At 49.1% G+C, this 60063-nt stretch overlaps 3 protein-coding genes across 5 annotated transcripts; 1 reads left to right on the plus strand and 2 right to left on the minus strand.

Moving 5' to 3' along the window:
• The first annotated feature begins 981 nt into the window (after positions 1–981).
• Positions 982–24181, plus strand: LOC143830611 (NACHT, LRR and PYD domains-containing protein 12-like). 2 transcript variants are annotated; one of them, XM_077323338.1, is made up of 11 exons: positions 982–1024; positions 3608–3757; positions 5061–5132; positions 8632–8798; positions 10516–10693; positions 12176–12241; positions 13319–15074; positions 16647–16733; positions 17746–17916; positions 20698–20862; positions 22359–24181. In XM_077323338.1, the coding sequence occupies exons 3-11, from the start codon at positions 5099–5101 to the stop codon at positions 22444–22446; spliced, it is 2712 nt and encodes a 903-aa protein (XP_077179453.1). In that variant the 5' UTR covers positions 982–1024; positions 3608–3757; positions 5061–5098; the 3' UTR covers positions 22447–24181. The 2 variants fall into 2 exon arrangements, with proteins under 2 accessions (XP_077179453.1, XP_077179461.1); XM_077323346.1 differs by having other exon boundaries at positions 1004–1024; positions 3611–3757.
• Positions 24182–26398: 2217 nt separating this feature from the next.
• LOC143838759 (vomeronasal type-2 receptor 26-like) lies at positions 26399–38720 on the minus strand. The gene is made up of 9 exons (XM_077340638.1): positions 38506–38720; positions 35776–36067; positions 33512–34055; positions 31295–31536; positions 30038–30265; positions 28997–29120; positions 28638–28645; positions 28304–28427; positions 26399–27333 (listed from the first exon to the last, which is right to left on the minus strand). The coding sequence occupies exons 1-9, from the start codon at positions 38718–38720 to the stop codon at positions 26438–26440; spliced, it is 2673 nt and encodes an 890-aa protein (XP_077196753.1). The 3' UTR covers positions 26399–26437.
• A 3114-nt stretch (positions 38721–41834) lies between these two features.
• SLAMF8 (SLAM family member 8) lies at positions 41835–53248 on the minus strand. 2 transcript variants are annotated; one of them, XM_077325335.1, is made up of 5 exons: positions 53077–53248; positions 49864–50193; positions 47740–48048; positions 45262–45369; positions 41835–43714 (listed from the first exon to the last, which is right to left on the minus strand). In XM_077325335.1, exons 1-5 carry the CDS (start codon positions 53111–53113, stop codon positions 43665–43667), a joined length of 834 nt encoding a protein of 277 aa, XP_077181450.1. In that variant the 5' UTR covers positions 53114–53248; the 3' UTR covers positions 41835–43664. The 2 variants fall into 2 exon arrangements, with proteins under 2 accessions (XP_077181450.1, XP_077181526.1); XM_077325411.1 differs by lacking the exon at positions 45262–45369.
• Between the last annotated feature and the right edge of the window lie 6815 nt (positions 53249–60063).

Below are 60063 nucleotides of genomic sequence, written 5' to 3' on the forward strand. Positions count from 1 at the left end.
CCTTAAGTCCTGGGGAAAGGTAGATGACAAAAAAACAGACATAAAATCACAGTTGTAATCAAGCCAAAAACAAAATACGGCAAAAAAATGTATCAAATTGCTCCAAAAACCAACTTATAACGGAGTGAGAAGGCGGAGAGTGCAGATATCAGATTGCAAAACGCCACAAGGTGCCTGGAAGGGGGGCCATATAGACCTGGTGGAAGAGCTCATTCCACCAGGTAGGGGCCAGTACCGAAAAGGCCCTGGCCCTGGTCAAGGCCAGTCGGATGGTTATCTCAAAGTGGCTTACAATCGCCTTCCACAGACACCCTGTGAGGTAGGTGGGGCTGAGAGAGCTCTGACAGGTCTGCTCTGGGAGAACAGCACTATCAGGCCTATGACAAGCCCAGGATCAGCCAGCTGGCTGCATTGGGGGGAGCGGGGAATCAAACCTGGCTCACCAGTTAAGAAGCCACTACTCTTAACCACCACGTAGAGCCTCTTGTGGCGCAGGGTGGTAAGGCAGCAGAAATGCAGTCTGAAAGCTCTGCCCATGAGGCTGGGAGTTCGATCCCAGCAGCCGGCTCAAGGTTGACTCAGCCTTCCATCCTTCCGAGGTCGGTAAAATGACCCAGCTTGCTGGGGGGTAAACGGTCATGACTGGGGAAGGCACTGGCAAACCACCCCGTATTGAGTCTGCCATGAAAACGCTGGAGGGTCAGACATGACTCGGTACTTGCACAGGGGATACCTTTACCTTTACCCTTAACCACTGCACCATGCTGGCCCTGCTGCAGGTACATATTTATACCTTGAGGAAACTGGGACCAAAACTTTACTTCCGTCCTTGTCCGGGAACCTACTTCTGGAGCCAGGAAAGTGAAAGCCGGTGCAGCGTGGCCGTTGCCCTCCCCCATAAGGTGTGTGCGGTGGAACTGCACCCATAACTGCCAGCCTCCACCCACGGCAAGGCAGAGAGATAAGGGGCAAGAGTCCATAGGTGTGGCTATGAGAGACAGGCAGCTGGCTGGAGCTCCACAAGGTATGTCTCTTTTCTTCTCTGCGGGTCGATTCCATCAAGCAAATGGCTTTGGGATTGTACGGAAACAGTCCCCTGAAAGGCAGCCCACCCCTCCGATACTGCCTCCTTTCAGGTGCTAGGCTATGCCCCCTCCCCGGCTTTTGCTGTACTAGATAGGCATGCCGGATGGAAGGTTTATCTGACCATTGATGGTGGTGAAAAGGGCCAGCAATTTACAGCTGATCATGGGGAGCCCAGAGGCTGTTTGAAGCAAGAGATGCTCAGAGGAGGTTCACCACGGCCTCAACTTCCTTCGTGGTCTCCCTTCAAAATGCTAACCGTGGCTGACCCTGCTTAGCTTCCCAGGTCTGCCAAGGCTAACCTGGGCATTCCACGTGTGGGCCCACCACTAAGTAGGCTGTTGTCATTAGGGTTGCAAGCCTCTGGGTGGCAAAAAAATTGATCAACCGTGAGGGGTAATTGCTTTCCAGACAATAGCGATCAGTTCCCCGGGAGAAAATGGCTGCTTCAGACTGCCTCTGTGACTTTGTGCCCTGCGTAGGTCCTTTGCTGAAACAAACCGCGCTCTTTGCGGACTCCGCCCCACGAATCTCCGGGTATTTCTCAACCTGGTGCTGACAGCCCCAACCATATGTGGCCGGTGAGCTGCGTGCAGGCTGGCTGGGAATCTAACAGGCCAGGATAGGTTTAGTAGGACGGACAGAGGATGGAAGGGTAGGGTGGCCAGATCCAGATTGCGAAATTCCTGGAAGTTTGTGGATGGAGCCTGGGGAGGACAGGAACCCCAGTAGGGTACAGTGCCATGGTGTCCTCCTTCCAAACCATCCCTTTCGTCCAGGGGAACCGATCTCTGTCGTCTGAGGATGAGCAGTCATTCCGGGGGGTCCCTAGATCCCATCTAGAGGTTACCAGGGAAAAAAAGGAGCTATGTAATCCTGACTCTGAGACTATAGTAAATAATGCCTCCAAAAGTGCAACGTGGTCATTTATAACAGGGGTAGTCAACCTGTGGTCCTCCAGATGTCCATGGACTACAATTCCCATGAGCCCCTGCCAGCAAATTCTGGCAGGGGCTCATGGGAATTGTAGTCCATGGACATCTGGAGGACCACAGGTTGACTACCCCTGGTTTATAACATATCATCAAGACAATCATAATAACCAAACAGCTTGAAAAAGCACCATTGATGAAAGAATAAGTGCTGATTTTTGTTCTGTTTTATACAATCCTTATAACAAATGCATCATTCCAATGGAGTTATTTTTCATTATGGAATTAGTTCCCTTTTTGGAGAATTCTTTTAGGTTTGTTATTGATTCCCTTGAGGAACTTGATGATATTATTACTTCTGTTAGGTAAGAATTGTATTAATGTTCATGACTCTTTTAAAATTATAAATTGCACATTCTTCAGACCTTGTACTATTACATTGTTTCACCTGGGTCCACTGTAGGTCCACGGGAGAAGCAACCCTGCGAAACGGGGGACTACCGGATTTTGTTTGGACTTCAGTTGGAACTAACCTGTTGAATTGTTGCCTGAACTAGTCTTTTGTATTACACTTGTTGAATTGGATTATTATACACAAACTTACAATATTGTTTGGTTATTGTTGATTATACTTTATAAATAACTATTTTGCACTTTTGGAAGCATTATTTACTTTAGTTTGGAGCCAGTGTAGTGGTTAGGAGTGTGGACTTCTAATCTGGCATGCCGGGTTTGATTCTGCACCCCCCCCCCGCCACATGCAGCCAGCTGGGTGACCTTGGGCTCGCCAGGGCATTGATAAAAGCTGTTCTGACTGAGCAGGAATATCAGGGCTTTCTCAGCCTTACCCACCCCACAGGGTGTCTGTTGTGGGGAGAGGAAAGGGAAGGTGGTTGCAAGCCACTTTGAGCTTCCTTCGGGTAGAGAAAAGCAGCATCTAAGAACCAACTCTTCTTCAGTAATCTCAGTGCTCTCTCAGGCTCACCCACCTCACAGGGTGTCTGTTGTGGGGAGAGGAAGGGAAGTTGCTTTGAGACTCCTTCAGGTAGAGAAAAGCTTCATATAAAACCAACTCTTCTTCTTCTTCTTCTTCTTCTTCTTCTTCTTCTTCTTCTTCTTCTTCTTCTATCTCAGGGCTCTCTCAGCCTCATCTCCCTCACAGGGTGTCTGTTGTGGGGAGAGGAAAGGGAAGGAGATTGTAAGCCACTTTGAGCCTCCTTCGGGTAGAAAAAAGCAGCATATAAGAACCAACTCTTCTTCTTCTACAGTAATACCAGTAATACTATAAGCCGCTTTGAGACTCCTTCGGGTAGAGAAAAGCAGCATATACTCTGGTTTCTCTTTAGATCTTCTATTTTCCACCTGGAGGCTGGCGTCCATGGGGGCAACCCTACCAGTCCAAGCTAGCCAATTACGCTTCCATGGCAGAAGGGGATTTTCCAGAGCACAGATCCGCACTCCGGTCAACTTTAGCACCATGACCGCAGAACAAACGAACCATCTTGGGCAGCATTCCTGCTTCCTGTTCCAGCGCAGGCTGTTGAAAGTGACATCACCTGGCTGAATAAACAGCTTTTTATTTCCTCCCCCAGCAGTTCTCAGCCCTTCTGCAGTCTCCTCCTCCCGCTGCAGAGGAGACAGAGCAGCTCTTTGTCCGGTGGATCTCCAACTGGATCCTTGGTGCTGCCGGAGAGCGGACCTGATGGGCCTGCTTCCCGAAGGCTTGCCCGGCTGAAATTCAGGTTGGTGTCCTTCCGCTCATCCCCCAGCTAGGGCTCCCTAAGACCATTTATGCACTGGGAACTTCACTGCCCCAGCTCCCATGCAGGAGCACAAATCAGGGGCGGATGAGGCACACCAGGCCAAATGCTCCCCCATGTGGGTGCAGGAAGAGGTGGGGCAACCTGCCATGACTAAAACTCCAGCCTACAGCCTGGCACGAAACCTCGAGTGCGTAAACGGTCTAAGAGAGATCAGGTCTCTTGGAGAAAATAGCTGCTTTGAAGGATTGACTAGGACTCTTTCGTCCCCAAACCCTGTTCTTCTCAGGCTGTGCTGCCTCCTCCCAACCTCCAGGGATTTTTCAACCTAGCTGGCCACCTTAGCTGGCTCTGATGAAACTTTGAGGGAACCCTCTCTGCATGGGATCATAGAATCACAGAGCTGGAAGGTACCCTGCAGGCCATCTAGTCCAACCCCCTGATCCATGCAGGATCAGCCTAAAGCAGCGGTCCCCAACCTTCTTGTAGTCGGGGACCGCCTCCGAGGGTGGAAGAGAGCCGGCGGCCCGGCCGCCGTAGCTGCATGTGAACGCGCACGTGCAGTTGCCGCGCATGCACATTTTCGCCACTAGGTGGCGCTAACGTGCATGCGCAGAGCTGCCACGCGTGCGCGTTTTTGCCAACAGGGGGCGCAAACACGCATGCGCGGCAGCTCCGCGCGTGCGCGTTTGTGTCGCTGGTGTGCCGCCGGCCGTGCCTGCCTCTTCCCCCCCTTTCGCTGCGGGGGGGAGGCAGGCGCAGCCGCTGGCGGCCCGGTACCATGGCCTTTGCGGCCCGGTATCGGGCTGCGGACCAGGGGTTGAGAACCCCTGGCCTAAAGTATCCATGAGAAGTATCAATGTTTGTGAGGTGAATCTCGGCCTCCCTTCTAGTCATGGTTAGATTGCTTCTTAGGTAGCATGCAAAAATAAGAACTGGTATTCACAGGTTGACTGCCTCTGAACATGCAGGTCCTACTTTAGTCACCGTGGCTCATAGCCATGGACACACATATCCTCCATGAATCTATACAATCCTCTTTTAAAGCAGGTTACCTGTGGCCATCACCACCTCTTTTGGCTGCAAATTCCATGTTGTAATCACTCTCTATCGAAAGTAGTGGAAAGCTTCCTTTCTGGAAAGCAGTATCAAAACCACAATGTCTGTGGGCCTCCAGCTGTAGGGTCAGATAATTTGGATGTCATTTCTTTGGAAAAGGGCGAAAAAGATCCAAGTGAACAGTTTCCCTGATGCAAATTTGTCATTTTCTTTCTCTCTCCCTCAGGCTCCTTGGACGGACTTCAGAGCTAGGGCCTTTCCAAAATGTCCATGGACACCCGAGGTCCCGTAACCGAAGGTAGGCCTTTGTGTGTGTTGACCTATGACCGGCCCTCACCATGAGCGGGTTCTCCGTTTCAGAATCCATTTATTGATCAGAACAGGCTTTCTCAACTAGGGATTCTTCATGGCCCTGGAAGGGTTTGCTGAATGGGTGGGAGTTAATTAATTTTAATATATATTTTTAAATTTCTTAATCATTTATCAGGGGAGATGACCATATATGGTCATGTCAACCCCCCCACCTGCCCAAATGACCAACCCCTTCCCAACCATATTCTGCATGATTGCCCTACTTCTGGTGTTTCTCAGATGCTGAAGAATGTATCAGGGGTTTCTTGATGGTGAAAAACTTTGAGAAAGGCTGGATTCGAATCATAGAATCATAGAATCGTAGAGTTGGAAGGGGCCATGGATAAATGGGGTTACAAAAGTATATGTGACAACATGGCACAAGCAAGATCATAGAATCATAGAGTTGGAAAAGGCCACACAGGGCATCTAATCCAACCCCTTGCTCAATGCAGGATCAGCCCAAAGCATCCTGAAGCATCCAAGAAAAGTGTGTATCCACTTGAAGACTTGCTTGAAGACTGCCAGTGAGGGAGAGCTCAACACCTCCAGTGAGGTTGAACTCCCCCTCACTGGCAGTCTTCAAGCAAAGGTTGGATACACACTTTTCTTGGATGCTTTAGGATGGTTAGGGTTGATCCTACGTAGAGCAGGGGGTTGGACTAGATGGCCTGGATGGCCCCTTCCAACTCTAGGATTCTATGATTCCTTAGGCAGCCTATTCCACTGCTGAACTACTCTGACTGTGAAAAACTTTTTCCTGATATCTAGCCTATATCGTTGTAGTTTAAACCCATTACTGCGTGTCCTCTCCTCTGCAGCTAACGTAAACAGCAACCTGTCCTCCTCCAAGTGACAACCTTTCAAATACTTAAAGAGGGCTATCATGTCCCCTCTCAACCTCCTTTTCTCCAGGCTGAACATTCCCAAGTCCCTCAACCTATCTTCATAGGGCTTGGTCCCTTGGCCCCAGATCATCCTCAGATTAGATTTATATCCCACCTGAGACACGTTTAGTGATGGAGTTGTGCCATGAAAGCTCAAGAAAATTCATGGGAAGGTTTATTGCTACTGGGTTGCCAGCTCCGGGTCGGGAAAGAACTGGAGATTTGGGGGGTGGAACCTGGGAAGGGTGGGGCATGGTGGACTTTGGCAGGGTACAAAACCATAGAGTCCCCCCTTTTCTCCGGGGGAACTGCTCTCTCTATCATTTGGAGATCTGTTATAATAGCAGACTCACCCCGCTTATTCTAAATGCAGCTTTATTGCTTTTTTAAAATGCAATTTTAATAAAGAAACATTCTCAGCCTTCCAAAACAGGCATTCAAAGAGCAAAGGAGGACTATGACTCCCCTGCCTGTTCTCTGTAAAGGAAATGGTACGGGCTAAGTTAGCATCCCACTTACAATCCATTGAGATTCAACCCCCTGAACTACGAGTTATTTTAAGATGAATGATGGATGCTGAGGTTTTATGTGGGTAATTAATTTTGAAAAGTGTTGCTTTCCACTTCTGAATGGCCCGGGGGCCACCATCAAAACCAAATTTGGAGAAATTCATTTCCCTTAAAAGACCCAAGGAAATAAAAAGTTTTCAACTCGCTTTCTAAGGGACTGGAAGGATAATATTTTCATGGCCCTCGTGATGAGAGCCAAGACGCTGTAAGTGTATTCACTCAGTTTAATTCCTGGTATGCAGCTAATGAAAAGAGATGATTTCTTCTGGTGTGGAGATAATGGCTGGAAACCTAACCCCTCCCCCCCCCCCCCGTTCCATAGAGTTAATGATTATTTCAGGGCAGTGGGGTTACCGGCTCCAGATTGGGAAATACCTGGTAATTTTGGAGGTGGAGCCTGAGGAGGGTGAGGTTTGGCGAGAGGAGGGGCTTCAATGGGGGTGTAATGCCATAGAGTCACCTTCCAGAGCAGCCCTTTAATTCAGGGGAGCTGATCGCTGTTGCCTGGAGATGAATTGTAAAAACAGGAGATCTCCAGTCACCACCAGGAGGTTGGCACCGCACAGGATAGCTATCCTGACATGGCAAATCTTTTTTGTCTCAATAATAATATATATTTTTATTTTTCCAAATAAAGAACAAATATAGAAGAAATGTGAAATACAGAATATGAAATACAAGAAACAAAAAATGTTTATTTATTCATCCATTCATTCATTTAGATTTTTATACCGCCCTTCCCTACAGCTCTGGGCGGTTTACATAAAACATTTTGGAGTGTTACATAGAACACTCTCAAAATCAGTATAACAACATAACAATAACATATCAACTAGAACAGGGGTAGTCAAACTGCGGCCCTCCAGATGTCCATGGACTACAATTCCCAGGAGGCCCCTGCCAGCAAATGCTGGCAGGGGCTCCTGGGAATTATAGACCATGGAGGGCCGCAGTTTGACTACCCCTGAACTAGAACAACTGGAACAATATTTCAACAGTAACTTGACACTCCCTTGGTAGGTTCGATCTCTCAGTCTGGGGTGGGACGACCTGTAGGTGTTATGGGTGAGTCGGCCTCACCAAATAATACATGTATAACCGGTAATGTAGATGACATATTGTATTATCACATATTACATTTCAAGTTTTATCAAAACATTATACAGAGTATTCCCCGTGTCTTCTTTGTTGCTAGCTCAGCTGCAAGTGTTCCTCATTTAAAGTATTCAAAATATTATTTCTGATTTATTGTTCACTTCCCATAAAAATGATAAAATACATTAAGGCAGTGGTCCGCAACCTTTTTTAGGCTGCGGACCAGTGTGGGGGGAGGGCAATCCGGGCGCTGTGCATGTGCGGCAGCCCATGCACAAACACGCATGCGTGGCAGGTCCACGCATGTGCGTTTGCGCCATGTGCGGCTGCAAACGTGCATGTGAGGCTATTTAGTGCATGTGTGCATGCGCGGCAGGTCCACGCATGCGCGTTTGCGCCATGTGCGGCTGCAAACGTGCATGCGAGGCAATTTAGCGCATGTGTGCATGCGCGGCAGGTCCGCGCATGAGCGTTTTCAGCCATGCATGGCTGCGCTTTCCTCTCCCCCCCTCCTGCAGAAAGAAGCTTGCCGGGGCGCAAGCTAATCGGCTGCTTTGGCGGCCGATTTGCTTGCGGACTAGGGAAGTTTCTCACTGCGGGGGGGGGGAGCGGGGAGAGGGAGCCGCGGCCCGGTGGTTGGGGACCACTGCATTAAGGGATATTTAGCTTTATTGGTCCATGAAATCCAGAAAGAATTCCCAACAGTCCGTAAATTCTTCCAGCTGCCTTCTATTTACTAAGCTACTCAACTTCACCAAGCTCTCTCCACACCTGGTAATTCTTGCCGCTTCCCTATTGATGCGACTGAGAGTCCGGCTACTGCAGTTGCAGGGAAGAAAAATTCTCTAGCACATGTAAGATGGCAAGTTTTGTGATCACTACCCTGTCTCCTCAGTGGATGTTGAAGCCTTTGCCTATTACCTGAGGAATTTCACGTCTGGTCAGCTGCGGCTGCTGAGTGAACATTTCCGCCCGGAGTTCATCTGCGTCATTGAAAATGACATTCCCATAGTGCTCCAGGAATTGACAAGCCGGCAGGTCATCACACATCCGCAAGCTCAGGTAACGGTGCTTTGAGTTTCCTTATAAGTCAGGGGAAGGGCCAGTGCTCAGTGACAAATAGGGATGCCAGATATCCTTTGTTTGGCATTGCTTCCCTCATTTTGGGGGTTTCAGAAAGCAGGGGAACCCCCCCCAGCTGCTTTTGCAGGAAGAACATCCTGATGTGCTGACCTCACCCAGAAATGATGTCGGCACCCCGAGGTCATTGGGGAGGGCGATGCTCTGCATTTCGGCCAAAACTCTGAGGCAGATTTTTTTTGAAGTGGAACACATCTTCTGGCGCGCCCCCTGTAATGGAAATGACTATGGATGTGATGTCTGTAGTCCTGCTCCAGGGAGCACATCAGAAGAGGAAGGGAGGCAGCTAGCAGAGAAGGCCAAGGCTGACCCCAGAGGCCCAGGCAGCTGTTGTGCTGCCTACACTAATCTTCCAAGGCCAGTCCTGCCTTCCCTGAACTGCCAGGCCTCCAGGAATCTTTCTTCCTCCTGACTTCAACCAAATGCCTGGTGGAAGAGCTCTGTTTTGCAGGCCCTGCAGAACTGGGTTAGCTCCCTTAGCTCTTCCTGGAGCTCATTTCACCAGGTAGGGGCCAGGGCCAAAAAGGTTTAAGATAACAAGAACAAGGGAAAGAAAGAACTTAAAAAAATAGAAGGAACAGACATACAAAAATCGCATAAAGTACAATTCATCAGTCTTACATTGATCATACCCATTAAAATGCATTAAAATACCCATTTATAGTTTTTAAAAATCCCATTTAAAGTTATTTGACATTTCTATATAGATTAATCTATACATTATTCAGTATCCCCTCATTTAATCATTAAATCCTTCAGTTAGCAAATCATTTTTGTCATGAGAATGCAAGAAGTCTATAAGAAGTTTCTGTTCTATTTCAAAAGATGTTGATTTCTCTCCTATCGGTGCTGAGTTTTGCCATTTCTGCGAATTCTCTTAATTTTAATATCCAATCTTCAATTATAGGTATCTTCTCATTTTTCCAGTTCTGCACCCATAATATTCCTGCAGCTGTTATCATATATAAGAACAATGTCCCTATTTTTTTCTGCATTTCTGTCCATTAGTCCAAGGAAAAATATCTCTGGTCTCATTTGAACATTAATCTTCAAGATCTTTCATACATACGTGTGAATCTGTCGTTGTGCCTATGAATCTGACAAGGACCAGAGCTTGAGATCTAAGGTGGGATCGTAGTCCTGTTCTGCTGATTGGCTTGTGCCTGGTTGATCTCCCTGTAGGAGCCAGTAGATTCAAAGGCAACTGCTGCACCTGGATTGGACAGTGCATGGCCAGATCCACTAGGGATCAAATCATTTAAAACCAATCAGGTATTCCATCGCCTGCAACCATGGGAGGTTCTTTTATTCTGACTTGTATATTTGTTCAGTGGTTTTTAGTTCAGTGTACCATGAGCTGAGATAAATAATAGCTGGAAAATTCCAGTGCCTCCGTGGTCCTTGACCCACAGATTTAACGTCTGAGTCCAATTTTTTTCGCCTTACAACAAGTCCACCACATATGATAAAACAACCCTGGGAATTGTTTACACTTCCAAACTTTGTTGGTCTTTAAGGTGCCACCAGACGCAGACTTGGTTTGGTAGCCAGATGGTAGGGTTGTCTGTTTCTCCTCAAGAGTAGGTGGTTGTGTCTGTGGGAGCAGCTGGCTATCTTGACTTTGCTGTGTCCCGTTTAGACTTACGCCGACCTGGAGAAATATCAAGATGCAACAAAAGCAGCAGAGACTCTGGTGAACTACATTCTCACAGAGAGCCAAGCCACGGCTGTTGGGCTTTGGAAGAGTTTCTTTGCTCTGAGGAGCAGGTGGTCTCACCCCAACCTCCATGGGATTGTGGAGGAAATCCTCCAAAACGGTAAGGTTCCGTTTCCTGCTCCTTCTTCCCCTGAACAGTGAGAAATCAGGAAAGCTTGTGAAAGGCATTTTTCCTGTCTTTGGTGACTGAATTGAACAGGATCAACACTTGGACTCTCTCAAGTTTTTAAAGGTGGTAATAGCAGCTGTGTTGGTGGGAAGAGTTAACTAGGGCTGCCGTTCCAGGTTAGAAAATACCTGAAGATTTTGGGGCTGGGACCTGGGGAGGGTTTCAAGAGGAGGGACTTCCATGGGACATAATACATAGGATCATAGAATCATAGAGTTGGAAGGGGCCACACAGGCCATCCAGTCCAACCCCCTGCTCAACGTAGGATCAGCCCAAAGCATCCTAAAGCATACCATAAATACCATAGAATCCACCTTCCAAAGTGGCCATTTTCCTTCAGCAGAACTGAGCTCTGTTGCCTGAAGATTAGTTCTAATCTCTGGAGATCTCCAGCCCTCACCTGGAGGTTGGCAACTTTAGGATTGACATTTACCCTGCACTACTCTATGGCTTAAGAGCCTCTTGTGGTGCAGAGTGGTAAGGCAGCAGACATGCAGTCTGAAAGCTCTGCCCATGAGGTTGGGAGTTCAATCCCAGCAGCCGGCTCAAGGTCAACTCAGCCTTCCATCCTTCCGAGGTTGGTAAAATGAGTGCCCAGCTTGCTGGGGGGTAAACGGTAATGACTGGGGAAGGCACTGGCAAACCACCCCGTATTGAGTCTGCCATGAAAACGCTAGAGGGCGTCACCCCAAGGGTCAGACATGACCCAGTTCTTGCACAGGGGATACCTTTACCTTTATGGCTTAAAAATCAGGACAAATAGGAAGGGGGCAGTTTTTATGGGGAAAGCAGTACAAAGAGGAACGCGGTTCAATCTTATTAACACACCGATTAGTTTTGCTGAATTAAAATGAGAGGACTGGGTACCCTTCTTAATCACCCAAATCCAAATGCTTACTTTTGGATCCTGAGAGTCATCTGCCCTCTGCTGTGTGTTTCTGTCAATTGCTGCGATGAGTGTGCCCCGTTCCTGGGAGGAGAGAAGCCTGGATCAGCAACTCAGACAGGAAGGCAACTGGCAGCCCCCTCTGCTGCACTTCTGGGCCTATTCTGCACACATTGGATAATGCACTTTCAAAGTGCTTTTACAGCTGGGTTTTCCTGTGCAGAACAGGATAATCTACTTCTGAAGTGCATTGAAAGTGCATTATCCAACGTGTGCAGAATGGGGAGACTGAAGAATGATCCGGCCATGCCTGGGGGTGGGAAATGGCTGCTTCCAAGGAAATGCGGGGAAACGCAGGGGGTGGCTATTCTGCGGCCATCACAGGCCTCTGCAGTTGTGGCAACCATGAGAAATCCATCACTGCATGGACGTGGCCTAGATGTTCAAATGCTTTGCTTGGCGGGGGGTGGGAAGTAAGACTTCATCCAACGTCATTGCCAACAATTGCTCTTCTGTGTCTCCCAAAGGTAATGCACTGTTGGAAGAAATTCTCCTGAATGAGTCTGGATACAACCTTGATCCGGAAGTTGAAGGTACTCGGGCGGGTTTTCTCAACCAGGGTTTTGGGAAAGCCTGGGGTTTCTTGACAGCCCTGGAAGGGTTTCCTGAGTGGGTGCAGCACAGTCTCCCGCCAGGCGCTCCAGGTGATGGCACAGCTCGGTGGGACCAGAGGCAGAACTGACCTGAGAAACCTTGGAAAAAACCTAATTTCTATACAATCCTGAACCATGGATCTTCACACCATTGGTCAGTTTCGGTTTAATTTCTGTGAAAGAACACTTGCTTAATTTTATGGTCGGGGGTCACCACAACAAGAGGAATTGTATTAAAGGGTCGGGGCATTAGGAAGGTGGAGAACCACTGCTCTAAGCTTATGGCTGAGGCCTTTTAAAGGTAAAGGTAAAAGTATCCCCTGTGCAAGCACCAAGTCATGTCTGACCCTTGGGGTGACGCCCTCTGGCGTTTTCATGGCAGACTCAATACGGGGTGGTTTGCCAGTGCCTTCCCCAGTCATGACCGTTTACCCCCCAGCAAGCTGGGTACTCATTTTACCCACCTCGGAAGGATGGAAGGCTGAGTCAACCTTGAGCCGGCTGCTGGGATTGAACTCCCAGCCTCATGGGCAAAGCTTTCAGACGGCTGCCCTACCACTCTGCGCCACAAGAGGCTCTTTTTTTGAGGCCTTTTAAGCAAATATACCAACATCAAGGGCCTCCCCCACTGCCACCCAGATGGCTCTTACTGTTCTGCCGAATGAGAGGAATAATATGGGGGTGTCACCAACTGTTGGATGGTGTAACACACGGGTAGTCAAAGTGCGGTCCTCCAGATGTCCATGGACTACAATTCCCAGAAGCCCCTGCCAGCGAATGCTGGCAGGGGCTTCTGGGAATTGTAGTCCATGGACATCTGGAGGGCCGCAGTTTGACTACCCCTGGTTTAACATATAATTAATAAAGCAAGGTCCGTTTGATGGGAGACCCCCAAGAAGACTGAGGCTCCTCTGCAGAGGCAGGCAATGTCTCTTGCCTAGATATCCACACGAGGGTCACCATAGGTCAGCCGTGACTTGACAACGCTAAATTATTATTTTGCTCTCTTCTGCCCAGCTTGCCAGGACGAACAGAAAGATATTCTCAGGGAACAAACCAAGATGCTGAAAGAAAGTGGCCGCCGCCATCAGTCCGAAGGGCAGAGTTTCCCCATTCTCAGTCGCTACGTAGAGGTAAAAATGGTCTCCGATGTCCACTTCAGGAAACAGAGCTTTGAGGAACATGAGGCTCTGGCGGCCGCCGGCGAACTGAACGAATATCGCCTCCGCCACAAAACACAGGCCGAATTGGAGCGGATCACGCTGGATCGCCTTTTCCGTTGGTGTTTCCGATCCGGGCGCTTGCCCCAGTCGGTGATGGTGAGCGGGGTGGCCGGGGTGGGCAAGACGACTCTCATGCAGAAGTTCGTGTTTGACTGGGCCACGGGGAGACATTACCAGAAATTCACCTTTGTGTTCCTCTTCAAATTCCGAGACCTCAACGCCTTGGGGCCGATGACCAGCCTGGAACAGCTGATCCAACGGGGGTACCCCCACTTACGCACCAACCTTCCAAGGCTTCTACAGGAGCCAAAGAAACTGCTGTTTATCTTTGATGGCTTGGATGAGTGCAACGAGGACCTGGATTTGAGCCGGAACCAGTTCCAAAACCTCTGCACCCATGTGGGAGACGTGAAACCGGTCAGCATGATTGTGGCCAGCTTGATTAAACAGACGCTTCTCAAAGGCTGCTCCGTCCTCCTGACCAGCCGGCCAAACAAACTCGTCCGTTTGGAGACCGGAGTCCTCCACCGAGTGGTCAGCATCGTGGGCTTCCTTTCCCAGGAACGAGAAAGGTACTTCCGCAACTTCTTCGAAGACGATGTGGTCGCCAAGTCAGCCTTGGCCTACGTGAGGGACAGCCAAGTTCTCTACACTCTCTGCTACAATCCCTCCTACTGTTGGATCACCTGCACCGCGTTGCAGCCTTGCTATGTCTCCAAGATGGGCCAGCCTCAACCCCTTCCGAAAACCGTGACTCAGCTCTTTGTGAGCTACATCAAACACATGTTGGTCAACCACAGCCGGCCGCTCCCCAAACCGCCGGAGGCGCGAGAGATGCTGATAAAGCTGGGCTGGTTGGCCGATTATGGGCTCAACAACCATGTCTTCATCTTTGACCGAAACCATTTGGAGGCCTTCGGACTGGACGGGTCTCCTTTCCTCACGGCTTTCCTGGTGGAGAACATCCAAGCTGACGTCTCGGTCTCTCCGGTCACCTATTCCTTCGTTCACCTCACGGTTCAAGAGTTCTTTGCGGCTCTTGTCCATTATTTGGACTTCAACGAGAAGAATTTTGGGGACGTCATGGCGGCAGCTCAGCGTAACCAAGGTGGGGAATATGAAATTTTCTCTCGTTTCCTCTTTGGCCTCTCCCACCCTGCCACCAGGGCACCCCTGGAGGAGAACCTGGGGAAGTTCTCCGCAGTGACCACCAAGCGCGTCATTGAATGGCTCGCCGAGATGGACTGGAACGTTTGGATGAGCCTGGCCACGGGGGGCAGGAAAAAAGGCACAGAAAACAAAAAGAAGGCCATGAACGTCTTCCACTACCTTTTCGAGGCTCACAATGCCCCGCTCGTGCGTCAGGCAGTGGATGAGGCTTCCCGCATGGACTTCTCAGAGCTGTTCCTCATGCCTGTCGATTGCATCATCCTTGCCTTCATCCTCAGCTGCTGCAAAGAGATCGCGTGCCTCAACCTTGACTCTTGCTTCATCCAGGTGGAAGGGTTGCAAAGACTGGGCCCTCAGCTACACAGGGTCAGAGAACTGAGGTAAATGTAGCAAAGGGAAATGTAGGGACGATCTTAAACCGGGAGGGCGGCATGCAATGTTAAGGACAGAGTCCATCTGCAAAATCGTCTGCTGTCTTGCTCCCCTATACCCGCTTCGGTATTCCTAGTTACCCTCAGTGGGAGGGATTTTTCTGATCGAAACGAGACATCGCAGACCTGGGGGGCTCAGGTTAGACCGATCTCATCAGATCTTGAAAGCTAAACAGGTTCAGCTGCGGGTCCGGTTCAACTGTGGTTCGTACCACTAAGGATGTCCAGGGTTGCTACGCAGAGGCGGGCAACGGCAACCTACCTCTGCGTGTCTCTTGCCTTGACCCGGATGGACCAGGCTAGCTAGATCTCGTCAGGTCTTGGAAGTTAAATAGGGGAAGCTCTGGTTATTATTCAGTAATGTGTGAGAGAAGATGCTGGACTGGATGGACCACCGGTCTGATCCAGCAAGTCTTTTCTATTGTTCTTATGCTGGTAGACTGATGGTTTGAATCATTGTATGACAGATTCATGTGTTAATTTTCCCGTTTTTATACCAAACTTGGACAATCCAAAAGCACCATCTTGCTTGTTAATCACACAGATGGGTTTTATTCCCACCCAAATGTCTGAAGGGGTCTTTGAGACTTTCACATCCAGACCATAATAACTCACCAGACCAGGGCTGATTCTGCAGTTACTTTTTTTTATTCCATTGGGGATCCTGCTGAATTCAGATCAATTTGATCTCGGGTCTTCCTCTTCCCCCCTCCGCATTTAAACAGAAAAGTGTTCTGCACGTGGTTAGGGAAGCTCAGAAGTATGTGTGTGTGTGTGTGTGTGGGGGGAGCCAAGTGCAGCAGGAGCCTCTTTCTTTTCTTGAAAGGGGGGGGGGAGAGGATTGGAGACAGCAGAGGAGGGAGAAAAAAAAACAAATCTTTGCCAAGAGAAGTTAGGGCTTCTGGAGATTCTGCCGAGAGAACTTGGGGCTTCCCCTTTAAGGCGAGCTTGCAACCTGAGAACTAGGAAGCCTTTGAACTGCCACCTTAGCCAATCAGGGCTTTTCTGTGGCTCAGCAGCAAGTTAGTTTGGGGAAAAGCGCAGAGCTGCATGCTTTCTCATGCCAAATTTTTCAAATATTGAGGGTGCTATCCACTCCAGAATATTGTGGGGAGAAAATAGGGTCACTCCGGATCAATCATGCTTGTTGCAGAGGGAACATTTAAATCGCCCCAAATCAAAATGGAAATCGCATTCAGTGGAGACGGCAGGGACTGAATCGACCAGGGATTGGAATAAAAGCTCTGTGCAGATCCAGCCCACGTCCGAACCACAGAACCCAACGTGCCCGTTTCAAATTCTGTATTCCTGACAATCCTTAACAGAAATATAAACAGGAGAATCAGTCAAAGGAATGCTCTTTTGTGTGCCTTTGAGCTCTCACTTGGTACGTGCATATATCCCCTGGCAGGGATCCCCTATGGAGTCTCCAGGGCCACAGAGGTAGATCTGAGAGAAGGATGGACATTTTGAGCACAGCAAATGCCTAATGCCCTTGTGTCCTTTGTCCTTTCTTCGCAGTCTCTGCAACAATGATCTGAGGGATGCCGCGATGAAGGATATTGCTTGTGCCTTGAAGCGTTCAGACTGCAAACTGGAGAGCCTGAGGTATTGCTTGTGTAACAGGAAGTAGCGGCTGATGTTAGTTTAGAGTTGCCAGGTCTACTGGTCAAGGCAGGGGTCCCCTGCTTTCCCGATGTACTTTGTCTCTCCCCCCCCCGAACTTAACCAGAATTCAACTAGACCTGGAAGAATAACAAGACATGGTGATGTCACCTGGAAGTGGTTGGCCAGTATGTGGACTAGATGGACCACTGGTCTGATCCAGCAGGGGTTGTAAGGGGAAGGCCTCGGCTACTTCACCATGTTGTTTGTTGGCTGTCCAGAGGAACTGGCTGGCCACCATATGAGGCAGGATGCGGGACTAGGTGGCCCACTGATCTGATCCGGTAGGGTTCCAGTGATGTTCTTATGAGGGGAAGGCCTCGTCCTCCCTGCCCTGTTGCTGGCCCTGCAGAGGGACTGGCTGGCCCCTGGGTGAGGCAGGAGGCTGGACTGGAGGGACCCTCCCTGGTCTGACCCAGCAGGGCTCTCCTGTGTCCTTATAAGGGGAAGGCCCCGGCCTCCCTGCCCTGTTGCTGGCCCTGCAGAGGGACTGGCTGGCCCCTGGGTGAGGCAGGAGGCTGGACTGGAGGGACCCTCCCTGGTCTGACCCAGCAGGGCTCTCCTGTGTCCTTAGGAGGGGAAGGCCTCGCCCTCCCTGCCCTGTTGCTGGCCCTGCAGAGGGACTGGCTGGCCCCTGGGTGAGGCAGGAGGCTGGACTGGAGGGACCCTCCCTGGTCTGAGAGCAGGGCTCTCTTGATATTCTTATCAGGGAAAGGCCTCAGCCTCTCTGGCCTGTTGTTGCCCCTCCAGAGGATCCAAGCTGTCCATAGATGTTTCTTCCCCTTAAATTCTGGCAGCTTTGGCAGATATTTGAACTCTGGGGACTAGAAACTTTGGAGGCTTCAGTAAACAGAATTAAAATTCTCAGGGATACCAGCTCTGTACTGAATGACTTGAATTGCTTTTTTCCCACTCCCCTCACTTCCTTCTTCTGTTTCTGGCCTCTTTTCTCCAGTTTGGCAAAGAATGCCTTCACCGAACCATGCTGCAGAGACCTGGGCTTGGCTCTGCTGGAGAATCGGTCCGTCCTGAAGCTTGATCTGACCAAAAACAAACTGCAGAACGAAGGCCTTGCCCATCTGTTGGAGGCATTCAGCTCTCCACAGTGCAAGATAAGGGAACTGGTGTAAGTGACAATCACTTTGGTGCATGCAAAGAAACACAGAAGTACAAGCCAGGATCCATCCCAGACAAAGAAACAAACAGACAATGAAACAAAGAAACAAACCAGAGTTCACTGCCCACACCTGGTCAGGTCTTGGTTTCTAAGATACAAAAGAGAGCCATGGAAAGAACAGGAGGCAGGTATCTGGGAGGATGTGGACAAAATGGAGAAGGTTAACAGGAGAGTAACGAGGCTGATCCGGGGCCTGTGGACCAAGCCCTGTGAGGAAAGGCAGAGGGACTTGGGAACGTTCAGCCTGGAGAAGAGGAGGCTGAGAGGGGACAGGATGGCTCTCTTGAAGGATCTGAAAGGTGGTCCCTTGAAGGAGGACAAGGAGCTATTCCTATTGGCAGCAGAGGAGAGGACCTGCAGTTATGTCTTTAAACTACGTGTAGAACGGTACCAGCTAGATATCAGGGGGAAAGATTCACAGTCAGAGTACTTCAGCAGCGGAATTGACTGCCCAAGGATTAAGGCTGATCCTAAATTGAGCAGGGGTATGGCCTGAATAAGAGCCTCTTGTGGCCCAGAGTGGTAAGGCAGCCGACATGCTGTCTGAAGCTCTGTCCATGTGGCTGGGAGTTCGATCCCAGCTGCCAGCTCAAGGTTGACTCAGCCTTCCATCCTTCCGAGGTTGGTAAAATGAGTACCCAGCTTGCTGGGGGGTAAACGGTATAGACTGGGAGAAGGCACTGGCAAACCACCCCGTATTGAGTCTGCCATGAAAACGCTGGACGGCGTCACCCCAAGGATCAGACATGACTCGGTGCTTGCACAGGGGATACCTTTACCTTTAGCTATGGCCTGTAGGGCCCCTTCCAACTCTGTGATTCTATGATTACGTGATCCAATTTCAGAGGCCTTGCAACCAACTTTAGAGTCCTGATTCAGAATTTAGGAAACAATGCTACAAAGCGCCTTGCCAAGAACTTACCCATCTTGGAAAAGCTGAGGAGTGAAAACAAACGGACTATAAGTTAACGGAGAAGACTAATTTTTAACTTTTTCCTCCTCTGCTGTTAAAAAAAATATCACGGTTGGTTTGGGGTTTTCTAGGTAGAAAACAGCAGGTGAATAAAAGTTTTGGCCAGAGTTGCAAACAGGCAGAGATCTTTTGAAAGTTTCTAGGGATACCAGCCTCTCGAATCCCCCCCCCCTGGAGATCCTTCAGAATTACGGACTACAGAGATCAATTTCCCTGGAGACCTGCCATGAGCCGCCTGGTCTGGGAGCTTGCGGTATACAAATCTAATTAATTAATTAATTAATTAATTAATTAATTAATTAATTATAAAAAATGGAAGCTTTGGAAGGCAGACTCTGTGGCATCTCCCCCCCCCCCAAGACCCCTGCCCTCCACAGTCTCCATCTCCAGATCTCCAGGAAACTCCCAACCTCGGAGAAATTCACAACCCTGGGTTAATTCCCTAAGAAGATGGGAGAGCAGATGCAGGTGGCGGGCAGCCCCGGGGGGGGGGGGGTGGACGGCATGTCAAGATAAACTTGTTATACTGATATGTTATTTTTTTGAAGTCCCAAAGTGCTATCTGATAATTTCTTGGGGAAATGGCCTTTCATTTCATCATAAGCATTTAAGAAGATAATGTCATATTTAATTTGTATACCACCCCTCCCCATATAGGTTCAGGACAGTTAAAAGAGCCCTGCTGGATAAGGCCAGTGGGCTGTCTCATCTAGCACCTTGTCTCACACAGTGGCCAACCAGTTCTTCTGGGGGGTCAACAGTTCCCTTTCCCGAGGTTGCCTCCTGGCTCTGGGATTCAGAGGTTTAGTGCTTCTGAATGTGGAGGTTCCCCATTGATAGACTTGTCCTCCATGAACCTATCTAATTCCTTTTAAAGCTGTTAATTCCTGTGCCCATCCCTACATCCTCTGTCAGATAATCCCACATTATAATCAATCTCTGTGTAATAAATAAATAATAAATAAATAATAAATAATAAAGTATTTCCTTTTGTCCATCCTGTACCTACAGCCCATGAGCTTCATTGGATGACCTTGAGTTGTTGTATTTTGGGGGAAGGAGGAAAATTTCTCTTTGTCAACTCTCTCCGCCCCATGCATAATTTTATACACCTCTATCGTGTCCCATCCCCACTTAGTTGTCTCTTTTCTGACCTGAAAAGTCCCAGACTCTTCATCCTTTCCTCACAGGGAAGGTGCTGCAACCCCAAATCGTCCTGGTTGCCCTCCTCTCTACATTTCCCAATTTTGCAAGGTTCTTTTGGAGACACTGACCAGACGTGTACACGGTATTCCAAATGAGGCTGCACCATCTTTAAACCGCTCTGCGGGAGCGGTAGAAATAAAGCTCTAAGGGCCCTTGAGGTGGGCCCTGTCCGGGATGGGGAAGGCTAGCCATTGGCCCCTTCCCCCTGGATTGACAACCGGAGGGCCCAATCGCCAGGCGCTTCGCGCCACGGCCAAGCTGTCCCTTTGCCAGGTTGGAAGCTCCAGACCCAGCCTGGAGCCATCCAGGCCCGTCGACCTTCCTGCGCCGTGCCCGCCCCCGCTGCCTTCTCCCCAACCCTCTACATGCCCATTTTTACAAATGGGCTTTGTCCCTAGTAAATCTATAAAGGGACATTTCCATATTGATCCCTTTATCCTTCAAGGTGGTAGTTGTGAGAACTTGAAACACGACACCCCCCCGCCCCCGCCCAGCATTTCAACATTTGAGGAAGCTCACAAAACTTCCCCCTTTGCCTTTCTGTTTGGCAGGATCCGGGAAAATAGTCTGTCAGACGCCTCCTGCAGAAATCTTTGCTCCGCTCTCGCCGGGAACACGAGCCTCCAGCTGCTGAACTTGAACGGCAACTTTTTCACGGATCTCTGCTACGAGGAGATGCGCAGTCTCATTTTGAAATCTCCTCTTAAAGAAATCAGGTACAATCTGGTCTGTGGTTATTCTTGCAGGTGTGTCTTGCAGGTGTGTCCTGCATAGTGCAGGGGGTTGGACTGGATGACCCATGAGGTCCCTTCTAACTCTATGATTCTATGATGTGCACACAGACAGTTGAAACATGCAAGATCTGTAGTGTACGTGGTTTAATAGCATAAAATACCCCACAGGAGGTATCGGGGGAGGTATGTAGCTAGCGTATTTAGATAAGGAACTTCCTGATGTTTTCAAATAATAGGCAGCTATTGGAGAAGACCTCTCTCTGCTTGAGGCTCTGGAGAGCAGCTGCCAATCAGAGCAGACAGTACTGAGTTAAGCGGACCAATGATCTGACTTGCTGTTATATAGCTTCCTATGTTTGCAGTGTTCCTGGTATGGGTTCAGAACATGATTAAATGATTAATGGTTAAACAGAGGCATAACTCATGCTGTTCTATTTCACCTTTTGTTTGTTTGTTTCCACATTCTCATTTTCCTCTGTGTGTTCCTGTTGTTGATGTGGAACACATCTTCTAGTGCACCCCCTGAAACGGATATAACTACGGATGTGACGTCTGTAGTCCTGCCCCAGGGAGCGCACCAGAAGAGGCCTGGGCAGCTTGCTCCGCCTGAGGCCTGGGCAGTCATGGGGCAGTGCGGAGGCCTGGTGGCTCAGTGCTGGCCCTGCCTGAAGCCTGGGCAGTTGCGAGTCAGTGCAGAGGCTTGGTGGCCCAGCGTTGGCTCCCCCCGAAGCCTGGGCAGTTGTGGGGCAGTGTGTAGGCTGCCTGGGCCAGCACAGCCACTAGGGTGAGTCTGGGAAAGAGGAGGGAGTTTGGGCTGGGGGATGTGGGAGGGGGAGGGTATTTGGGTGGAGTGAGGTGGGAAGGAGAAAGGAGTCTGGGTGTTTCTCTGAGAAAGGGGCCAGGGACCAGGAAGGTCAGATAAGCCACAGGAAAAGGTGGTGAGGGTGGGAAGTGACTGGGGGGGGGAAGGAACTTGTGTGGGTGTGTCTGAAAGAGAGGGAAGGACCATGGAGAAGGTCAGGCAAGTGAGAAGTAAGGTGGCCAATGACAGGAGGGAATGAGAGGGGGGGGGAAAGAGTTTGTGTATGTGTCTATCTGAGAGAGGGGAACCAAGGAGCCCATGAGCAGGTATGTGTTCCATATACCTTGTGAGAGTTGGGCTGCCACTGATTTATTTTTCATGTGTTTCTCTCCCTCTACTGGCCAATTCAATATTACATCGGTTTATGTCCAGCATCAAAATCTTCAGTCTAAATCTGCAGGGAGATATGCCAGACATAAACCTCTGTAATATCAAATTGACCAGTAGAGGGGGAAAACCCCACATGTGGAACAGGGGGAAAAAGCCCAAAGCAGCAGGAACATGTGAGCAAGGAAAATGCGAATGTGGAAGAGCCCTGTGTCTTGGACCTCCTGCCAATAAATTTCATTGGATGATGATATACTTGTCACCTTTTTTCCTTTGGTTCTTTTCCTAGGCTAAGTTTAAATCAGTTCTCTGCCGAGGCAGAAAGACATCTGAAAGAACTGGAAAAAGAACGAGAAGATTTAAAGATTGACTTATAGTGGGCCTTCTCTTCCTAGTAGTCATTGACGAAAGCAAGAAAGGAATGACCGGTATGTTTGGGACCATCTAAATATGTCGGCTACAAGAGGAATACAGGAGTTGGGACAGCCAAGTGGATCCAGTGATGCATTCAAAGAACTTTGGAACTTATAGACTGAATGAGAGTCCAGCAGGGCTCTCCTTTGGGTCTTTAATTCTTCTGACCACAGTATTACATCTGCATTTTGTCAAAATTTACTGTCTGGAAATTGGATCACCAACAAATATGGACGTGTCTTGGTGTGACTGGGGGACTTAGAGGGTCCCTGGAGAGATCTTCAAACTTGCACGGGGTGTTGTGGAGATTGAAGCTTCTCACCAGGAGAGTCCTTACATTTTGCCATTCCATGTTTCTCAAACAATTTACAGAGATATTTTAAAGCAGTGGTCCCCAACCTTTTTATCATTGGGGACTGGTCAATGCTTGACAATTTTAGGGAGGCCCGGGGGAGGGGGTAGTCTTTTGCTGAGTCTTTTGCTCATAACCGCCTGAGCCCCTGCTCCACTTGCTTTCCTGCCGGCGCCCCTGACATCCCACTGCCTGCTGGGGGGCGCTGCCAGCAACAGCTGTGCAGTGCCACACTGAGGGGGAGCCCCAGCCATGGCAGCCGCTGGAGAGCACCAAAGTGAGCCGGCAGCAGAGTGGCAGGGCAGCCCCCCAGGCAGCAGCCGAGGAGGAGGACGAGGAGGAACTTCGGACCGGTACCGGTCCCCGGACCGGGGGTTGGGGACCACTGTTTTAAAGGACGTTTTGAAACAGGGTCCATAAATCTCAACTCTCAGCCTGGTGTGACAATGTAAGCCCTGTCCACAATGAAATCTCATCAGAGTGGATGAAAAATTCTATTTCATTTCTGAAATGGGACTGAATGGGGCTGCGTCGTGGGCACCAAGGCCCCTGTTGATGTGTTTCCTGGCTCCTGCCAACGTATTTTAGAAAGTAGGTGGGCCATGTGATCATTTGCCCAGAAAGGCTTCTGATTGGCCACTGGAGATTTGATTGGCTGTACATATTTTTATAAGCATGGCTTTGGCAGCAGCTGCCACCATGGCACAAGGATCTTTACTGAGTAACTGATGGTAGGCACTTTGCCCTGTGGGTATGAATTTGCTGAAGGCCCCGGGGCCTCGGGAGGCGCACCTGGCCTCAACAAGGGCCTTTTTGGTCCTGGCCAGAGAAAACTAGATGCAATTCTTCATAGGATACAGAAACTCATTCACATGAAAAAATGAAAATGAAAACTGGGAACAAAAGTAGGAGGGGAAATTCAGGACTACTTCCGTTTAAGAAAACATGGTGTTAGTAAGGAAGTCTTGGGGCTGGGGGATACACCTGAAGGGTGAAAAGGGGAAAGTTTCAAAACCAGGGGGAAAAAAGGAAGTAGATTGTCATACTGACATGACTTTGCAGAAAATGGCCTGAGATAACTTGAAGGTCGGTACGGGTAAGGGGAGGAGTTAAAACTTCTTAGATGTAGGAAGCAGAACTTAATTTTTTAAAATAAAATGTGGAATATGTCAAAAGGAAGAGTGTCAAAAGCTGTGCATGAACAGAGAAAAAGAGGGAGACATGGTAAATGAGCTTAAATTTATTATTCACTGAAAAAAAATATCCAGGAGAGATCTTATAGAAATCTGCATTTTTTCTTTGGTAGATGGTTGCATAACTTCATATTAAATTGTGTCACTCATTCATGCTGACGTCCTGTTTTGTTTGGATCAATATTTGATGGCCCTAATAGGGACCACTGAACTATTTGACTATTTATTTGTTTGTTTATATCTATATACTGCCCTCCCCACCCTCCCTGAAGGCTCAGGGGGAGGGTTACCTAAAACAGGAACGCTACAGATAACTCAATAATACAGTGATAACAGCAAATAGCACAGAAGAATGATAGAACGTTAGAATAAAGGGAACGACATACCATTCCATAGACTGATAGAACAATGGGGGAAACATAAAATCATCGCATACTGATGGCCCAGTGGGTTAGATGGATCTGCAGTGATTGCCATAGTGCGAGTCCAGAGATGGTTTTCTGAGCAGTGAGCAAACCACTGCCTCTTTTAACCCCTCCGGGAATTCTGCTGTTGGGAGGGGGAGGTTGTCTCCCGGAGGGGGGTCACTACTCTGTCGTTTTGAGCAGCCATGATGGACATGGGTCTAAAGAGCAAGTGTTTGGCTTCGCCGCCTTTGGCATCTTGTCTATCAGTTTGCCACAAAGTACAATATACACAAGTATTTAATAATTGCTCTAAAAAAATGAATTGGGCTCAGACTGCAATTTATTTCAAACACTCACGGAGGGAAAATGTAATTATTCCTGCAATAATGTAAGGCACGGTATTTTCGAGGTACAGATCTGTCGAAATGGTGTACAATTATTAGGAGTGTGCATTCACCTTGGCAAAACTTGGAGGGGGGGAACCCAAATTTATGCTGAGTTTTTAGCCAAGCCTGGTTTGATTCGGGACCCAAATCTCACCAGCTGAATCTATTCGGCCTTTGATTCAGGTGCAAAAAGCATTGCCTGAAACAGCTGACCCTCAGAGATCTTCAAGCATCAGCTGTTTGTTGGACTATGCGAGGGTGGGGGAGGCGCTTCAAACCACCCCTCACAGCCCAGCAAACACCTGAATTGTGGAGAGAAGCCTCTCCACTGGACCCAATTGGGCTGTGTGAGGGAGCGAGGTTTGAACCAGCCATCTCTACACTGCCGAATCTGATCCTGGGGAGAGAAGCTTTTCTATGGATCAGCAGTTTGGGGGCTCTGGGGGCATTTTAACGCACCTCGGTCCCTTTAAATGCCTCGGAGCAAAAAAAATCTGGCTCTTCTGAATCAAGTCAACCCTGAATCCCACTCCTGAAACTGGGATTTGGTTGATTTGGGATATGCCGAATCGGGTTCAGGAAATTAACCTCCCTTTTTTTTTTGTACAGGCCTAGCAATTATTTCAGCCCAACTGGTCACAGTCCGGCTGAAGTGAAGCCGTTTGGCACTTCCTTGATTTCAATTCAAAAGTTCTACAGGCAGAAGTTCTACAGGCAGTGAATGAAGATGCTTTCTGCCCCAGTGCAATATGCTTCTCCCCTAGGGTTGCCAGCCTCCAGGTGGAGCCATTGACTGCTATTACAATTGGTCTCCAGACCACAAAGATCAGTTCCTCTGGAGAAAATGGTTACTCTGCAGGGTAGGCCTTCTGGCATTTATGCCCTGCTGGGGCCCCTCCTTTCCCCAAGCCCCACCCTCCCCAGGCTTCACCTCCCTGACTTTCTAGGTATTTCCCCACCCAGAGCTGGCTGTTAAAATATGCAAGATCTGCACTGTGCATGATTCAAAAGGATATAAAGAATATCCTACAGGGGGCATCAGAGGAGACATATATTTGGCATAGATTAGAAACTTATTGGTATTTTTCAAATGGTCTCCTCCTGTATCCTGATTGGCTCATGGGAGACTTCCTGCTCGTCTGAGGTCACCTCCTCCCTGCTTGCCTCCACAACAGGCAGAAGTAGAAAGAAGAGCAGAATGACTGCAAACCACAGTTAGAGAGTTAGTTAGGACTCTCACCGTCTCTTCTCTCTATATACAAAGTTTGTTTCTCTTTGTCATAAAACTATTTTATTCTTATAAGCATCCCACTGCTACGTCCCTCTTTGCAAATTTAAACTCTGCCAGCGCTGGCAACCCTATTTCCCTTCACGGGCACCTTGCCTGTATTATTGAAATTGTAGTCTGCTCTCCAGACTACAGGTATCAGTTCCCGTGGGAAAAAATGGCTAATTTGGAGACTGGCTTGATGACATCAGACCCAGTAGAAGCCCTCCCTTCTCCAGTCTCCTCCCCCAAATCTCCAGGAATTTCCAAACCTGGAATTGGCAACCCTGCCGTATGTTGACAGTCCCGGCTAAAATGAGAAGACCTCTCAGGTTTAATAGAAAGGATTTTACTTCCTCCTCAGAATTTTTTTGGTGTTCCTGTCTGGCCTCACCAGAATAACGAAGACCTTCGGAGTAAAGATACAGGCCAGAATCCCAGCGCTGGAAGCCAAGATGGAGAAGATCTCCACGGCCACAGCCGTCTTCCCTTGAGAGCTGAGGTAGGCAGGGATGAAGGCGATCCAGACGCAACAAAAAGTGACCATGCTGAAAGAGACGTGCTTGGCTTCGTTGAAAGCGTCCGGCAACTTCCTGGCCAGGAAGGCGACGGTGAAGCTGATAACGGCCAAAAGACCCAGGTAGCCCAGCGCACCGTAGAAGAAACGTACCGATCCTTCATTACACTGGACCACGATCTGGTCGGCTTTTGACTGGGTGTTATTTTCCGGGAAAGGGGGAGACGTTCCCAGCCATACAGAACAAAGGACCACCTGAACGAGGGTCCCCAAAAGGACAATAGAGTTAGTCGTCCTCGGTTTCAGGCAGGTCCTCAGTCGGGAGCTCATCCCAGTGCCCTTGAAAGCCAAAACCACAGTGATGGTCTTAGCTAAGACGGAAGACACAGCCGCAGCGAAAGCAACCGCGAAGGCCGTTTGCCGTAGCAGGCAGGTCCCTCTAACCGGGCGGCCGATGAAGATCAAGGAGCAGAGGAAGCAGACGAGAAGCGAGAGGAGGAGAACGTAGCTGAGGTTGCGGTTGTTGGCTCGGACAATGGGAGTGTCGCGGTGCCTGACAAACGTCACCAGGATGCAGGTGGTGAGGAGGGAGAAGGAGACTGCCAGAGACGCCAAGGTAAGCCCCAAGGGCTCTTCGTAGGCCAGGAAGGTGATAGCTTTGGGCACGCACTCGTTCCTTTTCTCGTTCGGGTAACGGTCTTTTGAACACTGCATACAGCTTTCCATATCTGAAACGATGAATTCTGGTGTTAGTGTCTTGTGGGTCCTCTTTGCATGTAGGTAGGAGGGACCCAGCGTAGTGTGGTGGTCAGTATGTCGGACAAAGACCTCGGGTTCGAATCCTCACTTTGCCATGGAAGGTTGCTGCATAGTGAGGCACGTGCTCGTTGGAATGGACACCAGAAAACAGTGTCACTTGGAGAAGCAAGATTCCTGTGAAAGTACCCCCACATTTCCTTAAGAACTCGGCTGGATCTCGAATTGCAGTATGCCATTCACCCGTCAAATATCTGACTGTGATAATTCAATAATAATAATAATAACAATAATAATTAATAATAAGTGGACCTGTGGAATCCTGGATGAGTAGTGTAGAAATATTTTAAATAAATAAAACAATTATCCCAAGGATTGTTGCCTTTCGTACACATATAAAGGTAAAGGTATCCCCTGTGCAAGCACCGAGTCATGTCTGACGCTTGGGGTGACGCCCTCCAGTGTTTTCACGGCAGACTCAATACGGGGTGGTTTGCCAGTGCCTTCCCCAGTCATTACCCTTTACCCCCCCAGCAAGCAAGCTGGGTCCTCATTTTACCGACCTCGGAAGGATGGAAGGCTGAGTCAACCTTGAGCTGGCTGCATAGGCAGAGCTTCAGACTGCATGTCTGCTGCCTTACCACTCAGGGACACTGTTATGTGTTGCTGATAGCTCTGCCCCACCTGCTGTGGGTCATTTTTGTTTATTCCTCAAAGCCTGCCCTCCAGAGATCCCTGAAAGGGATGCTAACAAATATGTATGCATGTTCGTAGAATTGGATTTTATCTGAGGCTATGTATAAAGCTTTGGGGTGTCTTAAATTTAAGCCGTATTATTGATAAACTAGTAAAAGAGCCCATTGTATTCCAAATACAATGGGCCCTAGCAGGGGGGTGGAGAGCGAGGGACTGGCGAGGGCAGGGTGAGGAAAGGTAGCTTACCGGTGAGAGGGCTGTAGCGACGTCGGGCAGCTCCTTCGCGGCGGGCAGCTCCTTGGGTGGCTTCTTCTCGGCGGGCAGCTCCTTCGGCGGGCGGCTCCCTGGCGCGTTCTTCTTGCCGGCGGCCATCTTCGTGTGCCGGCGATGCGTTTTTAGAGGCCGGGGGCTCCCTGGGCGGCGGCGGGCGCGGCCCTTGGGCGCGGCCGGCGGGCGCGGCCCGATCCGCGGGCGCGGCCGGCGGGCGCGGCCCGATCCGCGGGCGCGGCCGGCGGGCGCGGCCCGATCCGCGGGCGCGGCCGGCGGGCGCGGCCCGACCCGCGGGCGCGGCCCGATCTGCGGGCGCGGCTCGCGGGCTTAGAGGTTAGAGGTTTAGAGCTTAGAGGTTCTTAGAGGTTCTTAGAGGTTCTTAGAGGCCGGCTGGCTTGGAGCAACTGCGAGCTGCGCTACGCGCGGCTCGCAGTTGCTCCGGCAAGGAATCGGAGGGACCAATCGGCAGGCGCTTCGCGCCTGCCGATTGGTCCCTCCGATAGTCTGTCATGAGGAAGGGGCCAATCGGCACCCTTCCTCATCCCGGACACAGCCCGCCTTCCAAGGGCTTACTGTTTTATTTAGTCCGTGGCGCCCGCGGCGCCACGGGCGGTGTAAAGATACTGTTTTTTAAAATATAATCATATTTTAGAAACGGGATGAACTTACTCATTTGGGTGGAAATCTCTCCCTCCGTGCAGGCCACACAGTCAAAGCAGCAGGTAGGCTCCCCGTTGCGGTTTTTCTTTCGGTATCCAGGAAGACAGCTTTCGCTACACACGGAGGGGGGATGCTGAGGATGGGGAGGGGGATGGTTAACAACTGTTATAGAGGGCTATATCTGAGGTTACTCCCCAAGCCATTTTTTAAACTAGCATAGCAGATGTACAATTTAAAACAGGGATTCTCAGTCAGGGCTCCCGGGAGTCCTGGGCCTCTGTGAAAGCTCCCCAGAGGCTCCCCGGCTTTTCTACCAATTTCCCACAATAAGAGACTTTGACTTGGTGCAAAGATCACTTTATTGGAAACATGCGAGTGGACCTAATTGATACATTGCCAAGACTGGGTGCTTATATCCCCTTCCCCTGAGTTCTAGTTTGAGCAGGAAAACAAACTATGCAGGATTGAAGACACAACTTCTCTTTGCGAAATGATAAGACTTTGTAGCAAAGGGAGAGGAAACCGAGGACACAGCACACAGAATCACAGAATCATACAGGCCATCTAGTCCAACCCCTTGCTCAACACAGGATCATCCCAAAGCATCCTAAAGCAACCCGCATTCCCTAGGGATTCTTCCTCTAGTCCAACCCCCTGTGGAATGCAGGAAACTCACAACTACCTCCCCACCCACAGTGACCCCAAATCCATGCCCAGATGACGCCCCCTCCCAAGTAACCCAGAATCCCTGTCCAGTTTGGCCTGGAAGAAATTAACCTCCCGACCTCAAAGTGGAGATTGGCATTTCCCTGGGCATGCAAGGAAGGGCCACAGGGGCCAAGCATGGAAATGGTCCCTTCTGCCCACCCACTCACAATCTGCCTGTTCATAGAGTCGGATGACTCTCTAGCATCTGCTTAAAAACTTCCAAAGACGGAGAACCCACCACCTCCCAAGGAAGCCTGTTCCACTGAGGAACCACACTAACTGGACAGCCCTTTTCCCCACCACCTGTAGAGTACAGGGCCTTGACATTGCTCGGCTTGTCACCTGTCCAAAGCTGCTGTGCCACTGGATCACGCTGTCGTTAATGATGAGTTCATGCCCCAAAGGTGCTTGGGGCCGAAATGCTCCGACAGGGACCTTAGACATCTTTTTATCCGGGGAAAGGATCCAGTTGAAAATGTCATAACCCGCTGCCACGTCCCCGTTGTTGTCAAAGAACACTTCCTCTCCGGCTGGGTTTGTAAACCTCACGCTTGTCAAGAAATGGAGGAGCTGAAAGGCAAATTTATGTATTTGTAATTTGTATTTCTATACCTCACTCCCCATTCCACCCATGGAGACCCAAAATGGCTCAAAATAAGGGAGACCCAAGTGTAGCTTGGAAATTTCCTGATCTACATAGGTCAGTTCTCAGAGAGCAACTGGCACTTCCAAAGGCTGGATTCAACAGTGTTTAACCCTGTTAGGGTCCTAAATTTGAGGCTGATCCTGCATTGAACAGGGGGTTGGACTAGATGGCCTGTCTGGCCCCTTCCAACTCTATGATTCTATGACTCTATGGCTGCCTCTTCTTACCTAATGTAAATAAGATGCAGCACATGAGGTGCCGCCTGGAGGTGGACTTTCAACTTCAGCTTTGCTCTTTCACTGCCGGCTAACATGGCTGCCCTCTGGAAGAGTCTCTCTAAGGTTCTGATTAGACTTGCCATCCTCCAGGTGGCACCTGGAGATTCCCCGCTCTTACAACTGAACTCCAGACAACTGTGATCTGTTCCCCTGGAGAAATTGGTGGCATCTTTGGAGGGGTGGACGCTGTGGCATCATACCCTGCTGAATCTCCTCCCCATACCCACCTTCCCCAGGCTCCATCCCTAAATCTCCAGGGAATTTCCAAACCAGAGTTGGCAATCCTAGTTCAGGTGTGGAAGAGCCACTTCCCTGTAGGTGCATCTTTGTACCTCGATGGAGATTCTGCTTATATCAGCCTTTCTCAACTTTTTTTTTACCATTGAGAAACCCCGAAAACATTTTTCAGACTTCAAGAAGCCCCAGAAGTGGCACAATCATGCCGAACTTGGTAAATATAGGTGTGGGCAAAGTGTGGCTCTCCAGATGCCTACAATTCCCATGAGCCTTTGCAAGCATTTGCTGGAATTTGCTGGCAAGGCCTCATGGGAATTGTAGTCCATGGACATCTGGAGAGGCACAGTTGGGCCACCCCATGAGCCAAGGTGAGCCAAGGGAGATGTAGCAAGACTCTGGCTGTTTTTGGCCTCTCTTTGTAAGACAAAGGGCTGGTACCTGCCAGGACAGGGTGCTCCCTGCATTGCCCTGCAGCTGACTTGAGAGTGATGCATGTAGAGCATGAGCCACGGCGTACACTGCGTTGTATATGCTGTAGCCCCAGGTCGGTGAGAGAGTCGTGAAACTGAAGATTTGGCTGCTGCTATGGTTCTCTTTGCCTGTACACCTTGGTATCCAGGGGAGGTCGTGCCAAGAGCAGTCGTAGAATTGCTGATAGAACGCCTTCATGTACCTGTCCTCTAGGGAGTGGGTGGGGGGGGAAGTTAAGCAGTGGTTAGACAAATGACAAACCTGGGGTCTGGTAGGAGGGAGGGATGGCCGCATGGGGGAGCCCGATTACGCTGGGTCTCAGAAGGTCAGTGTCACAGCCCTTAGCCTACTCAAGGCCAGGGAAACAAATGTCGAGGGGTCCACCCTGGGAGAACGCAACATTTATTTTGGGAGAATGCAGTCATTGCTAAGACTGGGGAACAGAGTAATAATCCCCTCTGCTTCTCCCTTGCATGGAAAACCCCTTGCTAGGTGTTGGAAGGTTTGCAGGGTCAGTACTTGGAAGGGAGACCACCACGCAAGGTTCTGCAGAGGCAAGCCATGGCCAACCACCTCTGCTTCTCCCTTGCCTGGAAAGCCCCTTGCTGGAGTCATTATGTGTTGGAAAACAAGCAGGGTCAGTACTTGGAAGGGAGACCACCAGGGAAGGCTGTGTAGAGGCAGGCCGTGGCCAACCACCTCCCTTGGCTGGAAAGTCCCTTGCTGGGGTCATTATGCAATGGAAGCCAAGCAGGGTCAGCATTTAGAAGGGAGACCACCAATGAAGGCTCTGCAGAGGCAGGCCGTGGCCAGCCACCTCTACTTCTCCCTTGCCTGGGAAGCCCCTGGCTGGAGTTGCCATAAATTGTCCGTGACTTTATAGACAACGCGCAACCATTGAATAGGCGAGGCACAAACATTTCAAAATATTTGCTACGTGAATCTCTTTTGACACACTGGATTGCCAACTGTGAGACTGGAAATACCTGGAGATTTGAGGGGGCCGCCTAGGAGGGTAGAATTTAGGGAGGGGAGGAAACTTGGTACGGAAAAATGCCTTAAAGTCCACCTTCTGAAGCGGCAGCATGCTCCAGGGGACATGGGATCAATGTTTTAAATCACAGAACAGAATCATAGAATCATAGAGTTGGAAGGGTCCTACAGGCCAGCTAGTCCATCCCCCTGCTCAATGCAGGATCAGCATAAACAAGATAAGTATCTGTCTGGCTGCTGCTTGAGGACCGTTTGTGAAGAGGAGCTCACCACCCTCTTAAAAAGCCAATTCCACTGCTGAACTACTCAGACCAGGGGTAGTCAAACTGCGGCCCTCCAGATGTCCATGGACTACAATTCCCATGAGCCCCTGCCAGCAAATGTTGGCAGGGGCTTATGGGAATTGTAGTCCATGGACATCTGGAGGGCCGCAGTTTGACTACCCCTGACTCAGACTATGAAGTTTCCCCCCCTCTTATCTAGCCGGCACCGTTCTACATGTAGTTTAAACTCATGATTGTGGATCCTCTTCTCTGCTGCCAACAGGAACTGATCCCTGTCCTCCTCCAAGGGACAACCTCGTAAATACTTCTGGAGCAGTGGTTCTCAACCTTCCTAATGCCTTCCTAATGCCGTGACCCTTTAATACAGTTCCTCATGTTGTGGTTACCCCCAACCTTAAAATTATGCAAGTATTCCTTCACAGAAATTAAACCAAAACCGACCAATGGTGTGAAGATTCATGATCGTACATAAATTGGTTTTTTTCCCCAGGGTTTCTCAGTTCAGTTCTGCCTCTTGTTCCACCATGCCGATATCTCTGTTTTCCCCTGCTCCAGACAGATGAACGCTCTCTCAATCTACCCCGCAAGGCTGTTGTGTGGATGGGGCCCCCCCAGCCAAGCTGCTTGCCCTGCCACGACCCCTGAGAAAGGGTCATTCGATCCCCAAAGGGTTCCAGACCCCCAGGTTGAGAACCAGTGGTCTAGAGAACCATTGTGTTCCTTCTCATAAATAAATGAATAAATGAATAAATGAATAAATAAATAATTTAATTTAATTTAATTTAAACAAGCCATCCATGTAGGCTGGAAATCCAGTATAACCCTGGGAGATCTCCAGCTCTCCTCCCCCACCCGGTTGGCCACCCTATCGCCATACCCTCCCTAAAAAAACTTTAAAAAATGCCACCTGGGTAGTGCCGAGGTTTAATTCTCCGGAGGAAACGTCCGAATCCCGGAATCTCCTGCTTGTGTCCAACAAAGAGCAAAGATCCACGGAAGATCTGGACAGACGAGTATTTGGCTTGTGCCTGGAATTCCTCCTGGGGAGTAAGGAGCCACACCTGCCCTTTCACAAAGATTCGGGACCAAAATATCACTATCCTGAATTCCTCAAGGTAGCCTTTTGTTCCGTAGAGAACGGTCACGTTGGCCGAAGATTTCTGGAAGACTCCTAGGTTACGTCTTGGCTTCTCACTGGTGTAGCTGTACCTCTGGAGCATCCAGGTGAAGGCGACGCAGCCCCCTCCCTTGCGGATCTCCCGGGCAAGGGTCTCCACGGCCCGTTCCCCTTGGCCATCATCCGAAGCAATCAGCCCCACCCAGCGCCAGTCGAAATGCCGGATCAGCCGAGCGATGCCTGCAAGGAGGGATTTTTCACTGGGGACCATTCCATACAATGCAGGGAATTGCACTTTAGAGCGAAGGGTTGGGTCCAGGAGGCCATAGCTGAGCTGCAGAGGACAAGAAGCTTTCGAGAGTCAGGACTCCCCTTTGAGACTTGAAAGACCTTTTGTTGCTCTCTAAGGTTCTCCTAAGAGCCTCTTGTGGCGCAGAGTGATAAGACAGCAGACCTGCAGTCTGAAGCTTTGCCCATGAGGCTGGGAGTTCAATCCCAGCAGCCGGCTCAAGGTTGACTCAGCCTTCCATCCTTCCGAGGTCGGTCAAATGAGTACCCAGCTTGCTGGGGGGTAAACGGTAATGACTGGGGAAGGCACTGGCAAACCACCCCGTATTGAGTCTGCCATGAAAACACTAGAGGGCGTCACCCCAAGGGTCAGGAATGACCCAGTGCTTGCACAGGGGATACCTTTACCTTTACCTTTAAGGTGCTCCTGGACTTGAATCTTCCTCTTCTCCCGCAGACCCTGAAACTGCCTGATGTTCAGACAGTGAAGGTCTTCTTAAGGGACTCTTCCCCCACCTCCAAAGTTGTGTTGGATCAGAACTCTAGAAGCCCTCCCACAGTTGCCCTCCAAGCATCACGAAGACAAAACATCACAGCATCAGACATAAGAATTCAAGAGAAGCCAGGCTGGGTCAGGCCAATGGCTCACCCAGTCCAATGCTCTGTGTCCCACAGTGGCCCAAACCAAGGTGCCTTCAGGAGGTCCACTAGTGAGGCCAGAACTCCAGAAGCTCTCTTATTGTTACCTGCCAAGTTCCAAGGAAGTAGAGCATCCCTGCCCCAGTCATAAGAGAAGCCATGTTGGATCAGGCCAGTGACCCTTCCAGTCCCACACTCTGTGCCTCAAAATGGCCAAAACCAAGGGGCCACCAGGAGGTCCACCAGCAGGGTCAGAACTCCAGAAGCCCTCCCACTGTTGCCCTCCAAGCATCAAGAACACAGAGCATCCCTGCCCCAGACCTAAAAACTTAAGAGAAGTCATGTTGGGTCAGGCCAATGGCCCATCCAATCCAACACTGCGTGTCCCACAGTGGTCCAAACCCAGGGGCCACCAGGAGGTCCACCAGCTGGGCCAGAACTCTAGGAGCACTAGAAATCTTATTGGGCTAGTGGATTCAAAGCTTCCTCTTGTGGTTGAACATCAGGGCCCGCTTGGTGTAGGGATTAGGAGCAGGAGCTTCTAATCTGGAGAGCTGAGCTTGATTCCCTGCTCCTCCCTATGCAGTCAGCTGGGCCAGTCACAGCTGGGCCAGTCACAGTCCTGGGCCAGTCACATAACTGTTCTCACCGAGCAGTTTCAGAGTGCTCTCAGCCCCACCTTGGGACGTGGAGTCTGTTTTGAGGAGGAGATGCGGCTCATCGGTAGAACATCTGCCTGGCCTGCAGAAGGTCCCAGGTTCAAGCCCTGGCATCTCCAGCTGAAAGCACCAGGAAGTCAATGATGTGAAAGACCTTTCTCTGCTTGAGACCCTGGCGAGCAGCTGCCATTGAGAGTAGAAAATATTGACCTTCACGGACCAAGGTTCCGATTCAGAAGAAGGCACCTTCAGAGATCACTACATTAATCTGAGCACATGAAGGTGCCTTCTTTCAAAACCCTCCAGAATTGGGAAAGAAGCAGCTGCTGTGGAACGCTGAGGCCGGGAAGATGCAGGGTAAAATGTTGCGTGGATGCTCTGCTGCCTCTGAATTTCCCTGCAATAACCTGAGCTCCAAGGAGAATTGTCTCTCAGCCCGAGGCACACGGAAGGGAAAGCATCTCTTACCTGTGGGTACCGGTATGGTGTTAGCATCGTGGCTATCCCGAAGGAATGGCTGTCAGTCGGCCCTTCGATGACAGCGATGACCTTGTTGCCCCCTCCACAGTCGTAATTGGGCACCACCGTCCTTCTTCCCGAAAGAAGCCCCCAAACCCCGCCTAGGGCTGTCTCGTCACTGAAGGCAGTGTCGTAGATGTGGAAACCCAAGGATGCATTGGGCAAGAGGTGCGGGCTTTGGTTGATTTCCTCCACTGCGTGGACGAATGCCAGGAGGTGTAGATAACTGTTGAAATCCAGACTGGCCAGAGGAAAGAAAAGGACAGATCAAAAACGATAGAACTAGCTGTTTAGGAGAATGGGAAGTTTTAGAAATCCCACAATCTTGGTGTAAACCCCACAATCTTGGTGTAAACTGCACGGAGCTTTTATTCCAACCCCAGATTGATTCAGTCCCTGCCATCTACACAGAATGCGATTTTCGTTTGGATTTTGGGCGATTTAAATTTTCCTTCTGCAGCAAGAAGGATTGATCCGGAGTCACCCTACCTTTATTGTGCGATATCTCAGACTGCTGTTAATCCTAAATAAAGAAAGCTCTGTGGTAGAGAAACTCTGATGTGACATGCTAGCCTTAAAGGAGAAGCCCCTAACTTCTCTCAACTTCTGTCGGTCCTGGATTTTTCCTCCCTCCTCTGCCTTTTTCGATTCTCTCCCCCTCCCCTCCAAGAAAAGAAAGAGGCTCCCTGCTTGGCTTCTCCCCCCCCCCTTCAAGAAAAGAAAGAAAGAGGCTTCAAGAAAAGAAAGGAAGAGCCCCCCCCCCTTCTGAGCCTCCCTAACCATGTGCAGAAGACTTTCCTGTTTCAATGTGGAGGAGGGGGGAGAGGAAGACCCGAGTTCAAAGCGATCTGAATTCAACAGAATTGACAATGGAATAAAGAAAGTAAGTGCAGACTCTGCCCTTGAGTGTTGGCGACCTATACCAGCTTAAAAGAAAGGGAAAAGCAATAAGGATGGGGGAAAGGACTTTGTCTTTACTGAGACCTGAATATGGATTGTAAATTTTGGATGTGGAATAGAACTGAATTTAGAAGAAGAGCTAGTTTCTACATCCTGTTTTTCACTGCCCAAAGGAGTCCTAAAGCGGCTTGCAATCGCCTTCCCTTCCTCTCCCCACAACGGATACCCTGTGAGGGAGGTAAGGCTGAGAGAGCTCTGACAAGACTGCTCTGTGAAAACAGTACTATCACGACTGTGACTAGCCCAAGATCACTCAGCTGGCTTCGTGTGGAGGAGTGGGGAATCAAACCCAGCTTGCCAGATAGAAGTTGCTGCTCTTAATCACTAGGCCACAAAGCATAGGGAAGAAAAAAGAGAGAAGATTTGGTTGCCTCTGAGGGATCATGAATTGGGAAGCAAACATGGTATTTTGCTCAGACAGGTGACAATGGTTGTGACAAAATTATACATATAGCACGGGGGGGGGGGGATACAAACTTACTTATAATAGAAGACTGGTTTGTTAAGTCCTTAGAACTGGCTGAAATCATTAAGCTTATTATTTTGGTTAGAAAAATGTAACATCTACTTCAATTATATACAGAAAATTCTTTGTTGATTTTTTTTCTTTTGAATGTTAGGGGGGAAATGGTTTGATAATCTGTAGAAGATTTCTAAGTATGTATATTATAACGAAAAGCATCGGATGATTACAGAGTTGATGAGATTTGAAATGGTTAGAACAGGGTAAAATAGAACAGAAAAATGTTAACAATATTCTGAGTAATGTAACTATTAGTTAAAAGATGGATGTTCTTTTCTTGCTCAGCTTTTGAGATCTGACAAGGTCAGGCTAGGCTGAGCTGTCCAGGGTAGAGCAGCTTGCTTCCTTATGCAGCTCAGTGCAGTGGGTAAAGGCAGCGGCTTCTAATCCGTGCTCTTCCACAGGCAGCCAGCTGGGTGACCTTGGGCCAGTCACAGCCCTGATAAAGCTGTTCTGACTGAGCAGTAATTTCAGGGCTCTCTCAGCCTCGCCTCCCTCACAGGGTGTCTGTTGTGGGGAGAGGAAAGGGAAGGTGACTGTAAGCTGCTTTGAGACTCCTTCTGGTAGAGAAAAGCGGCATGTAAGAACCAACTCTTCTTCTTCTTCTTCTTCAGTAATATCAGAGCTCTCTCAGCCTCCCCTCCCTCACAGGGTGTCTGTTGTGGGGAGAAGAAAGGGAAGGAGACTGTAAACCCCTTTGAGAATCCTTCGGGTTGAGAAAAGCGGCATATAAGAACCAACTCTTCTTCTTCCATGTCTCAATGAAATATGTGGGAGGGCTCGACAAGTGCTTAATGAATGGAAACAGAAGCTACAAACCCCAGGAAGGAGATGGGATATCCCTAGGTGAATCCTTCTGATTTTTTAGAGGCGAAATATTAGTCTGACCAAAACTGAGCAATTTTGAAATCTCAGTTGCATCAGGGGGAGATTTCCAGATGACGTTACTTATGCTGTGGTCACTTGAAGGCAGGGCAGATGCAGGAGTACAACCTACGGGCTGCATCAAGAATATAAGAGCCCTGCAGGATCAGATCTGTCTCCCAACCAAAAACTAAGTACTGCGGACCCTACTTCACTTCCGCGTTCTGCCAAAACTGGGCTCACCTGTCTGCCTGGAGGCCAATCATAAATGCTGGTGACCCCCCCCCCCCTGCTGAAGCAGCGTCCTTCCGTAAGAAAAGGGAGACACCCACCTCTGATATCTACTGGCCAGGTGTGGAGGGTTTCGGAAGGTGTGGTCCTGGCGGCTGGGGGGGTTGGTCAAGGGCAGGAAGCCCCCGATGATCCGGTCCCCTTCCTTGTAGTATCCTTGGTGGTGGTACCCGCTGAGTGTACACAGGGCCTGTCCCTGCAACCCAACAGATTTGGGTAGCAGGAGCACAATTAGAATCCAGACCAACACTATCATCGCCTTTAGTTTGGGAGCATTTCACTGGGGCGGCTTAGCGCTCTGAGATCATGCAGTCCGGAAAAGCAGAAAACATAACTTAAGAAAGATACAACCAGCATTCATCTTGAGCTAATTTTTACGATACGTCCAATACTGTTGTATAAGAATGACCAAAAGCATGCTAACAAATGTAGAATTTGTTTATTTAAATTAGGGAATTTAAAGTCTCTGAAATGCAAAGAGGAGAGGAGGAAGAACAGCTGGGTTTTTCTGTATGCCGATTTTCTCTACCCGAAGGAGTCTCAAAGTGGCTGACAAACACCTTCCCGTTCCTCTCCCCACAACAGACACCCTGCAAGGCAGGGCGGGCTGAGAGAGCTCTAACAGAACTGCTCTGTGAGAAGAGTCCAGTGAATAGCCCAAGGTCACCCAGCTGGCTGCATGTGGTAGAGCGGGGAATCAAACCCGATTCTCCAGATTACAGTCTGCTGCTCTTTAACTGCTCCACCACGCAGTAAATAACCATTTTGAGAGAAGCTGGGAAAGAAAAAAAATTAAAAGAAGGGAATTGGAACGAAAATCAACTAGAGTGGAAAGAAAACTGGTACAATAATTAACCGATAAATAAGAAAAGAATCAAAGAAGCTGGATCGAGAAGGAGAGGGAAGTGGGGGAAGAGCTGGCTTTCTTAAGTCAGTCTGCCAGGCAAGAGAGCTGCCCCCTGATGCCTCTGCATGGGCTCAGAGACATGCTTAAACAGCACTTCTAGATTTTTAAAATCTCAGGCCCTCATTTAACCCTCATGGCGACTGGTAGTATCCATCATTTGTGCCCAGCACCAGCTTGGCAGAGAAAGGGAGGGTATTTATGACCAAACACCTCTCCAAGGTTTGAGATGGAAGCGCTAGCCCCCAGATGCGACCCCAAACTCTTCAGAGCCGGAGGCAGGACACTCCAAAACATCTCCCGTGGCAGAAATAATCACCATAATTTGACAAATGCCAAACGGGACCCCTTTAAGGGTGTCCCAACAGAGCAATTCCCCCATATATGTTTTGATTATGTTAATTGTAGGGCTAAATTTGGGGGGATGAGGGCAGAATCATCAATAAAGTTGTCAACTGGGGAAGAAGAAGTTTTGCCCTGAGGGAGAAAATAGCCGAAAAAACAACTACTTCGACAAACATGTTTTCCTCCATCCACAAAGTTGGGGCGGGGGGAGGCTGTTTTTCGGTGGGACGCAGCTGTGGAACTGTGGCCAGGACCGCTGGGATGAAGGCCAAACATTCCCCTGGCGTGGCGTATTTTTCCAGTGCATTGTGGAGGTGCACATGTGTCAAAAACAATGCGTAGGCCGAAAGCCTTGTGTAAATTAATTCTCGCTAAAGCAACGAATTGACTAAGCTGGGCTCACCATGGCAGGTGTGGGAAAATTGGCCGAATGGAACCAATTCGTATTTTCACCCAGTCAAAGGAATGGCACCTACTACTCCGATATAGGGATGCCACCTTTGGATTAGGAAATACCTGGAGATTTGGGGGGGGGGGGAGCCCTAGGAGGGCAAGGTTTGGGAAGGTGAGGGAGTTCAAAAGGATATAATGCTATAAAGTCCACCATTTTCTCCAGGGAAATTGATATTTGGAGCTCAATAGTGGGAGATCTTGGTTGCTTGCTGGCACCACTGGAATCCTGATCATTTTGTAGGCACAACTGGTTTTGTGAGTACAGAAAATAAATGCACAGTCTGGTGTTTTAAAACCTATAAATTGTTGGCCATCCTGACACAATCTGTTCTGGCCTGGCTGGCCTAGGCTTGCTAATTTTTGTTAGGTTTTGGAAGCTAAGCAGGGCCAGCCCTGGTCAATGTTTGGATGGGAGACCACCAAAGAAGACTTGAGTCACTATACAGAGATAAGAAAGGGCAAACCACCTCTGCTTGTCTCTAATCCTGACAGCCCTATGGCAGGAGTGGCCAAATGGTAGCTCTTCAGGGCCCATTCTGCACACACTGGATAATGCACTTTCAGCGCACTTTAGAAGTAGGTTAGCCTGTCCCACACAGGGTTTTGCTAGCTGTAAAAGCACATTGAAAGCGCATTGTCTGACATGTGTGGAATGGGCCCAGGTGTCTGTGGCCTATAATTCCCATGGCTCATGGGAATTATAGTCCATGTACATCTGGAAAGCCACAGTTTGGCTACCTCTGCCTTGCGGGGTTGCTAGAAGCCAACTGTGACGGGACGACACTTAACACACACACAAACAGGCCCCTCATTACATCCAGTCTAATCCTGGCCAAAATGGCTGCTTCAGAGGGTAGACTTTACCCTGTCTTTTGATACAGCTGACGTTTTAACTTTTTAACTGGCTGGTGGACTTGAGTTTTATCAGACTGAATTTAGGTGGTCACGGGTGTGTAGTCCCTGGTGCCTTATTTTAAGCTATGCCTTTAAAGAATCTATATTGTCACGTTTAGTGGGGATTTTTCTGTAATAATTTCCAATATCGTGGATCACAAAGCAACTGTTCACAATGGGGTAGTCAAACTGCGGCCCTCCAGATGTCCATGGACTACAATTCCCAGAAGCCCCTGCCAGCGAATGCTGGCAGGGGCTTCTGGGAATTGTAGTCCATGGACATCTGGAGGGCCGCAGTTTGACTACCACTGGTTCACATCAACGTCAACATTTCCTTGTGCAAACGGCCACCGGGTGGTGCAATTGAGCAGCCAGGGATCACGTCTGCAGGGCCTTGGACTGGAAGAGGAAGAGTTTTGCGGAACTGGCCCGTTTTGCTTCCAACCGAGGAAGTGAAAAATGAAATGAAGCAAGAGTTGTGTCCTCAAGACGCCACTTTCACCCATGCTGTCCTCATAGCATGTTTGTACCTCTCACTCCCCCATGACTTTTGTCACAATCCTGACCTTGGAAAGTCGCAGGAGGCCGTGGTCCTATGATCAAAGAAGAGTGGGTGGCTTTCCCTTTCCCTTTTCTAACCTTTTTCAGAAGCAAACTGCTGCCTACGTGGGCAGCTTCCACGTTAGCCGTGAGATGGTAACAAACCTCCGTGAATCCTTAAAGCGCCAACATAAATCAAATGCAAAATGCATTGTCACATTGAACAAATTGTCATTTATTTGCTTGCTTTTAAAATCATTTTTTTCTGCACGTAGGTGATGCCTGTTCGAGTGCAAAGTCTGTTCTCCCCCCCCACAAACACACACACACTGCTTTGTTTGTTTCTGAAATTAGGACAGTAACAAGAATTGTTAACCCTGACCTGGATGGCTTAGGTTGGCTTGACATTGCCAGATCTTGGAAGCTAGGCAGGGTTAGATGTGGTTGGTACTTGGAGGGGAGACCTCCAAGAAGACAAGGGTTTTTGCACATAGGCAGGCAATCTGCACTCATCTCTTGCCTTGAAAACCGTACAAGGTTGCCAGGAGAAATAGCAGCAGCACTGTTTTTTATACCCCGCTTTTCTCTACCCACAGGAGTCTCAAAAGTGGCTTACATTCGCCTCCCTTTCCTCTCCCCACCACAGACACCTTGTAAGTTAGGTGAGGATGAGAGAGCCCTGAGATGACTGAAGAAGACTTAGTTCTTATATGCCACTTTTCTCTACCCGAAGGAGTCTCAAAGCGGCTTACATTCGCCTCCCCTTCCTCTCCCCACCACATACACCCTGTAAGGTAGGTGAGGCTGAGAAAGCTTCTGACAGGACAGCTCTCTGAGGACAGCACTAACAGGACTATGAGTAGCCCAAAGTCGCCCAGCTGCTCTTAACTTGACAGGAGAATCGCACAGAGCAGAAAGAGACCACAGATCCAGTCAAGCTCCCCATTCCCGTCCAGTATTATACACCAACAGCCAGTCCTCGTTTTGCTCAGTCAGATCAACCCCACAAGCCCCACAATTCGTAGCATCTCTCCAGGCTTCAGTGATGACGTTGTCTCCCACTGCCACTACGTTAACCCCTCAGGTCTCTCTCCAAACATGATGATGATGAGGTCAGCCATTCAGATGCCACAGAATCACAGAATCACAGAATCATAGAGTTGAAGGGGCCGTATGGGCCATCTAGTCCAACCCCCTGCTCAACGCAGGATCAGCCCTAAGTGTCATAAGGTCTCCTGGTGATCCTATGGCTCAGCTGTCACCCCGATTTTCGATCTTCTACCACTTCTTTTAGTTGCATAACGCTCTGGCCAGCATCCATTTTGATCGTGTCTAACCCCCGTGCTCTTTGTTGGCCTGGTTTCCTTTGATCCCTGACCAGTCCAAGTGTAGTTGCTCTCTCCACTGAGTTGGGTCGCATGAGATGGCCAAAGGAAGTGACCCGGAGTTTCGTGACTTTGCCTTCCAGCCTTGGACAACTGTGCATGCCGGTCCCAAGCCTAGATAAATGGGGAGGGCTAAGGAAAGAATTTCACCGAGAAATTCCTATAGAACAGCTCTCCAGAACATACAAACATGTAAAACTGTCTAATACTGTGGCAGGCCCTGGTCCACATGGCTAAACATTTTGTCCTCTAATTGGCAGCATCTCGGGGCAGTACTGGCCAGAGTTAGTTCTTTCATGCCCTCTGCTAGCGGAGATCCTCGGACGATGCCAGGGATTGAACCGGGGACCTTCTGTATTCAAAGCAGAAGTTCTACCACCAAGCTGCAATACCCCACCCCCTGCTACAGCCTCCATCCTGGTTCCACATCCACCCATCTCAGTCCTGCCCAAGGTTGCAAAAATCTATGTAGTTTTTAAATTAAGAACCAGCAGCTCAAAGAGTCTAGTTTTTGTCTTTCCCCTCTTCTCTGGGAGAAAGGCAGTCTGTAACAGTCCTGAAACTCCCAGCCAAGGGAACGAGGCATTTATTTCCGAAACAAAGTCCGTTTGTCGCCTGTTTCTCCCAAGTCAAGTATTTGGGCAGTTCTGCGGAAGAGGCCAGCTCCCAGAAGAACCAGCTAAGCAGGAAATGGCTCATTTGCTGCAACTACATAGGAGATTTGTTTCCCTGTGCGAGAAAAAAGAAAAGGAAGAAAAGAGACACAGTCATTATTCATCCGGAGGAGCATGTGGCTATGCCGCCTGTATTTACAACAATTACCTTGTTCTTATTAATTAGTATTTGTTACTAATATTGCATCTGCCATGTGAATAGAGAATAACAAGAAGGAGACGGGCCTTTGCTCTAAAAAGCTTATAAATCTAAGATGCAGAGGAGATGACATAAGAACGTGTGCAAATAAGAACCAGGAGGGGCTGTGGCTTAGTGGAAGAGCATCTGCCTGGCATGCAGAAGGCTGCAGGTTCAGTCCCTGGGATTACCACTTAAAGGGTCAGGCAAACCTGGGAGATGTCAGATTTTGGGCCTGGGACTTCTGCTTTCAAATTATAGATGGTGGTTCAGTGGCAGGGCTCCTGCTTGGCACAAAGAAGGATCCAGGTTCAGTCCAGGTTCATTGTAATCCGTGAACATCTAGAGCAGGGGTAGTCAACCGGTGGTCCTCTAGATGTTCATGGCAGGGGCTCGTGGGACTTGTAGTCCATGGACATCTGGAGGACCATAGGTTGACTCCACCTGATCTAGAGAGCCACAGATTGACCACCCCTGCTTTATAGGGTAGGGTTGCTGGACACGAAACGCTTTAATATCAAATTAACCATTAGAGGGAGAGAAACCCATGCTCTCTAGATGTTCATGGATTACAATTTCCATGAGCCCCTGCCAACTGCCCATGCTGGCTGCAGCTCATGGGAATTGTAGTCCATGAACATCTGGAGAGCCACAGTTTGGCCACCCCTGGCTTATAGAATCACAGAGTTGGAAGGGACATCATGGGTCATCTAGTCCAACCCCCTGCACTATGCAGGACACTCACATCCCAATCACTCATCCATTTATTATTCATAATTCATTTATTATTTTTAGGGGAGTGGTTTTAATGGGGTGTGTTTTTATGTAACCCGCCTTGAGCTTTGGAATAAGGCGGGTTATAAATTGAATAAATAATACGAATAGCAATAGCACTTGCTAGTGTAGTGGTTAGAACATCAGCTGTGGTCCCTAACCGAGAGCTGGCCACCCTACTGGTATTTGGGCAAAATCTCTACGGTAAAACTGACTTCCGCCACAGAGTTTTTGTCCAAAGATCAGAGCATTGCTGGTGTGATGATGTCACTTCCTGTTAGGGTTGCCGGTGGGGCATGGGGGTGCTTTCTGGGAACGACACGACATGCTGATGTCAGCTTGAAACGACGTTGGCATGTTGGAGATGTCAGAGGGGAAACGCCACAGTGATCCTCGTGAGGTCAGGAAAGCGAGATAGGAGCTTTGTAGACAAATACAAAAATAAATAAAACCTACCTCGCAGGGCTGTTGTAAGGACAAAAAGTTGGTGTGGGAAGAACCATAGTTTAAAAAGGGATAGATATGATTTGGGCAGCCCCTGGAGCATAAACTAACTACCATGTAGCTGGTAGCAACTTCACAGCCCAGCCAGAAAGCCCTCTCTGTCTTTGACACACAGCGTGACATTTTTACCTGAGTGACATTTTTACCTGAGCGACATTTAGCATGTAAGATGACTGCTGCAGACAGCAGAAAACATGCAAGGGGCACCACGATGAGGAGGATGTCCCTATAATCATATGCTGTGACTTTAACACCTGGGAACAAAGAATAAACAACATGAGATCAGGAATGGATGCCTGTTTCTTTAAGGAGGAGATGCCAGGGAGAATCTCACCCTTTGCCATGGAGACCAACCACCCACCCTTCTGTCAGGAGGAGAGAGGTTTTTGCCCAGGGCACAGAGAAAGCACATGCACCCAGCCAGCCAATGGCTAGCCCCTGAAAGCATCATTTTAATTGCACTCATATGGCACTTTAAAAACAATTGCTCATAAAAGGTCAACAGAAAGTCCCACTGTGAGACAGGAAGCCAAGGGGGAAACGCTGACGTTCCACTCTCAGCTGCAGGGGAAACCTGTGAACGGGTAAAGAATTCAAGGAAGCCCTTCGGGATTTCCATGGGATTTTTATGCGCTGATGGCGTGGGCAGCGGGGCCCCCTCAAAGAAATGCCTTGAGGGTGGCACCTCCTTCACAGCCTTGAGATGTTTCAAACCGGGAGATGGACAATCATTTTGAAGAGAGATGAAAATCGTGCTGCGGGCAGCTGAAAGATAGGTGTTAATTCCACAGTCTGAAAAGAAGCATTCGTTCCATGTGAGGGCAAGGAAGAACACCAGTTTTAAGATGGAATTGAAAGAGGCATTCCCTCCTTCATATTAGGGTTAGAGAGAACTCCTATTTTAAAATATCAAAAGAGACTATCCTGTGTGTGAGAAACAGGGGAATACCTCAGATTTTTTCAAAAATTTAAAATATTTCTATCCCTCCCTTTTCATGGTGAACAGAGACTCAGAGCTGTGTTAAGAATGTCATGTGCCACTCGCAACTTTTGGGTGGCATTAAAATGATGAAAAGCCAGATTTGTAGTGTTTACAACATACCTCCTCCAGGTTACTGGGTTTTATCCTTCAATTTTGAAAAATGACCATTGAATATTATAATATTGACCTTCAGGTTCTCTGAGTTCCCAGCTTTGGGGCTTAAAAAAAATGTCTATACTACTTCCATTGCAGTTGTGGAGCTATAAGAGGAAAGGTGGAGTCTGCAATAGAAGGAGCTAGAGACTTAAAAAAAAAAAGATGGAAATCCACATATCACCATTACAGATGTGGTAACAAAATTATCACAATATACATTAGCTGTTTGTTTGTTTATTTTTTTAATAAAAGCCCCCTCTCCCCGGTAGTGGGAAGAGGAAGTGTGGGACAAGGGAAATGGCTGTCCCATTAGTGGGAATGTCCCAATTTACTGAGCCATAAGGCAGCCCCCCAGGCTTTATTGCAATTTCCCGCAAAACTGAGGAGCAAGGTAGGTTTGAGAAAGATGAGAGCAAAGCTGAAGAAACCCTCAGAGGTGTACAAATGCACTGTGATGCTGTAGGGCAAGGCTGGCCAAACTGTGACTCTCCAGTGTCCATGGACTACAATTCCCATGAGCCCCTGCCCAGCAGCAGGGACTCATGGGAATTGTAGTCCATGAACATCTGGAAAGCCACAGTTTGGCCACCTCTGGGGAGCAGGAAATTAGACCAGCTTCCCAACAGGACATTGGAATACATCTGAAGCCATACAATATCTGTACCAGACCCTTGATCCATCAAGGCCCATATTTCCTTCTCAGACTGGCAGTGGCTCTCCAGGGTCTGGGACAGAGGCCTTTCACATCATCTACTTCCAAATCCCTTCAAGGGGAGATGCCGGGAATTGAACCGGGGACTTCCGGCAGCCAAAGCAGAAGCTCTACTGCTAAGCCACAGCCTCTCCTCTTTGAAGCTGCCTTATACTGAATCAGACCCTCAGTCTATTGTGGTGAGTATTGTCTACTCTGACTGGCAGCAGCTCCCCAAGGCCTCATGTCTTTCACATCATCACCTAACTCAGTGGTCCCCAACCTTTATGAGGCTGGGGACCGGCAGGGCCATGCCCGCGCATCGGGCCGCGCCCGAGCCGCACCCGCGGGCCGCGCTCGAGCCGCACGGGCGCGGCCCGGCCCTGATTCCCTCTCCCCGCCCTCCTGTAGTAAGAAGCTTCCCGGGCCGCAGGCTTGCGGCCTGGGAAGATTTTTACTGCGGGGAGGGGGGCGGGGAGAGGGAGAGGGAGCCGCGGCCCGGCGCCATGGCCTTTGCGGCCCGGCATCGGGCAGCGGCCCGCAGGTTGGGGACCACTGACCTAACTGATCACTTAGCTGGGGACGGCAGGGATTGCACCTGGGACCTTCCGCATGCCAAGCAGATGCTCTACCACTGTATCAGAGCCCCTCCCCAAACACCACTGAACTTGGGGGCCCATAACCTGTGCAGAAATGGTCCTCAGGCATTCCAGCCTTGCTGTGAATTTTGCTTTCCCATCCATTCTCCCCCGCATTCTGTTGGAATCCGAAATGGCGACCCTGGTAGTCACCAACCTGATTGTCTCTGGCATTGCTCCTGAACTTCGATGCTGACAGATTTGGCGCTGACTGCATTGGTGACGGTGCAGGTGTAGTTCGATGCCATCTTCTCCGAGAGGTCCAGTTTTGCCCTCAGCACCTGGCCGTTCTCCAAGGCAGAGTGGTTTTCCCCAGCCAGGGTCTCGCCCCCCGGGCCTGCCCAACTGTAGGTGACATTGGTCCCTCTAGACGCTGCGCAAGCCAGGAAGAATTCGCAGGATCCTGATTTCCTGTTTGGGTTGCTCTCCTCACCGAACACATGGATGGTTGGTGTGGAGACCACATCTGGAAACAGAGCAGAGGCATTGGAAAAGAACCCAGAATTTGCAGCTGACATGGCATGACCCTCCCCTATCCCTCCTGCCATTTCTGCACCAAACGTTCCCCTCCGAATGCCATAAACCAGGGGTAGTCAAACTGCAGCCCTCCAGATGTCCATGGACTACAATTCCCAGGAGCCCCTTCCAGCAAACGCTGGCAGGGGCTCATGGGAATTGTAGTCCATGGACATCTGGAGGGCCGCACTTTGACTACCCCTGCCATAAACCATGCAAATAAATCACATTTCAATAGCAGTTGTAGGAAATGGCAGCCGGGGGGGGGGAGGAAATCATTAGGGTTGTGTGGGATGAGGAGATGACGCTGCCTCAAGAAAATCTCCCACTAAACAAGGACTGAAAACATCTGCCTAGAATTTTGCGTCCCTCTGAAATGTCATTGTGAAGTGATGAGGGCTAGAAGCATCCTTTCAAGGAATTTTTACAAAGCCGAGATCCAGGAATCCGGATCAACTAATGAACTCCAGGCAACATTTTGTACGTCCAGGTTCTTAAAGGGCATATCTAGTTTGGTGTAGTGGTTAGGAGCCAGTTTGGTGTAGTGGTTAGGAGTGAGGACTTCTAATCTGGCATTCCAGGTTCGATTCTGCACTCCCCCACATGCAGCCAGCTGGGTGACCTTGGGCTCGCCATGGCACTGATAAAACTGTTCTGACCGAGCAGTGATATCTCTCAGCCTCACCCACCTCGCAGGGTGTCTGTTGTGGGTAGAGGAAAGGGAAGGCGACTGTAAGCCGCTTTGAGCCTCCTTCGGGTAGGGAAAAGCGGCATATAAGATCCAACTCTTCTTCTTCTTCTACGCAGTAAATGCCTTAATGAAGGGGTGGCCAAACTGTGGCTCTCCAGATGTCCATGGACTACAATTCCCATGATCCCATCAGTATGTGCTAGCAGGGGCTCATGGGAACTGTAGCCCAAGGGTAGTCAACCTGTGGTCCTCCAGATGTCCATGGACTACAATTCCCATGAGCCCCTGCCAACAAATGCTGGCTGGGCCTCATGGGAACTGTAGTCCATGGACATCTGGAGAACCACAGTGTGGCCACCCCTGCCCTAATGCTTTCAGGAAGGGAGACAGGTGGGTCTGCAATAGAAGAGCTAGATTCAGGTCCAGTCATAGAAACCAACAAGATTTTCTGGATCTTTTTGGGAGAGAATCAAAGTTCCCTTCATCAGATATAAGTAGGAATGAAGAACCCTGTGCACTTACATCGCAGTCAGGAGGTGGGAAAGAGACAGAAGGGCAAGGGTTTTCCATTCCAACTTCTATCTGACAAAGGGAGCTTTGATGTGCAAAAGTTTACATTCCCATCTTGTTGCTTTCTAGGGTGCTATTGAGCTGCATAATGCTTCGGAAATGACTTTCTTCTATAAGGAATTACACACACATCCCCGGCAAAAAACCCCACCTTTGGCCACATAATTTATACTGAATCAGACTCTTGGTCCTTTGAAATCAGTATGGTCTACTTGGAGCAGCAGTGGCTCTCCAAGGTCACAAACAGAGGTCTCCCACATTGCATACATCAGGGGTAGTCAACCTGTGGTCCTCCAGATGTTCATGGACTACAATTCATAGAATCATAGAATCATAGAGTTGGAAGGGGCCATACAGGCCATCTAATCCACCCCCCTGCTCCGTGTTTGCTGGCAGGGGCTCATGGGAATTGTAGTCCATGAACATCTGGAGGACCACAGGTTGACTACCCCTGGCCTACATGATCTTGACCAGCCGCATCCTTCTTCCTCCGGGAGAACATACCGTAGACCTCCAGGTGGAAGATCTGCTTCTCAATCTCTCCCGTTGTGTTCACCAGCAGCGCCGAGAAGATCCCGCTGTCCCCCAGGGCTGCTGGACTGATCTCCAGGGAGAAATTCGTGTGGAGTCGACTCCTCCCATAGAAACGGGATTGGTACACGTTCTGTGCGGTTCCCTTGAAGGAGATCGCCACCAGCTCTTCTGCGGGAGTCAGGAACCTCCAGAGGGCATCCCTGACCAGGAAGTCAGGAGGGACGTTGACCTTCAAGAACACAGGCTGACCTTCAATTCCCAAGACCCGTAATGGGGCATGGGCTAGAAGAGCCGGTATTGCTGGAAAGGAAGTTACAAGAGACGTTTTTATCAGAGAACAACGGACACTGTTAATCAGTATCTTAGGGAACTCAAGAACAGTTCATTCCCTGAGAGTTATGCTCAGTTTACACAATTTCTGAAATGCCTGGTGGGCAGAAATTTGTTTATCTCATTCATTATTTTTAAAGTTTTCTATTTCCACCTTCCCACCCAGGGCAGTGAACGTCAAAACATTTCAAAGGTAGCCAGAAAGGTTGGAACAAAGAAAAAGAAAGCAAAATATAACTATGAAAAATGCACAAACCATTCATTCATTCATTCATTCATTCATTCATTCATTCATTCATTCATTCATTCAATTTATATACCGCCCTCGTAGGAGGCTCAGGTTGGTTTACATAAAACATATAAACAATGCAAGTAACAATCCATAACATATAAACAATCATAACATCAGTACTACTAACTGATAATTGTAATAGTGCTAACAGTGCAAACAGGTCCAGGATCGGAGCACATTGATGGGGTTCTGGGAGGGAGGGAGCAGGGGCCCTTCAGATGTTCAAAACAATACAGTCAGAAGGGCTAAAATACCATTTAAAAACATTGGTTCTATGGTTTAGCATATAAGAGTTGTTGTTGTTGTTAGGTGCGAAGTCGTGTCCTACCCATCGCGACCCCATGGACAATGATCCTCCAGGCCTTCCTGTCCTCAACCATTCCCTGGAGTCCATTTAAGTTCACACCGACTGCTTCAGTGACTCCATGCAGCCACCTCATTCTCTGTCGTCCCCTTCTTCTTTTGCCCTCGATCTCTCCCAGCATTAGGCTCTTCTCCAGGGAGTGCTTCCTTCTCCTGAGGTGGCCAAAGGATTTGAGTTTCATCTTCAGGATCTGGCCTTCTAAGGAGCAGGCAGGGCTGATCTCCTCTAGGACTGACCGGTTTGTTCGCCTTGCCGTCCAAGGGACTCGCAAGAGTCTTCTCCAGCACCAGAGTTCAAAAGCCTCAATTCTTTGACGCTTGGCCTTCCTTATGGTCCAACTTTCGCAGCCATACATTGCAACTGGGAATACCATAGCCTTGACTAAACGCACTTTTGTTGGCAGGGTGATGTCTCTGCTTTTTAGGATGCTGTCTAGATTAGCCATAGCTTTCCTCCCCAGGAGCAAGCGTCTTTTAATTTCTTTGCTGCAGTCCCCATCTGCAGTGATCTTGGAGCCCAGGAAAATAAAATCTGTCACTACCTCCATTTAAGTACCTAATCTCAATATAAAGACAAATGTCCATTTACGAGAAGACAGGATTAAAAGTACATATTTGTCTCCATATGAAATACCGAATTTGTTTCAGCACTAGGCCTTCCTCAGAGGTGTAATTCAAAGTGAGCACTCTGTTAATTTAACAAAGACATACATAAAACTGATCATACACAGCAGGGAGTCTCAACCAGGAGTCCGTGGACCCCTGGGGGGTTGCAGGAGTTCTGACGGGGGTCTGCAAGAGCTCTGAAATGGGGAGAAGTCTGGGCTGGCTTCTCAGCACCCACGGTATGCTTTTTCCCGGCCTACATGAAGCAGGAATGCCATAGTAGTAGTAAAGGCAGAGGAGGGAGCGACAGGACGGCTAAGAGTGTGGGTAGTGATGTCACTTCTGGGGGTGTGACAGAGGGCATGGCCAGCTGACATCACTTCCGGGGCGCCTGAAAGTCTGAAAAAATATTTCAGGGGTTTTTCCACGGTCAAACGGTTGAAAAATGCTGATATACAGAATGGACTTGCTCATAACATTCAGACAAAAACACTTAAAATGTGAGATCCTTCGTAAGAAAGGGGAAGATTCTGTAGAACAACAAGATTCAAGTCCAGTATCACCTTAAAAGACCAAAAGATTTTTGAGTTTCTGGAGATAGCCATGTTGGTCTCCCATAGAGTAGCTGGCGACCCTACTGTTCCATTCCTTGTCAACAGCCAGCCTGGCTGGGGGACTTGTGACCCTAATTTGCCATCTGAAAACCAACACGGGGGAGGGGGGAAGTTAATCCCTTTGCTATAGCCCCCATCAGAATTGGACTAGACGGCCTGTATGGCCCCTTCCAACTCTATGATTCTATGATTCTATAACCCCCCATTCACTACCACACTATAGCCTATGTTTTTCTTCCCCTGCTCCTCCAGGAAGCTCAGATTGGTTCACATTGTACTCCTCTCCCTCATTTTCCCTTCACAATAGCCTTGTGAAGTAGCTTTAGAGAGAGTGAATGGCCCAAGATCACCCAGTTTGCTATGGGGGATTTGGACCTGGGTCTCCTCCATCCTAGGAGAGCAGAGAAGACCACTCCGGAAATTCATTCCCACTTCTTCCAGACGCGGGTCTTAACTGACCCTGGATTACCCAGGAATTGCACATTAAAGAGTTTAATTAAAATTAAAGGGTTTATCTTCAATATTTTTTTGGATTTTAAAACAGAAAAGGCTTTTTGGTTATCTTTGCACTGAGGGGTAGGCAAAAATCAATAGTTATCTAGGGAGAAGAGAGAAGAGTTGGGGGCATTTGTCCACTGCTTTTCACTACCCAATGTAGTCTCAAAGCAATTTACAATCACCTTCCCTTCCTCTCCCCACAACAGACACCCGGTGAGGTAAATGAGACCAAGAGAGCTCGGAGAGAACTGCTCTGTGACAACAGCTGTTCCGGGACTGTGACTAACCCAAAGTCACCCAGCTGGCTGCATGTGGAAGAAGAGTGGGGAACTGAACGGCTCTCCAGATTTGAAGACGCTACTCTTAACCACAACACCACGCTGACTCTCAGAAAGCAAAACCTTTAGAACGAAATGTTAGGAATGTCTCAGCTGAAGGAAAGAGAAAGATGGATTTTTAAAAAGACGATTCTCTCCTTACCGGAGTGCAGCACCAAAGTGAGCAGGATCGGCCCCATCCCAGCACTGCCTCGGAGCTCGGCCACACAAAGAGTGCGGGGAAGGTGAAGGTGTCGGCGAGGAGTTCATGTGGGCATCCCGTGATGGACGAGCTTTCATTTTTCCCACAGGAAATCCCCTTATGGTTCTCTGAAGTGGGGGGAATCCCGTGTGTTTGTCAGAGGCCACAACAGAAAGCAGAAGTGACTTGTTTTGCCAAAAATGGTTGGGCGCTGATGGGGAATCCTGTTTGGCCGTTGGCCACTTCAGGAAGAAATAAGGGCAGCCGTGTTCAAGTATTGTTCCCTGTCGTGGTGATTTGCTCCTGTGGCCGCCCTTCAGGGTTCAGCTCCGTTCCCAAGATCTCCAGGGGTTAAATCACTAAACGGCCAAATGGACAGGGCTGCCAACCACCAGGCGATGGCTGGCGATGGCAAAGTGATTTAATGTTCAAGCCAATATCACAGTATTCAAAACAATATCAAAACAGATTCCCAGATAAAGTCTGTTTTCGATTTCTTCATCAGTGAATTCTCAGTATTGTAATAAATCAGTCTTCTCTAAGAATGTTTTTTGATATAATATAATATCTTGGGTATATAGTTCAATCCCAAACTGGTTGCATAAATTCAAATTTGTAAGGGTCTACTAATATTAACATCACTATGCATAATTCCTCTATAGCAGTGACCAGGGGTCACCAAGGAGGTATTAGAGAAGATTTGAGTTATTTCAATATTGAGAATTCACTGATGAAGAAGTCGAAAACGGCCTATACCCGGGAATCCGTTTTGAAATTGTTTTGAACATTATGATATTGGTTTGAACATTGTGATATTGGTTTGAGCATTAAATCATTTTGCCATCACCAGCTTGAGACATTTTTCTTTTAGTTTATCATGGCTGACGGGGCTCCACCCTGTTGCATAACCTCCAGGTGCTGGCTGGAGAAAGTTCCCCTGGAGAAAATGCCTGTTTGAAGGGTGGACACTATGGACTTATACCCCAATGAGGTCCTTCTCTTTCCAAAACACTGCTCTACCCAGCCTCCACACCGAAAATCTCTAGGAATTTTCCAAACCAAATCTCATGGAACAGACTTTACCAGTTCAGCCCTGAGATTTGTTCCCATCTAAACGCATTGATTGCAATGAAAGGGCTCAGATCGGAGTAATTCTCCTCAGGATCGCACTGTAAAACATGTGGTGGGAAGCCTGTATTTTAGGCTAGGGATGTTTAAACAGTTTTGCTCATATCCTGTTCTCCAGTCACAAACTGGGGCCGATTCTGCAAAGACAGAAAATTTCGTGGCAGCAGTCTTCTGGCTGCATGATAAGGGAGCTGATTTTTCAACCGACTGTTGGTCTGTTCATCAACCATTTTGTGGAGGTTAAGCAAATAGCTTCAACTATTTCTTCCAAATAATACAGTACACACAACTGGGTATTCTGCATATGGGGTCTCTTACAAAGCCTGAGGATATTCTATTGCTCAGTCCCTATTATTTCGTTCTGCTGCCTCAGATATTCATTCATATAGTTGCCAGTCACAAATCATAAAAGGCAGTCATGAATAAGTGCTGTTTTTTTTTTAATAACCTTACTGTTTGATCTAAGAGCCTCTTGTGGCGCAGAGTGGTAAGGCAGCCGTCTGAAAGCTTTGCCCATGAGGCTGGGAGTTCAATCCCAGCAGCCGGCTCAAGGTTGACTCAGCCTTCCATCTTTCCGAGGTTGGTAAAATGAGTACCCAGCTTGCTGGGGGGGGGGGTAAACGGTAATGACCCCCTTCAAGGATCGCTACCTTGTTGTGGCAAGGGGGCTTGCGTAGTTCAGTGAAGCTATGAGCTATACCGTGCAGGGCCACCCAAGACGGACAGGTCATAGCTGAGAGCTCTGACAAAAGGTGATCCACTGGAGAAGGAAATGGCAAACCACTCCAGTATCTTTGCCAGGAAAACTCTATGGACAGTTCCAAAAGGCAAAACGTTATGACGCCGGAAGATGAGCCCCTCAGGTCGGAAGGTGTCCAATATGCTACTGGGGATGAGCAGACGGCTAGTATGAGTAGTGCCAGAATGAATGAAGCGACTGGGCCAAAGCCGAAAGGACGCTCAGTTGTGGAAGTAACTGGTGGCGAAAAGACAGTCCGATGCTGTAAAGATTTTTATTCCATAGGGACCTGGAACGTCAGATCCATGAATCAAGGCAAGCTGGACGTGGTTAAACAAGAAATGACAAGACTGAACATCGACATTTTAGGAATCAGTGAACTAAAATGGACAGGAATGGGTGAATTTAATTCAGATGACCATCAGGTATACTACTGTGGACAAGAATCTCGCAGAAGAAATGGAGTAGCCTTCATAATCAATAACAGAGTAGGAAAAGCAGTCTTGGGATACAATCCCCAAAATGACAGAATGATCTCAGTTCGAATCCAAGGCAAACCATTCAACATCACAGTGATCCAGGTCTATGCCCCAACCACTGCTGCTGAATAGGATGAAGTTGATCAGTTCTATGAAGCCTTACAACACCTTCTAGAAGCAACGCCAAAAAATGATGTGCTTATCATCATGGGGGATTGGAATGCTAAAGTAGGAAGCCAAAAGATAACCGGGATAACAGGCAAGTTTGGCCTTGGAGTACAAAATGGAGCAGGGCACAGGCTGGTAGAATTTTGTCAAGAGAATACAATGGTCATAGCAAACACTCTTTTCCAACAACCCAAGAGACGAACTCTACATATGGACATCACCAGACGGTCAACACAGAAATCAGATTGACTATGTGCTCTGCAGCCAAAGATGGAAAAGTTCTATCCAGTCAATAAAAACAAGACCAGGAGCTGATTGTGGTTCAGATCATGAGCTTCTTGTTGCAAAATTTAGGCTTAAATTGAAGAAAGTAGGGAAAAGCACTAGGCCACTCAGGTATGAACTAAATCATATCCCCAACGAATACACAGTAGAGGTGACAAATAGATTTAAGGAATTAGATCTGATAGACAGAGTGCCTGAAGAACTATGGACGGAGGTTCGCGACATTGTACAAGAGGTAACAACTAAAACCAACCCAAAGAAAAAGAAATGCAAGAAATCAAAATGGCTGTCTGAGGAAGCTTTACAAATAGCTAAGGAGAGAAGGGAAGTGAAAGGCAAGGGAGAAAGAGAAAGATACACCCAAATGGATGCAGAATTCCAGAGAAAAGCTAGAAGAGATAAGAATGCCTTCTTAAATGAACAGTGCAAACAAATAGAAGAAAACAATAGAATGGGGAGGACCAGAGATCTTTTCAAGAAAATTGGAGATATGAAGAGAACGTTTCATGCAAAGTTGGGTATGATAAGGGACCAAAATGGTAGGGACCTCACAGAAGCAGAAGAGATTAAACAAAGGTGGCAAAATTATACAGAAGAACTATACAAGAGCGAGCTTAACATCCCTGATGACCACAATGGGGTAGTTACTGACCTGGAGCCAGACATCCTGGAATGTGAAGTCAAATGGGCCTTAGGAAGTCTGAGCAACAATAAAGCTAGTGGTGGTGACAGCATTCCAGTTGAACTATTCAAAACCTTAAAGGACGATGCAGTAAAAGTGCTACACTCAATATGCCAGCAAATTTGGAAAACTCAACAATGGCCACAGGATTGGAAAAGGTCAGTTTACATTCCAATCCCAAAGAAGGGCAATGCCAAAGAATGCTCAAACTACCGCACCATTGCACTAATTTCTCATGCTAGCAAAGTTATGCTCAAAATCCTACAAGCTAGGCTCCAGCAATATGTGGACCGAGAACTTCCAGAAGTACAGGCAGGATTTCGAAGAGGCAGAGGAACTAGAGATCAAATTACCAACATACGCTGGATCATGGAGAAAGCTAGGGAGTACCAGAAGAACGTCTACTTCTGCTTCATTGACTATGCTAAAGCCTTTGATTGTGTGGAGCACAACAAATTGTGGCAAGTTCTTAAAGAGATGGGAATACCAGAGCATCTTATTTGTCTCTTGAGAAATTTATATGCAGGTCAAGAAGCAACAGTGAGAACTGAACATGGAATCACTAACTGGTTCAAAATTGAGAAAGGAGTTCGGCAAGGCTGTATACTGTCGCCTTGCCTATTTAACTTGTATGCAGAGCACATCATGAGAAATGCGGGATTAGAGGAGTCACAAATTGGGATCAAGATTGCAGGGAGAAATATAAACAACCTCAGATATGCAGATGATACCACTCTAATGGCAGAAAGTGAAGAGGAACTAAAGAGCCTGTTGATGCGGATGAAGGAGGAGAGTGCAAAAGTTGGCTTGAAACTCAACATCAAGAAAACAAAGATCGTGGCATCCGGCCCTCTCAATTCATGGCAAATAGATGGGGAAGAAATGGAGATAGTGACAGATTTTATTTTCCTGGGCTCCAAGATCACTGCAGATGGGGACTGCAGCAAAGAAATTAAAAGACGCTTGCTCCTGGGGAGGAAAGCTATGGCAAATCTAGACAGCATCCAAAAAGCAGAGACATCACCCTGCCAACAAAAGTGCGTTTAGTCAAGGCTATGGTATTCCCAGTTGCAATGTATGGCTGCGAAAGTTGGACCATAAGGAAGGCCGAGCGTCAAAGAATTGAGGCTTTTGAACTCTGGTGCTGGAGAAGACTCTTGCGAGTCCCTTGGACTGCAAGGCGAACAAACCGGTCAGTCCTAGAGGAGATCAGCCCTGACTGCTCTTTAGAAAGCCAGATCCTGAAGATGAAATTCAAATACTTTGGCCACCTCATGAGAAGGAAGGACTCCCTGGAGAAGAGCCTAATGCTGGGAGCGATCGAGGGCAAAAGAAGAAGGGGACGACAGAGAATGAAGTGGCTGGATGGAGTCACTGAAGCAGTAGGTGCAAACTTAAATGGACTCCGGGGAATGGTAGAGGACAGGAAGGCCTGGAGGATCATTGTCCATGGGGTCGCGATGGGTCGGACACTACTTCGCACATAACAAAAACAAACGGTAATGACTGGGGAAGGCCCTGGCAAACCACCCCATATTGAGTCTGCCATGAAAACGCTACAGGGCGTCACCCCAAGGGTCAGACATGACTCGGTGTTTGCACAGGGGATACCTTTATCTTTACCTTTACTGTTTGATCTGGGAATCAGTCTATATCTGATACACTTAAATCAAATATGTTTATTTTGAAATTTAGGGCAATCCTGTTTTACATCGATTTGTCGTAGAAGTAAATTTTATTATATATAAACATTTCTATGCTGCATTTCAAACTAAACAGAGTCCCTCAAGAAAGTACACAAGAACATCAGAAGAGCCCTGTTGGAAGACAGCAGATTGAAAAACCTTTGCCCCCTTCTCTTGTAACTTAGGGCTTTTAGTGAAGTTGATTATTGGTAGCATTTTCTGTACAGTGTAAAAATCAGGAGAGCCCTGCTGGGTCAGACCAGGGAGGGTCCCTCCAGTCCAGCCTCCTGCCTCACCCAGGGGCCAGCCAGTCCCTCTGCAGGGCCAGCAACAGGGCAGGGAGGCCGAGGCCTTCCCCTCATAAGGACACAGGAGAGCCCTGCTGGGTCAGACCAGGGAGGGTCCCTCCAGTCCAGCCTCCTGCCTCACACAGGGACCAGCCAGTCCCTCTGCAGGGCCAGCAACAGGGCAGGGAGGCCGAGGCCTTCCCCTCATAAGGACACAGGAGAGCCCTGCTGGGTCAGACCAGGGAGGGTCCCTCCAGTCCAGCCTCCTGCCTCACACAGGGGCCAGCCAGTCCCTCTGCAGGACCAGCAACAGGGCAGGGAGGCCGAGGCCTTCCCCTCATAAGGACACAGGAGAGCCCTGCTGGGTCACACCAGGGAGGGTCCCTCCAGTCCAGCCTCCTGCCTCACACAGGGGCCAGCTAGTCCCTCTGCAGGACCAGCAACAGGGCAGGGAGGCCGAGGCCTTCCCCTCATAAGGACACCGGAGAGCCCTGCTGGGTCACACCAGGGAGGGTCCCTCCAGTCCAGCCTCCTGCCTCACCCAGGGGCCAGCCTGTCCCTCTGCAGGGCCAGCCACAGGGCAGGGAGGCCGAGGCCTTCCACTCATAAGAAAATCAGGAGAGCCCTGCAGGGCCAGACCAGGGAGGGTCCCTCCAGTCCAGCCTCCTGCCTCACACAGGGGCCAGCCAGTCCCTCTGCAGGGCCAGCAACAGGGCAGGGAGGCTGAGGCCTTCCCCTCATAAGGGCACAGGAGAGCCCTGCTGGGTCAGACCAGGGAGGGTCCCTCCAGTCCAGCCTCCTGCCTCACCCAGGGGCCAGCCAGTCCCTCTGCAGGGCCAGCAACAGGGCAGGGAGGCCGAGGCCTTCCCCTCATAAGGACACAGGAGAGCCCTGCTGGGTCAGACCAGGGAGGGTCCCTCCAGTCCAGCCTCCTGCCTCACACAGGGGCCAGCCAGTCCCTCTGCAGGGCCAGCAACAGGGCAGGGAGGCTGAGGCCTTCCCCTCATAAGGGCACAGGAGAGCCCTGCTGGGTCAGACCAGGGAGGGTCCCTCCAGTCCAGCCTCCTGCCTCACCCAGGGGCCAGCCAGTCCCTCTGCAGGGCCAGCAACAGGGCAGGGAGGCCGAGGCCTTCCCCTCATAAGGACACAGGAGAGCCCTGCTGGGTCAGACCAGGGAGGGTCCCTCCAGTCCAGCCTCCTGCCTCACACAGGGGCCAGCCAGTCCCTCTGCAGGGCCAGCAACAGGGCAGGGAGGCCGAGGCCTTCCCCTCATAAGGACACAGGAGAGCCCTGCTGGGTCAGACCAGGGAGGGTCCCTCCAGTCCAGCCTCCTGCCTCACCCAGGGGCCAGCCAGTCCCTCTGCAGGGCCAGCAACAGGGCAGGGAGGCCGAGGCCTTCCCCTCATAAGGACACAGGAGAGCCCTGCTGGGTCAGACCAGGGAGGGTCCCTCTAGTCTAAGCTGCCTATCTGTCCTGACTTCTGCAGGACATTCC

The sequence above is a fragment of the Paroedura picta genome, chromosome 1, assembly GCF_049243985.1.
Source record: "Paroedura picta isolate Pp20150507F chromosome 1, Ppicta_v3.0, whole genome shotgun sequence".
NCBI classification, from domain to species: Eukaryota; Metazoa; Chordata; class Lepidosauria; order Squamata; family Gekkonidae; genus Paroedura; species Paroedura picta.

Excerpts from the sequence above, each read along its gene's own strand:
- SLAMF8 (XM_077325335.1), bottom strand. The coding sequence starts at position 53,113 with ATGGGGCCGATCCTGCTCACTTTGGTGCTGCACTCCG. Across the intron at positions 50,194-53,076 it reads CACTTTGGTGCTGCACTCCG|CAATACCGGCTCTTCTAGCC; the intron begins GTAAGGAGAGAA and ends CTTCCTTTCCAG. Across the intron at positions 43,715-45,261 it reads ACATGCTAAATGTCGCTCAG|GGAAACAAATCTCCTATGTA; the intron begins GTAAAAATGTCA and ends TTTCTCGCACAG.
- LOC143830611 (XM_077323338.1), top strand. The coding sequence starts at position 5,099 with ATGTCCATGGACACCCGAGGTCCCGTAACCGAAG. Across the intron at positions 17,917-20,697 it reads TGCAAGATAAGGGAACTGGT|GATCCGGGAAAATAGTCTGT; the intron begins GTAAGTGACAAT and ends TCTGTTTGGCAG. Across the intron at positions 20,863-22,358 it reads TCTCCTCTTAAAGAAATCAG|GCTAAGTTTAAATCAGTTCT; the intron begins GTACAATCTGGT and ends TTCTTTTCCTAG.
- LOC143838759 (XM_077340638.1), bottom strand. The coding sequence starts at position 38,720 with ATGATAGTGTTGGTCTGGATTCTAATTGTGCTCCTGCTACCCAAATCT. Across the intron at positions 30,266-31,294 it reads GGAGCACCCTGTCCTGGCAG|CTCCTCCATTTCTTGACAAG; the intron begins GTACCAGCCCTT and ends TTTGCCTTTCAG. Across the intron at positions 29,121-30,037 it reads GGCACAGCAGCTTTGGACAG|CATCCCCCCTCCGTGTGTAG; the intron begins GTGACAAGCCGA and ends CCCCATCCTCAG.